Raw genomic sequence first — 66831 nt, forward strand, 5'->3', positions numbered from 1 at the left:
CTAACCTCTGCTACCTCGACCCATATTTTTTATTTGATATATTGTATAAATTATGTTTACAATGAAACAGACCTGAAAACAAACTATGTCACTTCTCTGTGAAGTCAACCAGTTTTTTATTTTTATAGCAGCGACAAAAAGAGTCTCCTGAATAAACATAAGTCATAAAATCAAACAAGTTCTCAATGTTTCATTTAATATCGATTCAACTGAAGGATCAGAGCCCGCAGGTGGGCAACATGCCCCCCCTTGTACGTACCAAGGAACTTATGGCTCCTCCAGCTCTCCTCCAGCCAATCAGGGCTGACGACGTGTTTGACCACAGACATGGCGGTCAGGAACTTCACGGTGCGAGTCACCTTATTGGCCACCAGGTGAGTCACCTTCTGACCGCTGTCTGCCACCTCGCCTCCTAACGAGTGTAACCTCTGCAGACACACACACACACAGGGTCAGACAGAGACTTCTTTAGCATGTCTCAGTACATCACCTGTTACCTCTGAGACAAAAGTGGACCTGACCTGAGATTAAACAGTCACTCAGTTTATGGTGTTCTATTTAAACTCTTCTAATCATAATTAGAATAGTTAATCCGTGTTCACGCAGCAGCTGTCAGCAGCTCTGACTGAGGTTTATGTACAGAGTCTGTGTTTGAGCTGAGTCAGTGTTCTGTTTACCTTCAGTCAGAGAGGGAAGGCTCCAGTCACACCTTAAAGAGTTTTTAATCTGGTCACACTTGATACTGTCTGCTCATTTAGATTTTTATAGAACAATAAAATCATTTTTTTATTTATTTTGTCTCCAGAAATAAAAACATATCTTTGATCTCTTCCTTTTTGTTTAAGGTCTTCAGGGTTATACTCTACCATTTAATTTGTCACCTGTGTTTACTGACTTTTTAAATGTCTCACGAGGTATTTTTACATTCCTAATATTGGGTAATTAAAAACAAGAAATGGGCGACTAAGACCTCTTTTTTGTTGCCTTGATATCTAAACAGGTATCGAAATTGTTAAATTATAACTAGAGTAATATCTGAGTTTAAAAATTATTGTATCGTAACTGGGACCCGACTGATACAGGATTTCTGGGGCTGATAACGATATTAGGGAGAGAAAAAAATGCTATTCCGATATATCGGCTAATATCTTTCTTTGATCCTTAGATTTAGATTTACACATTTTTTGTGTTGATCCCTCAAATGCAGTTATTGCACACATTTGGAAAACATATACAGTATAAACAGTATAACGTAGAAAAGATGGTCACTCAACTGGAAAGTAACTTTGCATGTACATTCATCACTGCTTGACACTCTGCAGAGTGATAATGATCATTGTAATCCATACAGCGCCCTCTGCTGGTGAAAGACAACTGCTAGTGTAACACAACGATACTCAAATGAAATGTTATTTGCCTGGTGAATAAATCTAGTAATATCGGCGCATTTCAGAGTTAAAATTAGCCGATACCAATAGTCACTTGAAATGCTGATATCAGCCGATTAATCAGTCGAGCTCTAATCGCAGCAACCCTTCTCCTGTGTTAACATCATTCTGACCCTCCCTAAATCTTTCATAAATACACTTTCAACTGTGACACAAGTGTTCTTACCCTGCAGGTTCCTGACCAGGTGCAAGACTACATGTTAGCCTCCTGACTGACAGTGTGTCACCTCCTGTTTAAAGTGTGTTTGTGTGTGTGTGCTCTAACCTTTGTGTACTGCTGCACCTGGTTGGGTTCAAAACCTGTGAACATGACTCGAGGTGTGGACTCTGGAGGGAGCTTCTGGCTGGGAGACTGGACCTCCTCCAGCCTGCACACACACACACAGATATCATCATCAATACAATCAGTACACGCAGTCCGGGATCTTGGACGTGTTCAGAGTCACACACTCACCTGGCCTTCTTGTTGGCAGGCTGGTTCAAGTCACTGATCCTCTGTTTGTGAAGCAGCTGCAGACTCTGTGACGACACATTTATTCATTTATTCACATTTATACATTTATTATTTATATGTTTGACATGGGGCTGAACGAGGCTGCTCACGTATCATGTTTCAATAACACAGAAGAAACTGATCCATAACATGAATGAAAACATAAGTAAGATAAATCAAAGTGTAAAATATAACAATGCAGAGATGAGGACCTGTGACCAAAGCTTCTTCAACAAGGAAAACAAACAAACAAACCGATTTGTTTCTGACGTAAAAAAAAAAAGACGAGACAAAGAAATGTCTTTCAACTTACGGCCAAAGATTCAGGAGACACTTTGATGGGAGATCTCCACGCAGCTGCAGAAAAATACACATAGAAACATGAAATACACTGAGCAGGTTATTTATAGTACATTAAAGTAGAAAATACATTAAATATGGATGTTACAACACAACGAGATACACCTAAAGATTTTGACTAATTATTTATTGATTTATAATTTATGAATTCATACTACAGGGACTTCTGGGATCATTTTTGTACGTTTGTCAATCAGGTCAGCTACTCCAGTTTCTGTGCAGCTGTGTCGCTCTTTTAAAACCGTCTGTTTTCACTTTGTGGAGTTTGCACTCCTACGAGCTACAGTACGGTAGTTGAGCTCTCAGCCTGCTGTGAATGGTCCCCACTACTCCTTCTGTCCTGATCAAACTATCCCAAACAAAACGTTTTCAGCCTGGTTCATGGTGCCATACGTACCGAGCAGGTTCTGGACCAGCTGGGGGTTTGGTACCAGGGGTTCTGGGAGGGTGTAGACGGAGTATCTGCTGTGCTGGATCTGTCTCAGAGCCTCAAAGTTTCCCAGCAGGACGTCACACAGCCACTGAGCGTTCACACACGGGATCTTCCACTCCTTGGCCTTCTCGTACTTCAGCCCTCCAGGTCTGCAGAGAGAGAGAGATCAATCTCACACTCATTGAGCTGTGTGGGACCAATGTGATCACTTTTCATGATGTCATCACACACACACACACACACACACACACACACACACACACACACACACACACACACACACACACACACACACACACACACACACACACACACACACACACACACACACACACACACACACACACACACACACACACACACACACACACACACACACACACACACACACACACACACACACACACACACACACACACACACACACACACACACACACACACACACACACACACACACACACACACACACACACACACACACACACACACACACACACACGCTGCTGTGAGGAGAGCAGAACTATGTAAATAGCAGGAGAACTATTGAGAAGCAGTCGTATCTTACTCTTTACAGATGAGCACAGTGTTACTGCGACACAGGTATCCCGTGTACCGCGCTCCGGCCAGGTAAGCCATCAGCTTCAGGTCGTCTCTGTCAGCGTCCACAAACCCCGTCACAGAGATGATCTGAGGGACAAAACATAAAGAAATTCTTTAATTGTCACAAACACACACACACACACTGCATATTTAGTTTGTTTCAACTACAAAGAAAATAGGTCAAATTGGGAGGGGGGTACATACATGCTGAGAGCAGGGTTTGGCTCCAGGTGGGAAGGCAAAGGGCAGGTGTAACGTCCGATGAGGAGGGACCATCCTCTTCCTCTTCAGTACAGTGTTTAACCAGTGAGCCGTCACGCAGCGTTTCCCCTCCCTGAGAGCCTGTCACAGGTAACAACACACAGAGAGCACACCTGGTTAGAGATGAACAGACCTGACTGACAGGTGTGTTCTTACCTGTACATACATGTTGCTGACCTGACTGACAGGTGTGTTCTTACCTGTACATACATAATGCTGACCTGACTGACAGGTGTGTTCTTACCTGTACATACATGTTGCTGACCTGACTGACAGGTGTGTTCTTACCTGTACATACATAATGCTGACCTGACTGACAGGTGTGTTCTTACCTGTACATACATAATGCTGACCTGACTGACAGGTGTGTTCTTACCTGTACATACATGTTGCTGACCTGACTGACAGGTGTGTTCTTACCTGTACATACATAATGCTGACCTGACTGACAGGTGTGTTCTTACCTGTACATACATAATGCTGACCTGACTGACAGGTGTGTTCTTACCTGTACATACATAATGCTGACCTGACTGACAGGTGTGTTCTTACCTGTACATACATGTTGCTGACCTGACTGACAGGTGTGCTCTTACCTGTACATACATGTTGCTGACCTGACTGACAGGTGTGCTCTTACCTGTACATACATGTTGCTGACCTGGCTCTCACACAGCAGGTGTGTGCAGCGGTTGGTCAGGGTCTGGTCTACACTTCCTCCACAGGCCTGGATCACCTGAGGGATCATAAACACCTGTCATCAGTTTCTTCATATTTGATAATCAGCTGTTTTTCATTAAACATATTGAAGACGGGATCAGGCCTGAGGATGTTTTATCATCATTATCACCACCGTCATCCTTCTCCTCGTTCAGTGCAGGTCTTACCCTCTTCCAGGTGTTCAACAGCTGTTTGTCGGCCATCTGTTCTGGATAATCGGCGATCGCAAATACACAGCCCAGCAGGAAGCCGTCCTGAGGAACTGAAAGACACAACAAGAACACATTACAAAAGTCACTCTGCATTAATTGGTCTCTAATTATCAAAAGAAATACTCGTAAAGTTACCGTAAAATTATCTTTTTCTACCTATGTTTTAATCTAAAGAGTGAACTGTAGCCTATATATATGGGGTAGCTCAGTCCGTAGAGACTTGGATTGGGAACCAGAGAGGTGCTAGGACAATTCCCGAGCACTGCCGAAGTACCCTGAAATTCGATATTTCTAAAAAAAACGCCCCAATGAATTGTCTATTTCAAGCGTCCGCTTCACTATGCTGGAATACAAAGCAAAGCAGACGAGGCTTGCTATGCCACTTTTTTAACATCTTGTCTTCTTGGCCCTAAACACCTCAGAGAGACATTTTCTCATGATATAACTGTCCTTAATGGCATCAGCCTGACATCTAGCATTACCCATAGAAATCTAGGAGTTCTATCTATTTCATCAAGATATGTCCTTTAACTCCCACATAAAACAGATTTCCAGGACAGCCTATTTTCATTCACAATGTCTCAAAAATCAGCCACAGTCCGTCTCAAAACGATGCAGAAAAATGTGTTCATGCATTTGTTACCTTCAGGTTGGTTTATTGTAACTCTCTTTTGTCAGGGTGCTCTGGTAAATCTCTAAAGACTCCTCAACTAGTCCAGAACGCTGCAGCTCATGTACTGACTAGAACTAGGAAAAGGGACCACATTACTCCTGTGTTGGCTTCTCTGCACTGGCTCCCTATACAGTCTAGAATAGAATTCAAGATCCTTCTTCTCACCTACAAAGCTCTAAATGGTCAGGCACCATCTTATCTTAAGGAGCTACTAGTGCCGTACTACACTCACTCACTCACTCACTCACTCAGGGTCCTGGAGGCAGACACCCTCTTTCTTTTAGGAGTAGTCCTTTTGATAGAGCTACTTGTTAGGGCTGGGTATTATACCCGGGTCATACTCACTGTCTTGTCCCGGCTCGTGTCCAAACAGCTGGGAGATGTGAGGGGTCTGCTGGATCTGAGGCTGCAGAGTGGTCTGCTGCTGCTGCAGGCTCTGCTGGTTCTGCTGCAGAGCCTGCTGCTGCTGCTGCTGGTTCTGCAGCTGCTGCTGCTGCTGCATCTGCTGCATGTGTTGCTGTTGTTGCAGAAAATGTTGCTGCTGCTGCTGTTGCTGTTGCTGTAGATGCTGTTGGTGTAACTGTTGTTGATTCTGTTGTTGTTGTTGTTGTTGTTGCTGTTGCTGTTGTAACATCTGCATTCGTTGCTGTTGTTGGAACTGCTGGAGCTGTTGCTGCAGTGCCTGTTGTTGCTGTAGTTGTTGTAAACCCGGCCGGAGGAGCTGCTGGGGACGCAGTTGCTGCTGGGAGAACGCATGCTGCTGTTGTTGTTGTTGTTGTTGTTGTTGCTGCTGCTGCTGAGAAAACATCTGCTGTTGGTGCATTTGTTGTTGCTGCTGCTGCAGAAACTGTTGCTGTTGTTGGGGCAACTGTGGGAACCCTTGTTGTTGTTGTTGTTGTTGTTGTTGTTGTTGTTGTTGTTGTTGTTGTTGTTGTGCAACCTGTGGCTGTGGCTGTTGATGTTGCTGCTGCTGTTGGTGATGTAGCTGCATCATCTGATGCTGTTGCTGCAGGTGCATCATGGGATGCTGCGGTTGCTGCGGTAACTGTTGTTGCTGAGCAGCCTGGTGGGATTGTTGCTGTTGCATTAACTGTTGCTGCTGCTCGGCTGTGAGGGGCTGGCTGCCCGGTTTGGACTGATTGAAGAGGAGGGGTGTGGTACTGTTCAGGGTCTGAGCATGGCTTTGATTGGTCTGCTGCTCCAGTGGCTTTGTCTGATTGGCTGTGAGATTCTGGATGATCTGCAGGACGAGGACAGAGAAGAACAAGAAGATAGGAATGATCAAAGTGTGTTCATGCTGTTCAAAGGTGTATGTTTAGTATGTTTACACTGTGGGTGATGACAGGTGACCCTGCTCGTCCACACTGACAGCAGAGATAATAACTGATCACCTGGTCTCTTACATGTGCTACGTTAGCAGGTCGGTTGGTCGGCTGCATGTCTGAGTTGTTGGTGATGTTTCTGAGGGTTCTGGCAGCAGGACTCCATCCAGGAAGTCCCTCTGGACCTGAAACACCTGAACAGCAGAGAAAGGAGAAACCATCAGCAACATGACAAAGAAACAACACGTCAAGGCTCGGCATGAGGAATTTAATAACAAAATAATATTATTTTTAAAATCAAGCACATGAAAACATTTGGTCCTTCAAACTCTCAATCTGCTGAGTGTGAAACAACAGTGTGGTTGTTTCTGTAGCCTCAATCCAATAACGAACATAAGGACACAAGGTAGTGTTTGTCTTTCATAAATTCTGGTTTACACTCTGCTATTTAGAGACATGCTGCTCACACACATAGGCCTGAATCACACACATGCACAAACAGGACCTGTGGACATGCATCAGTGGACAGATGTCAGTCTGGGGCTGCTACGCAGGGAGGGCACCAGAGCAGTTGGGTGTTTGTTCTCTTGCTAAAGGGCATCTTGGCAGGACTCAGGAAGTGACTCTGCACTTCTCCAGCAACCTGACCAACTTCCATAATATGGAGCAGATCGGGACTTGAACCGGCAACTCTTGATTCCCAACCCTACAAACTGAGCTACTGTATTTATTAATGTGTGGAAAAATGTCTCCAACTCGATTAAAACCAAAACCATTCATACTTTTAATGCAATTCTGAAAATAAGTTGTACTTTCAATCAATGTCCTTAGTTTGTGCACACAAGAGAGGGAGCAAAAGCAACACAATGCTGATTGTATTTAGAGAAGAAAGGGACCTTTTTGGATTGTTGCTCTTGAGTCAGACAAGGTTAAGTATCACTGTGCTGAATGGACTTAAGAAAACATATTTGCAGACCGGTGTATAAAACAGTTAGCGGTGAAGTGTCTGTGACGGAGGGCGGAGCAGAGGCACATGGCGCCATCAGGAAGGACAGCGACTTCAGCAGCAATCAAACTAAATCCTGCACGTCTGTGTGGAGGTGTCGACGTGTTTCCAAGTTCTTTAGAGCGTAACTTCTGTGAAACGATCAGAAAGTAACATCTTACTTGGTCTTTACTTGGTGCTTAGTGGGTTTCACCACTTCATCTTTATGTCAATCAGCCGCCACAGCAGCTGTGAGTTGATACAACTGTCTGTCTGTTTTTTATTCATAACTTCTGTACTTTTGAATACTATGGAAAGTTAAAATAACTGACGTCTCGTTTGAAAGCATCAAAAAGTATTGAAGTCGAATTTTAAGTCGAAAACTTTCTGTGCTTCAACATCAGACACACAGGCTGCACATGTTCGTTTATAAACGTGTCATATTTGATCATATATTCATCTGATTTAAGAGTTGTTTTACAATCCTTCTATTATTTCAAACACAGCCTTTTTTGAAAAACATCATCACTGTCACCTTTTTATAAAACATACGGTATACCTCTTGCTTAATCGTTAATTAAACAATCTCAGAATATTTCTTCTTCTATTTATAAAGAAAACAAGAAAAAGGACTTTTGCTTTTAATGTCATACTTCAAATAAAAGAATCATGTATATTCTGAAATTGACTTCAATCTCATGTATTCATGAATACATTTTAAAAAATCATAGAAGAGCTTGATTAAACTATATTGTGAACTCAGTATTGTGTTACGTATTGAATTGTGAGATGAGTGTATCGTTACATCCCTACTTGAAGGTATTAAATGTTCAATTATATGTTTTCCCCAAAGACAGTAGAGGTGTTACAAATTATTTTGTTTTAGATTTTTAGTGTGTGTGTTTGTGTGTGTGTGTTGTGTAACGTTTTTTTGTGTGGAGGAGGTTGGATCTCGCAGACTGACCTTGTTGTGCGTTGTGACTGACAGCAGCAGCGGCTCGAGCCTCTGCAGGTGTGGTTGCTCCAGGTACAGGAGGCACAGTGGCACACAGGTTGATCAGTCCACTTCCTGCAGTGGTCACCGGGTCCTTGGTGCCGGGGGGTCCGCCCCGCCGTCTGGCTGTACCTGTAGGACCAGGGTGGGTGGGGGTGGTGACCTCAGCTGGGGTCCAGTTCAGGTTGGTGCCCTCCTTCTCTGCGGGGGAGTCATCGTCGGAGTCGTCGAACATGCGCTCGCTGCGGCGCTCGGGTTTACGAGGGGAGGATGGGGAGAGAGAGTTCAGTTTTTTGGGTCCAGGTCTCCTGCGGGGGCTGGACTCCTCGCCGGACGAGCCCCCGCTGGACGCCCGGGACCGCCGGGGGCTGTAGCTTCCATCAGAGTGCTCGTATGACTCTGCCTCGCTCTCGTCGTCCTCGTCTTGCTCCACGTAGGTGAGCCTGGGGTGATAGCACGTCTCGTCCTTCCTGCTTTTGTCTGTGAGAGGAACAGAGAAGCAGTTTAGATCTGATCACTTCCTGTTTATAAGAATCCTCTCTTTTTTTATTTGATGGAACGTGTTTAAATATCTTAAAAGTGATGAACATGGTTTAAGATGTAATGGACATGGGCTTAAACAGTAGAAGTATAGTTGTATAGACTATTCAAATTTTCTGACTGTTTTTTTTTTAGGACATGTCTTTTAATCCTCTCAAGTCTTCTTTAGTTAAAGTATCGAAATCTTCTTATTGCAGCTTCTTTAATGATCTACTGATGTGCCAACGACAAACTCAGCTATAAAACTAAACTAAAAACAAAAGACCTTTAACAGAGTCTGTGATCCAGTCCGGGGTGACGATCTTAATGTTGGGATGTTTCAGAGCACACTCGAACTTGGCCTGGAGGAGAAAAAAAATATATTAAAAAAATATATAAAAATAAAAAATCAACAGTGTGATAAGAAGTGTCCCAAAGAGTGAACCAGCTTTAATTTCCAGCTGCTGTTAGTGTGAAGAAAAGACACTGAACACCTGTACCTTCATTACAGAACCTCTAAAATCATGCAAAGAGAAATCAGCTTATGGGCTTCCTGCACACTTTTCAATATCAAATCTTAAGACTTTTTAAGATCCAAACTGAGAAACATTAATAACAGATTTGCACAGCAGAAAATACAACAAGGGGGGCGTGCTTAATCACTGGCTGATTCCGTCCTCTTGAATGCAAACAGAACATGAACTCACCCCCTTCATCTCCTTCACCACTAAGTGTGTGACCTTCTTGTTGAGGTTCAGCTGACATTCTCCTCCGTAGAAGGTCACATACGCCCACATAGTGTTCAGGTCATCTGGAAGCTATTTAGAGAGAGAGAGAGAGAGAGAGAGGAGACAAAGAAACAATAATGAGCTTCAGCACCTGGAGCTTCAGACAATATTAAACAAGTAAGGCAACAGTGAACATTTTCATCTGACCCGTCTGCATCACGTGCATCACAAAAGGAAACAAACTAGGCTTTCATTGGAAAGGGCCGAAGCTCTTAAAAAACTACAGACCGTCAGTACGGATCTGTACTTTATATTTGGGGACTACTAGACGGTGTGCAAGAGTTTGGGTGCAATTTCAGGTACATAGGACTTTTATTTTTGTTGCCGTGGTATCAAAGCAGGTATCAATATTGTGTGATTTTTACCAGTGTCTCATCAAAGTTTTAAAGTCTGGTATTGTGAAAACCCGACTTCATACAGCTCTTTAATGACATGTACACACACAGTGGGGATGTCACACTACAACACAACAGTCCGTCCCACGGTTCAAAACGGTGCCTGGATATTTGGTAACAGTTTTCACTTCACTGAAGTTCTGACGGCGTCAAGTGTGTTTTTATTTTTTATTCCATCCTGAGGAGTTTCAGGCAAATTTAAGAAATATAAAGGCTTTTTTTATTTTATTCCAAAACTATTTCTTTACTTTATTCTTATTCCATCTCTACACCTTCCTGGTGTACGTGTGTGTAGTATGATGTAAAATAAACAAAGAAAAAACTAATCTCACATAAAAATTGGGGCATATATGAATTAAAACATGTTAACAAATAAAAATATATTACATTTAATTAAATTCACTATGAAACATGTCTGCAAACGTAAATTGACCATTTTAAATAAATATACCTGTGCTTCAGTAGCCTTAGTGGTGACACGGATCACACTTGATCTAACCCCGTATTGTGAAACCAGTAATGTCATCTTTCAGGCCTCACAGGTACACACAGACGGAGCCGATTCAGAGAGAAATACAACGCATAGAAGCTAGATGTACTCAAAACAGACGCGCTAACTGCCGTACCAAACATTTCTATATTACCCTGAGAATTGTTGCATCCCCATCACAGAGTCACACACTTACCCTGGGAAGACACGCTGTCACACCAAAGAAGATCTGTCCCGACTCTGGAGAGAATCCAGTCACTCTGAAGAGTTGTAGTTATGGACCAACACAGCTGGAAGTCAAACCTGATGATGATCAATCCTACTCATCCACAATCGATCTATTAATAGTCTTAAATCATTACAACAATCATTCAAATCACACTTTTTATGTGTAAAGGATACGGTAGCAGGTCTCCACATCTGACGGAGAGGATGACCCAGGACGGCTGCAGGACGAGAAAACACAGAGACCAGTTCATGATTATTATCTGGATTATCAGTCACTGACCGATCTCAGGAGACACAACCTGGAAAGTTCATTTAATTTTGTTTTCCATTCCTAACAGCAACATAATATTTCAGGATTAAACCTCAGAGAAAAGTTTCCTGTCCATAAATGCATTTATCCATTAACGCTGTTTTTTTTTTTTTGCGCTAATGTGAAAGTTACCCAACCCTAACAACTAATGATAAACAACTTCAACATGCTGTAAGTCACTAAAGCATTAATAAAATATTTTTACTCGTAAACCCCCGTTTCTACTCTTTTTGTTATGCTAAGCTAACCAGCTGTAGCTTCGTAACCACAGTACAGATCTGATGTGAGGTGAAAGAAACAAGCCCCCTAAAGACCACCCACATGGTTATAACACCCAGCAGAACTCCTTATTCCTGAATTCTTGATCCGCTTTCATCCAAACCAAAACTGTGTCTTAACCAAAAGGGACAGATTGTTAAGAACCCCGATGTGAAGCCTAACCAGGGCAGAGTGTGAGCACACCTGGTGCAGGTCTTACCTTGACCACAGGTAGGTCAAACACCTCTCTGGACTCGCCCACCTCGGGGTTGTCCCCGTCCTCAGCGATGATGTGAGTCGCAAGAGCGTTATAGGACACCTCCTTTCCCTTTCCTGCTTTCAACAGCTGCACCACCTGGAACATAAACACAGGTAAGTCAACAAAGACGACAACTACAGAGAAATACAAGATAACTTCAATCCTTAACAATGACAGATTTTTTTTACAATTGCAAGGTGGGCGATGATGGCATGATATTTAATCTGCATATTGAAGAGAAATTACTCTGAACCCGCCTTTCGTTTTGATACCTCCAGCATTAATGCACTCAACAACTTTTACAATTACACCACCTGGAGCTCAGGGTTCCCGCTCCTTTCTGAACATTCAGGACATGTTCTCTGACAGTTTTTCTTGTAAAACAGGAACACATCGTTCCCACACACCCTTATGGTCCTTTCTGTTGAAGTCTGAAAAGATGTGCAGTCCTTGGCTATAACTTTGAACACTTAAATGCTTTTAAATGACTGGCTTGATCATAGAATATTGCAAATACTAGAGATGTGGCCGATCCGATCTTATATCGGCACCGGGTCTGATATTGACGTAATTTACGTATCTGATATCAGAACGACGGCGCCGATCCACTGATTAAGAAAGCTGGTTGGGAACTTTAAACATTCTCAGCCCGTACAATCTCACTTTAAAGACATTCAGACTGGACTGTAAGTGCCCACCAATTGTCTCCATGACGACGTTGGGACGAGATGGAAGACCCCTTCTATACGATCAAAGTACAACTCTTACACTTCAGTTTACAATATTTAATTTGAAAACCTGAAAGTTGTTGCTGCTTCCTGTTCGTATGTGAAGCCAGCACAATGCAAGAATGCCATGCCGGGTTTACTACAGCTCTGTGTAGCCTCACACATAATACCCACAACAACAATAACACTATTAGTTATGATAATAAAAATATCGGAATCAGATCAGGAACTAAAAAAAAAAGTGGATCGGTGCATCTCTGGCAAATAACCTGCAGATGTTGTTGAAGTATGACCATTACACCCGGGCCTCCATCAAAGAGGTCAAATGTGCACATACTGACTGAGAAATACTTTCTTCTTTAAATATTATCAATCTTTAATTATTGTGATAAAGACTTCTGCGTTGTGTTTGTTGCGAAAGCTTTTATTGTGAATACATTGCAATTACAAATTTGCAATACATTCCTAACCCCTCAACAGTCACCCAATATTGGGTAATTTCTTGTTTTTATTTCCGTAATGACACATTGATAACAGCATCTGCGCAGTACAGACAACGTGCAGGCGACTGTTTTCAACTTTTGATGTATTCATTTATTTTATTTTCACCTGTCTGATGATGTAGATCTCGTTTTTTTACTTTTGTTTTACACTATTGATCATTAAAATAACGGAGATCGTATGGTTGTAAAATAAGTTTTATCAAAATAAATCTAACATTTAAACACTTGACTACATTTGGTCCAGCTGTGAGCTACAGGTCGCATACAGCGGTGACGACGCATGCGCACACTGCAGGTCAGTGGGGATGTTGGTGGTCACAGGTTGATGCAGGATAACAACAATAATAATAACAGTGCACAACAGGGTTCACTATGTGACAGATCAGCGTTGTTTTGGGGATGAAAACAAACAGATTAACAACAAACGTAAACACAACAAGCCCTTGACAGATAAACCGATGGCTACATGCTAACAGCTAACCATCTGTGCAACTACGAAACTCAGCGCTGAAGCTAAATCACACAAGTACAGTGCACCATTTACACTCAAGTATCTTGAACATTATCATAATAAGTTCGCATGCACAGGTGTAACGCTGGCACACTTCGACGTTAGCCAAAGTTTAACCTGCCTGTTTTCATGGCAGCCTGGACGCTAGCTGGTTAGCTTCTCCTCATTCAGATTGAATGGTGCTATCAGGTTAGCATGCTACCTAGTTAGCCAGAGGAAGCTAAGGTCCTCACCTTTTGGTCGATGTCCCCCACCAGGTAGAATTTGACATCCTTGAAGAGTTCATCGGACACCTTGTTCTCCTCTTCAGACATGACTGGTTGTTAAAGTCATCGGTTTAATGTTTAAAAAGCTCACAAAGCTGACAGAGAGAGTGTTGTTGTGTGTTACAGCTGCTGCTTACAGTAAACCAGCCGGGGACAGGAGCGCCAAATCACTGAGCGCGCCTCGGGCTGTACCACTATAAAACACAGAGAGGGGGGGACTCACATATTATTACTGCTTTATTATTCTCTTTTACTCATCTTGAAGGCATTTTACACATTTAGTGCAATAGAGTTGTCAAGATGTATTTTAAAGAACCAGTGTGACATATCTACAGGAAAGTGACTCAATAAATGTTTTTTTATTGAACATGTAAATCCCCTGTCACAAGGAAGTTAATGATTTCATCTAAACGCCTAACCTAGATTATCTGAGGCAGATTGTGAGCTGAGGACATTTTCAATGTGTCAACTCAATGAAAAAGTAACACTTGTACAAAGTATTACTTTTCATTTGAAACGTGGGAAAGTGCAACAGTGAGAAGTGATAGAAACAGCTTTATCTTTGGAATTATCTTTGGAAAGTAGACCTATGTAAATGGTAGCTTTGACTTTGAGTTTTCAATGTTGAGAAAGCAGCAACAAATGTCATCTTTTTCTCATTAATGTTTTATACCTAACCCTATTGCGCAATAGAAGTTGCTGTTGATAAATTTAATGTCATAAACTCTTGCTTATGGAAATAAAACAAAAAGGTCATTCAGCGTCTTGCAGATTGTGGCCAAACTTGTATTGGATAGTTGTAGCACTGCGTTGGTCTATGAATGGATTCAAAAGATCGTTATTGGTAAATCTGAATCCAAGCAGACTAAACATACTGGAAAAAAAATATTTAAATGGTAAAGGACTTGGGCTTATATAGCACTTTTAATCTTCTGACTACTCAAAGCACTGTTACACCAAAGGTTACACCGAAGGTCACACCTACACAGCACACACTGAGAGGCTTGACAAAGTGACCATCATTACATTCACACAATGCTGAAGAAGCAGCAACTTGGGGTTAAGTGTCTTGCCCAAGGACACATCAGACGTGGCTGTAGGAGCTGGGGATCAATCCCCCAACCTTCTGGTTAAGGGGTTGACCGACTCTACTACAGCCGTCCCCTTACCTAAATCCATTAATAAATCAGTCAATCTTGATTTGTATGCGGCAATTCATACATATTTTTTATTTTAAGAGTGGGAATGACAAAACTTCCTTTAAAGTGTCAGAACCCTCGAGCAAAACCAGACTCAAGCTGAAACTGTGTTGGCTGAGCTGTGTCCACTATACAAGTGGATAAGACGCTTCTTTTAGTGACATTATTGGTAGAATGAGCGAACAATTGGCACATTTGACAACAGAAGCAATAAAAAAAACTTAATTTAACAGGCAGAAATCTCGAGACTCATAGTGACAGCCATCTGCCTTAAACGGAATAGCTGATAATGTGCATCAGGAGAAACACATCACAGCATTTTCCTCATGAGTTGGTGGTCTCAATCTCTTATTTCAAGTCTTCATCAATACAGTGTGATTTGAATTTAGTCAATTATGGTCCCATTAAGAGCAGTGGTTCTAAACTGGTCTAGCCCGAGGATCCACTCCCACCTCCTTAATCACAGTCACCCATGTTTCTAAACATTTTAAACCATTGAAATTAAATGTTTATGTGAACAAACATCGCAGTATCTCAACAACACAAAACAGAAATTGTCAACCAAAATGGCAGTGCATGAAAAGGAAAAAGTTTTCTCTCTAATGTGTTAGCAGCCTTTTGTCAGCTGAACTAAAAGTCAAATGTGCAACACAAGTAAAAGTCTGTATGGATAGATGACTTTATCAGCAGTTTATACTCAATAGCATTGTATTAGAAAGAATATTCAATCAGGAGCATTTACTTTTTGCCACACAGATTCTTTCCAGGCAAACAGACCGGGATGAAATCCAGTGAAAACGGCTCTGCAACACATTTTGGGTCTCAGCCCTCCAGCTGAGAGCGACTGATTTAAAGTCAAATAGACCGTAAAGCTGAGGAGTATTTATGGCGGCAGGCCTTGTTCCACGAGATTGCAAAAGCATGCATTGCACCCACGTTTTAAATTTCAGCACCCTCGCTTGAATGGATGCAAAAAAATAACAATCGTTTTTTTTGTTTTTAAGTGTAGTAAAGGCTTTCAAATGACAACAGTGACTCACATTGTGTTTAGTATCCATGATCTGATGGTCATGACAGGTGAACATGACCTTCCTGTTCCCCCATAGGACCACATGCAGGACCCACAACAGTGGCTGTATACACTATTTTTCTGTTCTGCTGTTGCTCGTCACTGTAGCTGATGCACCCACTTTAATCTCAGATGCACCCTGAGTCATTTCAAGTTGTCACCATGGTGACCTGAAAACTGTCTGGTTCAGTTGTGACTCTCAGAGGAATCAACTGTTTTATTTTTCAGTGAGTTGATCTTGTTAAATTCTGTTTTCTATCCTTAGTAAACAACTCATTATTGTCATGGTTATTTAATCTTATATACACGCTCTGTAGTTATAGTGAGTTAGTTAGTTAATTAGTTAGTTAGTTTAGTTTAGTTTAGTAAAGTTAAGTTAAGTTAAGTTAAGTTAAGTTAAGTTAAGTTACGTTAGTTGGTTGGTTTATTGAGCTAGTTAGTTCATTTGTTTGTTAGTTAGTTAAGCTAAGCTAAGCTAAGCTAAGCTAAGTTATGTTAAGTTAAGTTAAGTTAAGTTAAGTTATGTTAAGTTATGTTAAGTTAGTTGGTTTAGTGAGCTAGTTAGTTAGTTAGTTAGCTCAGTTAAGTTAAGTTAAGTTAAGTTAAGTTAAGTTAAGTTAAATTAAGTTAGTTGGTTGGTTGGTTTATTGAGCTAGTTAGTTAATTTGTTTGTTAGTTAAGCTAAGCTAAGCTAAGCTAAGCTAAGCTAAATTATGTTAAGTTAAGTTAAGTTAAGTTAAGTTAAGTTAAGTTAAGTTAAGTTAGTCAGTTGGCTGGTTTATTGAGCTAGTTAGCTAATTTGTTTGTTAGTTAGTTAAGCTAAGCTAAGCTAAGCTAAGCTGAGTACATCCAGGAGGCCTGCTGTCAGAGCAGAGCCTAAATCATTGTCCGTGATTCAACTCACCCTGCGGGCCAACTCCTCTTCCAACCACTCACCTCTGGCAGGCATAAAAACAATAAACTCTCAAACCAAGAGACTGAAAAACAGCTTATCACCCCTCCTTAACTGTAATTGCTTACATGTAGTGCTACTGCTAATGCTCATCTGCACATCACATTGCATTGTGTGGCATTATTGATATTTTTCTTATCATACTGATATTGATAGTTTACTTGATAGTTTACTTCAGGGAGTGTCCTCGTAATTTTGTTGTTTTGTTTCGCTGACCATCAGTATAAAGACGACAAAGCTTTGTATTTTTATACACTTTGATTATTTCATATCTGATTCAAATATAATGATGTGTAATCCAGATTTTCTAACATGCCATCTCTTCTTCTGCGTCACTTACTTACTTGAGGTAGCTCTGCACACCACACTCACACCCATAAAACACACACAGTGCATGTGTGGATCATCGTCATACTAACACACCTTGACAGAGTGAGCAGCACAGGGCAGTAATTGGATAATCTGTCTGACAGCTGCATTAATGATGAAGATGATGGTGATGATTAGTGATCAGCTGATGACATCATGATGTCTCTCTCAGCACAGACCTGACAGGAGGAAGGTTCTCTCTCAGGTACACAGGTGTGTCTTCATTCAGTCAGTGTGATCTCTCTATTTCTGTCAGTGTGTTTACCATGTGTGTCCTGATATCTCTCTCAACAGCCGACTCCTGTAACTCATTTATCTAAATAATAATAATAAGAGAATCATTGTAGGGGAGGTTATGTTATGTATATTTGTGTTGACACATGAGGATATTTATCTCATCTTGTTTGAGTCTTCTCACCCTGGCTTTGCTTGTACTCTAACATCTCTCTTCCCTCGCGAAAATGAGGAAAGTCAGGCGGTATAACTGCAGCTTAACCTGGCGAGGGTGAGCTTTAGCCTAAACATGTTTCTCCCCCCGGCCATGTCTTCCCTTTCCTCTTTCTAACATCTCTCTGCAGACTCTCTGTTTTCTGTTTTCCCGTGTGGTTGTGGTGGATGGTGGGAGCTGGTGTGGAAGGGGATGGGACACCTGGGCTTGCTGTCCGGCCTACCTGAGGTGTCCTGGGACTAACTGGACAGGGCACTGGGGGAAGGGGTCCCTCTTGGCGGCCTTGTTGGTGTTTTGGCTCTTGCTGCCCATCGGTGTAGCTGGGTCGAATGGGGTGATGGGGTGCAATGGGGTGTGGTGGGGTGTGGTGGGGTGCGGTGGGGTGCAGTGGGGTGCGATGGGGTGCAGTGGGGTGGGTGGTTTGTCTTGGGGTGCGGTTGCGATGAGGGGTTTCATTCTGATTTTCCTTTGATTGGGTCACAAGTATTTTGTGCTTATCTAAATATACATGTTTATTTGCCTGATGATTTGTAATACTGCATAGTTGCATGCATTGTTAATGTGTCAGTGCTGCTGCCTCCTGTAGGTGGAGCTGTTGAGTAAGTAAAGGTCAGAGATCAGAAGAAGAACTCCAGTTGACAGATGGAGATGCTTGTTCAAAAGTTATCCAACAGGATGAAAGATAACAGACTGGACTTAATCTTAAAATTGGGTAGTTACAAAAACAAGAAATGCATTGCATAATCGAACAAGATCAGGTAATCTAATCTTGGTATTTAGCTCGTGATAAGCTTGACATAACTTTGATCCAAGAATAATTCAGGATTATCCTGATCCCAGCTGCAGAGGGCTTCATACTGTTAAAAAATGCAAGAAGTTGACATTTGACAGTTGATTTTAAGACATGTTTTGAACATATTTCCTCTAGGTTGCTGTTTAACTTCAACGAAACGTTAAATATATTTTTAAAGGTCATAAGTCTCAGAGCTTCTTAAAACACATCTGTGAAGTTCCTTGTTTTAAATCCACTCTGATCCTATATTTGATCATGCCTACAAACCCCTCTATTTCAGTCCTGCACAGAACAGACTGTTTCTGTGGCTTTTAGTTTTGACCTTTGTGATGTCAAATAACGGGAAAATCTCCAAACGGCCTGAAAAGTGGAGCAGACAAAAGAAAGAGAGGATGGACTTTTTTTGTAAATGTAGACAGAATAGGAATACATATTAGTGTTAGAAAAACATGGTTACGGGTATTTTGTACATGTGACTTCTAAAGCAGCTTTGAGGATCTTTGTGTTTTTGGTGGCCTTTGTGGAAAAAAGTATGTAGTGTGAAGTCCCCTTGAAGCTCTGGTAATCTGGATTTGTTAATACTTAAAAACATCCTATTTAAGGCATAGTATGTAGATTCCAGTGCAAGGGGGTTCTCATTTAAAATAATTACAAACGATCATGTTGAGCCTGAAAATCAAAAATTAGACTATGTGACTCATGTTATGCAGCTGCAAAGCAACATTAATCTGGCAACATACTGATAGTGAGTGTATGGAGGAAGTGCAAATTACAACAAGAGTCTGTGCTGAGTTAAAACGACAAATTGTAAAATTCTAGGAAATAAAAATGAAAGGGTCCAAAAACAAAAAGGCTGTGACTGTGAAACAGCTATGTGGTTCATCATAAGTCTGGTCCTGCTTGAGGTTTCTGCCTCTTAAAGGAAGTCTTTTCTCTCCACTGTACGTTTGCTAAATGTTGCTTTGTGCTCATTATGGATTAATGTTCTTAAAGTAATGGTCTTTATAGATAATACAATAAAGATTAAGGTCTAGACCCTTTTCTTGTTGTATTTCCTGAGATAACATTTAATATGAAATGGTGCTTTATAAATCAAGACTGATTGACTGATTGATTGATTGATTGGTTGTTTGGTTGATTGATTGATTGATTGGTTGTTTGGTTGATTGATTGATTGATTGATTGATTGATTGATTGATTGATTGATTGATTGATGGATTGACTGATTGATTGATTGATTGATTGATTGATTGATTGATTGATTGATTGATTGATTGGTTGATTGATTGGTTGTTTGGTTGATTGATTGATTGATTGGTTGTTTGGTTGATTGATTGATTGATTGATTGATTGATTGATTGATTGATTGATTGATTGATGAATTGATTGATTGATTGATTGATTGATTGATTGATTGATTGATTGGTTGATTGATTGGTTGTTTGGTTGATTGATTGATTGATTGGTTGTTTGGTTGATTGATTGATTGATTGATTGATTGATTGATTGATTGATGAATTGATTGATTGATTGATTGATTGATTGATTGATTGATTGATTGATTGATTGATTGATTGATTGATTGATTGATTGATTGATTGATTGACTGATTGATTGATTAATTGATTAGTTGATCCTGGTGAAACTCTGCAGGTTCATCTGTGTTTACAATGTGTGAACTTCAGTTTAACATGAGAGGTATAGGTGTGAGTGTGATGTAATAAATACAGGAGACAATACATTGCTTCATTACTGCAGCTTACTGTGTGTGTATTTAAAATGTTTCAGCATCAGTGTAATCATCAGAGTGTTTAATTGTCAATCACAGTGACTTCTATGTGATACAGATGCAGGCAGAGTGTTACTGTATGTGTGTAAATATGTAACAGTGTGTTAGTGTGTTACTGTGTGTGTGTGTGTGTGTGTAAATATGTAACAGTGTGTTACTGTGTGTGTGTGTGTGTGTGTGTGTGTGTGTGTGTGTGTGTGTGTGTGTGTGTGTGTGCGTGTGTGTGTGTGTGTGTGTGTGTGTAAATATGTAACAGTGTGTTACTGTGTGTGCATTTAACATTTTTGAGCATTAGGGAAATCAGAGTGTCTAAATGTCAAGCAAACAGTGACCTCTTTGTGAGGCAGAGTGTGTATATGTGTGTATATGTTTGTTACTGCATTACATTGTGTCAGTTTGTCACTGTGAGTTACTGTGTATAAATGTGTTACAGAGTGTGATAGTGTGTTACAGTGTGTGTGTTTGTGTGTGTCTGTATGATCATTTGTTACAGAGTGTTACTGCATGTGTGTAAGTACGTGTCAGTTACAGTGTGTTAGTGTGTGTCAGAGTGTTAGTGTGTGTATCACACAGTAACACACTGACACACATCCTGGCACACACTGATACACACACTGTAACACATATACACACACTGTAACACATTGACACACACAATGTAACACACTGATACACACAATGTAACAGTGGGTTACTGTGTGTCTATCAGTGTGTGTGTGTGTGTGTGTGTGTGTGTGTGTGTGTTTTATTGTGTGTATTAGTGTGTTACAGTGTGTGTGTGTGTGTGTGTGTGTGTGTTTTATTGTGTGTATTAGTGTGTTACTGTGTGTGTATCAATGTGTTACAGTGTGTGTATCCGTGTGTTACAGTGTGTGTACCAGTGTGTTACAATGTTTGTATCAGTGTGTCAGAGTGTGTGTGTGTGTGTGTGTGTTTTATTGTGTGTATCAGTGTGTTACAGTGTATGTGTATCCGTGTGTTACAGTGTGTGTATCAATGTGTTACATTGTGTGTATCTGTGTGTTACAGTGTGTGTGTATCAGTGTGTTACAGTGTGAGTATCAGTGTGTTACTGTGTGTGTATCAGTGTGTTACAATGTGTGTATCAGTGTGTAACAGTGTGTGTATCAGTGTGTATCAGTGTGTTACTGTGTGTGTATCAGTGTGTTACTGTGTGTGTATCAGTGTGTTACAATGTGTGTATCAGTGTGTAACAGTGTGTGTATCAGTGTGTATCAGTGTGTTACTGTGTGTATCAGTGTGTTACAGTGTGTGTATCAGTGTGTTACAATGTGTTTGTCAGTGTGTGTATCAGTGTATTACAGTGTGTGTATCAGTGTGTAACAGTGTGTGTATCAGTGTGTATCAGTGTGTTACAGTGTGTATCAGTGTGTTACTGTGTGAGTATCAGTGTGTTAAAGTGTGTGTATCAGTGTGTAACAGTGTGTGTATCAGTGTGTTAAAGTGTGTGTATCAGTGTGTAACAGTGTGTGTATCAGTGTGTTAAAGTGTGTGTATCAGTGTGTTACAGTGTGTGTATTAGTGTGTTACAGTGTGTGTGTATCAGTGTGTATCAGTGTGTTACAGTGTGTGTATTAGTGTGTATCAGTGTGTTACTGTGTGTGTATCAGTGTGTTACTGTGTGTGTATTAGTGTGTTACTGTGTGTGTATCAGTGTGTTACTGTGTGTGTATTAGTGTGTTACTGTGTGTGTATCAGTGTGTTACAGTGTGTGTATCAGTGTGTATCAGTGTGTTACTGTGTATGTATTAGTGTGTTACAGTGTGTGTGTATCAGTGTGTATCAGTGTGTTACAGTGTGAGTATCAGTGTGTGTATCAGTGTGTTATAGTGTGTGTATCAGTGTGTTACAGTGTGTGTGTATCAGTGTGTATCAGTGTGTTACAGTGTGAGTATCAGTGTGTGTATCAGTGTGTTACAGTGTGTGTATCAGTGTGTTACAGTGTGTGTGTGTATCAGTGTGTTACCTTGTGTTTGTCAGTGTGTATCAGTGTGTGTATCAGTGTGTTACAGTGTGAGTATCAGTGTGTGTATCAGTGTGTTACAGTGTGTGTATCAGTGTGTTACATTGTGTGTTACAGTGTGTGTATCAGCGTGTTACAGTGTGTGTATCAGTGTGTTTCAATGTGTGTATGAGTGTGTTATATTGTGTTTGTCAGTGTGTATCAGTGTGTGTATCAGTGTGTTACAGTGTGTGTATCAGTGTGTTACTGTGTGTGTATCAGTGTGTTACATTGTGTGTATCAGTGTGTTACATTGTGTATATCAGTGTGTTACATTGTGTTTGTCAGTGTGTATCAGTGTGTGTATCAGTGTGTTACATTGTGTGTATCAGTGTGTTACATTGTGTGTATCAGTGTGTATCAGTGTGTATATCAGTGTGTTACATTGTGTGTATCAGTGTGTGTATCAGTGTGAGTTTGTAATAGAAATGCTCCCCGGGGTGCAGCAGCAGAGTTACTGTGTGTGTATCAGTGTGTTAAAGTGTGTGTATCAGTGTGTAACAGTGTGTATCAGTGTGTTACAGTGTGTGTATCAGTGTGTTACATTGTGTGTTACAGTGTGTGTATCAGCGTGTTACAGTGTGTGTATCAGTGTGTTTCAATGTGTGTATGAGTGTGTTATATTGTGTTTGTCAGTGTGTATCAGTGTGTGTATCAGTGTGTTACAGTGTGTGTATCAGTGTGTTACTGTGTGTGTATCAGTGTGTTACATTGTGTGTATCAGTGTGTTACATTGTGTATATCAGTGTGTTACATTGTGTTTGTCAGTGTGTATCAGTGTGTGTATCAGTGTGTTACATTGTGTGTATCAGTGTGTTACATTGTGTGTATCAGTGTGTATCAGTGTGTATATCAGTGTGTTACATTGTGTGTATCAGTGTGTGTATCAGTGTGAGTTTGTAATAGAAATGGTCCCCGGGGTGCAGCAGCAGAGTTACTGTGTGTGTATCAGTGTGTTAAAGTGTGTGTATCAGTGTGTAACAGTGTGTATCAGTGTGTTACTGTGTGTGTATCAGTGTGTTAAAGTGTGTGTATCAGTGTGTAACAGTGTGTGTATCAGTGTGTTAAAGTGTGTGTATCAGTGTGTAACAGTGTGTGTATCAATGTGTTAAAGTGTGTGTATCAGTGTGTTACAGTGTGTGTATTAGTGTGTTACAGTGTGTGTGTATCAGTGTGTATCAGTGTGTTACAGTGTGTGTGTTAGTGTGTATCAGTGTGTTACTGTGTGTGTATCAGTGTGTTACTGTGTGTGTATTAGTGTGTTACTGTGTGTGTATTAGTGTGTTACTGTGTGTGTATTAGTGTGTTACTGTGTGTGTATCAGTGTGTTACTGTGTGTGTATTAGTGTGTTACTGTGTGTGTATCAATGTGTTACAGTGTGTGTATCAGTGTGTATCAGTGTGTTACTGTGTATGTATTAGTGTGTTACAGTGTGTGTGTATCAGTGTGTATCAGTGTGTTACAGTGTGTGTATCAGTGTATTACAGTGTGTGTGTATCAGTGTGTATCAGTGTGTTACAGTGTGAGTATCAGTGTGTGTATCAGTGTGTTACAGTGTGTGTATCAATGTGTTACAGTGTGAGTATCAGTGTGTGTATCAGTGTGTTATAGTGTGTGTATCAGTGTGTTACAGTGTGTGTGTATCAGTGTGTATCAGTGTGTTACAGTGTGAGTATCAGTGTGTGTATCAGTGTGTTACAGTGTGTGTATCAGTGTGTTACAGTGTGTGTGTATCAGTGTGTGTATCAGTGTGTTACAGTGTGTGTATCAGTGTGTTACATTGTGTGTTACAGTGTGTGTATCAGCGTGTTACAGTGTGTGTATCAGCGTGTTACAGTGTGTGTATCAGCGTGTTACAGTGTGTGTATCAGTGTGTTTCAATATGTGTATGAGTGTGTTATATTGTGTTTGTCAGTGTGTATCAGTGTGTGTATCAGTGTGTTACAGTGTGTGTATCAGTGTGTTACTGTGTGTGTATCAGTGTGTTACTGTGTGTGTATCAGTGTGTTACATTGTGTGTATCAGTGTGTTACATTGTGTATATCAGTGTGTTACATTGTGTTTGTCAGTGTGTATCAGTGTGTGTATCAGTGTGTTACAGTGTGTGTATCAGTGTGTTACTGTGTGTGTATCAGTGTGTTACATTGTGTGTATCAGTGTGTTACATTGTGTATATCAGTGTGTTACATTGTGTTTGTCAGTGTGTATCAGTGTGTGTATCAGTGTGTTACATTGTGTGTATCAGTGTGTTACATTGTGTGTATCAGTGTGTATCAGTGTGTATATCAGTGTGTTACATTGTGTGTATCAGTGTGTGTATCAGTGTGAGTTTGTAATAGAAATGGTCCCCGGGGTGCAGCAGCAGAGTTACTGTGTGTGTATCAGTGTGTTAAAGTGTGTGTATCAGTGTGTAACAGTGTGTATCAGTGTGTTACTGTGTGTGTATCAGTGTGTTAAAGTGTGTGTATCAGTGTGTAACAGTGTGTGTATCAGTGTGTTAAAGTGTGTGTATCAGTGTGTAACAGTGTGTGTATCAATGTGTTAAAGTGTGTGTATCAGTGTGTTACAGTGTGTGTATTAGTGTGTTACAGTGTGTGTGTATCAGTGTGTATCAGTGTGTTACAGTGTGTGTGTTAGTGTGTATCAGTGTGTTACTGTGTGTGTATCAGTGTGTTACTGTGTGTGTATTAGTGTGTTACTGTGTGTGTATTAGTGTGTTACTGTGTGTGTATTAGTGTGTTACTGTGTGTGTATCAGTGTGTTACTGTGTGTGTATTAGTGTGTTACTGTGTGTGTATCAATGTGTTACAGTGTGTGTATCAGTGTGTATCAGTGTGTTACTGTGTATGTATTAGTGTGTTACAGTGTGTGTGTATCAGTGTGTATCAGTGTGTTACAGTGTGTGTATCAGTGTATTACAGTGTGTGTGTATCAGTGTGTATCAGTGTGTTACAGTGTGAGTATCAGTGTGTGTATCAGTGTGTTACAGTGTGTGTATCAATGTGTTACAGTGTGAGTATCAGTGTGTGTATCAGTGTGTTATAGTGTGTGTATCAGTGTGTTACAGTGTGTGTGTATCAGTGTGTATCAGTGTGTTACAGTGTGAGTATCAGTGTGTGTATCAGTGTGTTACAGTGTGTGTATCAGTGTGTTACAGTGTGTGTGTATCAGTGTGTGTATCAGTGTGTTACAGTGTGTGTATCAGTGTGTTACATTGTGTGTTACAGTGTGTGTATCAGCGTGTTACAGTGTGTGTATCAGCGTGTTACAGTGTGTGTATCAGCGTGTTACAGTGTGTGTATCAGTGTGTTTCAATATGTGTATGAGTGTGTTATATTGTGTTTGTCAGTGTGTATCAGTGTGTGTATCAGTGTGTTACAGTGTGTGTATCAGTGTGTTACTGTGTGTGTATCAGTGTGTTACTGTGTGTGTATCAGTGTGTTACATTGTGTGTATCAGTGTGTTACATTGTGTATATCAGTGTGTTACATTGTGTTTGTCAGTGTGTATCAGTGTGTGTATCAGTGTGTTACATTGTGTGTATCAGTGTGTTACATTGTGTGTATCAGTGTGTATCAGTGTGTATATCAGTGTGTTACATTGTGTGTATCAGTGTGTGTATCAGTGTGTGTATCAGTGTGAGTTTGTAATAGAAATGCTCCCCGGGGTGCAGCAGCAGATTTACTTACTGACTCACATTCAATCAGCAGCACATTAAAGACTGCACTCTGCTTTAATTAGCCCATTTACACTGTCACATTATATTAACGTTATATTATTATTATAATTATAATTAGAGGCGTTCTGATGGATAATGATGAAGAGGATGGTCTTCATCAGGTCAAGGTCACATTACTACAGATATAAAACTAGAAACTTTAAAACAATGTGCTCTGATTATCATTAATGTCTGACTTAATGATGCACTTTGATAATGAAATAAATGTAAACACTGTCATATTACTGAAACCGGTTTAATAAGCGTTTTTACTCTAACGGGGTAAACTGTTGACTCTCTCTGAGGGAACATCTGTGAATATTTCACACAGTCTTTTTTTTTATTCCATTTACTCTCTGAAGTTAGAGTCAAAGGACTTTAAATGAAAAAGCGATGGAGCAGATCCTCCTTTGTGAAGCAGCACTGATGTGAAGTCATGCAGGACCCAGGATGATCCAGCGGAGCCTGGGAGACCCTCATTTTGATGAAAAGAGTACCAGGTTTATCTCCAGAGAGCAGGATAATGGCTGAAACTGATCCCACAGAGACGAGGAGAGGAAATGGGGGGACATGATTTGTGTCCCGTTGGACTGAAATCAGACGATTTGACTGTTCTCTTCAGTCTGTTTGATAGCTGTGACAGGAGCATGCGTAGACAGATAGGTTATATTTTGTGTAGGTTTGAATATAATGTAGTACTGACATTAGTTTGTAAAGGGGAGAAAACTGGGATAATTACACAGACTTTGGTGCAGCTTGAGTTTACTGCTTATCCACAAGAACTCTTATTTTTACAGAACATTGGTTGAAGAACATTCTCACAGGAAGCATACTGGTTTGTTAAATTAAACGGCTTTAAAAATCGCTTCAAATCTCATTGGATCACAGCTGCCAAATGTAACCTACAGGACATTTACACCACATGCTGCAAGAGAAATTTGGCATTTTGGCGTCCTTCAGGAAAAAGAGTCAGTGCAAACAGCATCTTTAGAAAAAAAACAAAAAAAAAAACACATTTGGCTTCAAGGCGAACATCTCCTAACTTTTTATTTTTTGCATAACCAACCGATCATTTTGACGAGGTCGTAGGGTATTACGTCATCAAGACGCAACATGACCAAAACTATCAACTCGACTTTTTATGTGTTTTTACTTTGATTGCTTTCTTGCTGATCTTGTCATCTTAAATTACTTTCAAAGTCTGGAAATATATTGGAATGAAGATTGTAATGTGTGAAACTCGAGCCTGCAGTGTGCTGTTCTGAAATATGGATGCTCATAGATTATATAAAACGACATGTAAATCATCAGTCAATGCATTTAGAGCATCAGAGGATAACAGCCTGCAGTGCTGCTATAAAGCGCTGTGATCAACAAACTACAGACACGTTATAAACGGACGTGACGATAGGCTACTGGTGTTTATGATAAATAAGAATAGAATAGCTCTTATTTAGATATAACTTTAATAATGAGGATAATAAACAACAGGAACTGTGTTCAGACTCACGCTGCTCTGCACGGTCAGACTGCGGGGAGCGTCCTGCTCAAACATTCATCAAATCAAATTAATTTAATTATGCTACGATACAAATAAACATTTATAAAACTATTATTCTACAATACTGCAGGGTTAAATTCTTTATTTCTTTGGGGCACTCGGTTGATCCTATTTTTGAGTTATTTGCTTCTCTTTTATATTTAAATTGAAGCCTTATTATCATGACTTTCATTTATTATTATTTATTAATGCATTTGATATTTAATTATATCATAACTAAGCGGATCTGCACGTGGTCTAGGTTCTTTTTCTTGTTTAAAAATCTGATCCTTAATGGTAAAAAAATAAATAAATAAAATAACCTGTATGTAATCATTAAACTCTCATATTCCTTTTTTTTCTTTTCTGTGCTAAGGTCAGCTACTGGAAATTTATTTGGATATTAATTTCTGCACAGTCTTCACTGTTGTGTCTAGAAGTAATAATAATAATAATTATTATTATTATAATAACATAAGAAGAGAAACCAGGCTACATGAGGATTAAAAGAAGAACAATAGGCTTCTTTACGCAGACCTAGCTTTTTGTCCTTTAAGCAATTTATTGAATGTAGGCTAACACAATGCTAAAATGTGGTTTAGACCTAAGCCTATACATTTTTGGGGGGAGAAAGAAGAAGAAAATAAAGATCGCCCTCTAGTGCAGCAGCGTCAAACATCACATGGTCAGCGTGCAGAGTGATCATCCATCGCTGACCTGAGATCAGCACCAGAGGGCCGACAAAAGGACTGCACGGCTGTTGCGCCTGCCAAACTTGGGCAAACGAAACAAAAAGACACCGTCTGATTTTAGACAACACACACAAAGGGTTAAATGCTCCCTTAACTGCAGGCGACGCAACAGCGTCTCTGTGGGTCGGCTTGCATGGGCCAAGCCAATCAGTGTGCAAAAAAGCGTCTACTTCCCAAACACGCACTGAATGAGTGACAAAAATAATAATCTGCTGAGAGTTGGTGATAACTGCGCCGACGCAAAACCTCCTGATCATGACAACAAAACCAAACTTTATGTGGAAAAAAAATCAACTTGTCAAACTTAACCTATTCAATTGTTAAAGTTTAAAATGTAATACAAATAAAATGTTTGTTGCTATTTAGTTTTGACACATGCTTGTGGAAACACGAGAGTCTTTCTTTTAAGGAAGTCAAACATTATGATTTGTTTAATGTCTGCTATCTAATAGTTCACATTGATGCGCCTGTGCGGTGCGTTCACTGTCATGTAGCCTGGTTACAACATGTTGGAGCAGACTTTATTTACAAGCAGTAGGCTAAGTTGTCGTGGACTTTAAATGCCTCTGTCAGTGAGTCAGTTTTCATATCCGCGGTCCCTGAACGCATCAAACGCTGACTGATGATTGGGTTAATTTTCGCCTCCAGGGAATTCCGGGAGCCTCCATGTGACCTCAGCTCTGAAGCTCTATTGGTCCAAGGCACGTGTCTAAAAAAGCCGTAGTACTACGTCATCACAGGGTGTGTCAGCCAATAAGAAAAGAGAACAAAATGTGTAGTGAAAGTATGAGCGCGTGGGTTTGTGAGTCAGTTTAGATAAGAGCAGCATCCCCGACAGAGCTCTCACTCATTTATTTTAATTAAAGTGTTTTTTATTTTATTTTAAAAATATGTTATTGAAATAATTAGAAAGGATGCACGAGGACAAACTTTAACAGGAGATTTTTTTTCATCTTCAGAGAATAAAAACAGCTCAGGATTATTCTGCTCAGCGCCATTTTTATTTTTATGAATAAAAAAAGAAGGTTTTTCTTTTATAAATTATCACGGTGGGATTATCAACCTTTACAGAGGACACAGAGAGGGGGGCACAGCTGATCCGGATCAGCAGGATGGAGGTGAACGCTCGGGTTGACCCAGGTCAGGAGGAGTCGAACCGGGCCGGGCCGTCCCCACTTCAGCCTCCCGGACCTCCGCAGACCCACCGGGTCACCAACTTCTACATAGACAACATCCTGAGGCCCGACTTCGGCCGGCAGAAGAAGGATGGGACCGTGGTCCGGGAGGGGGGCAGTCTTGGACGGTTGATACGGAGACAAGAGACAAAGTCCTCCAAAAACGCGCAGCGGGTAGAAGATCGGGACCAGGACCGGGACCAGGACCGGGACACGGGGTCATCAGAGGAGCAGCAGGCGGACTGTGAGGCCCGCAGGCCGGAGCTGAGGGCCGGGGAGGATGCTGAGAGGACCCAGGGGGACAAACAGATGCTGTGGCCGGCCTGGGTCTATTGTACCCGGTACTCCGACCGGCCGTCCTCAGGTCAGAAAACCTTTACCACTCTGATCTTTTTAATTCAATTACAATTAAACCAATGAAACAATCACAAGTTTGAGGCTTCATACAAAAAGCAAAGAGCTTTTTTTTATGTTGTTTTCCTAAATCTTTAAATGTGTTTCGTCATATGATTCTGCAGAAACAAACTGATTTTTTTATTCTTTGAAAGACCCCCCCCCCCAAATAAACACATCAACTTACTGACAAAGAGATTATAGCAACATCAAAACTCAAATAACTGATCATGTTTTATCGAAATTCGTCACATTTTTAACTCTGCACATGTTTTTAAATCGACGCAGCTTGAGAGAAGATTCTGAAACATTTTCTCTAAAAATGAACCGAGTTCAAGGCGTCTCAAACTCTGCAGCTTTTAAACATTCAATCACATTTTTAATACTGACCACAGAGTGGATCATTTAAATGCAAAAAAAAACAACAACAAACAAACAAAAATAAAGTTAGGCTGGAGAATGAGTGAAAGAAAGAGTTGAAATATGAAGAATTGAAGTAAAAACCAAGTTTAACGCCATTGTTCGTCAGATTTCTTTGTTGATGTTTCATTAGCATATTTTTTTTGACAATGGGGGGGTGTCCAAAAAGTGAAGCAGAGGGTCCCAAAAAAAAGATTCGATGTAAAGTAACGAATTAAACTCGTTTTAAGTTCTTTCATTCTCACAGAAACAACAAAATAAAGTGTAATTTATGAACATATTTATCTTATGACGAGTTTGTTTGATTCTGGGGAAAAGTAGGATATTCCGTGAAACATCTCTTTATGCTGCGGCCTCGTTCTGATCAAATACACCTACTTATTCATACTCACACAAATCAACATATTCATATTAGTACAGGAAATTAAATTGATTTTTGTCTGTGTGTGTGTGTGTGTGTGTGTGTGTGTGTGTGTGTGTGTGGTTGTTTTAGGAGTGAACTCGTGCTGCACTTGGACTTTTTCTTTGTCAGGATGAGTTCATGCGCTCTCTGTTAAAAAAAAAAACCTTATTCATGTGTTAGTTAAATGTTATGAAAGAGGCATGATGATGCGGAGGAGCTCGATAATAACCTGTTCTCTAATCTTGAGATACAGAGTTTAGTTTAATCCGTGCTAAATGTAGTTTTCATTGTTGTTAATAAAGTTTGAGGAGCTGCAGGCCGCATACAAAGACGCACACACACTTACACACAGAGCTGATAGAATACAGATCAATACTGCTTATTAATAGGCCTATTATTAAACACAGATTTTTAGCTGTATTAACAGTGTAAACATGATTATAAAGATGTACATTTATATGTTATAAAGGCTTTATGTTGATGTTTATGCCTCCTCTCTTGTGTTTAACTTCTTCATCACTGGAGCTCTCTCACTCTTTTAATCTGTTCTCTGTTTTCATCTTCATCCTGATTTAAAAAAAAAAAAAAGATCCGAGTGTTAGAAAGTTTATAGTTTCGGATATGGGAAACTTCTTCTTTAGGGTAAATTTGAGTTTCTATGGTAACAGGGAGGGAAAGAGGCGCCGAACTCCCCCCATCTTCCATCATAACCCCACCCCCACCCCAAAAAAAACCCTTCTCCTCCTCTTCCTCCTCCTCCTCCTCCTCCTCTTCCTCCTCTTCATAAAGACACCGTGCACACGCACACGCACAGAGACGCACACATCACGTCCGGCCTTCAAAATCTGGACTTCTGTGTCAACTCAGGATATTTTTATATTCTCTTTTAAAGTGACAAAACGTCTCTTAAAATATGAAATAAAAACTTACAGATTATTCTAAAAAATAATAATGTTAGATTAAGAAAAAAAGTTTGTTTATAAAAAATCAAATGGAAGATTTCATTCAGAGTTATTCACGTCACATTTATCATTTAGGGTTTTTACAGAAGGCCGACATTAACTTCTCTACTGGACGGAAACGTTCAAATATCATTTTGATTAAACTTCATTTAACTGACATTTTTATTGAGCAGTGATGTTAAATTAATACATCAATAAATATTCAATCAATGAGTGAAATGTTCACAGAGCAGTGTGTCAGTGTCTGCTCACTCTCACAAAGGTGATCATTCGACTTCACGTTTATTAATCAGCTGCAGTTTCCTACAGGCCCTTTAACTACAGACCTATAGTTCATGCATCCTGAAAGGTCTTTTTATATGTCGACTACAAATATTAAAAACACCTCTCCATAAAACATCAAGTCAAGTTTCTCTTTATTGTCATTTCAAACATAAAGGCCTGCACAGAGACAGTGCACAGATGAATGAAATGTGGTTTCTCTAGGACCGTGAATCTACATAAGGAGTATTAAGAGGTAATAACACAGGGGTTAGATGTAGTGTGAAAGAAACAGAAGACCTTTTAGAAGTCACAGTTCAAACAAACCAGTATCGGCTGATGTAGTTTAGTCTAGGCCTATTGCTCAGCTATAATGCACAATACCTATATGCACAGTAGGATAGGCCTACATGGTGCAAATATCCAGCCATCAGTCTATAACTTGTAGTCCATACGTCTCAAATATTTGGAGTTCAAATTAAACGTTTCTATTTAAAGGTAGGATTTTTGTTTACTGCAGAGCTGATGGATTATGGGAATGAAGTATGAGAGTGTTTACAGTTGTGTAATGAAGCAATGAAGCCCACCCCCCATGTTGCTATAGAAGTTTTATTTATACCCTCGGTCAGAGAGTTATAGCCTGCGTCCATCATCATGCATGGTGCCCACAGTGAGCCTGACGCTTCTTTATGACGGCACCAGCAGCGCGCTCAGACACCACACAGTGCACTTCTACATGCCTTAGCCTACAGCCCACATTATAAATATCATTATTTATAGTTCCAAATATTTATTTAATAAAAACAGTTTGAATATAGGATATTTAGAAAGCAGTGGTCAGAGGAGCACGCCACTGTTATTCCACATCCGTCTGATCGCATCTTCTGGTTCTGTAAATTTCCTCTCAGAGATTTAAAGTCAGACCTGGTTTAAAGAGGGATCATGTTCACTGGTTCACTTCCAGTCTAATGTGTCTGGTTTTCATTGTTACAACAGATTTTTAAGGCGGGAAGTGTCCTAACGAATGCCTCTTTGTTTAGTTCCTCATAATAATGTCTAAATTAAGGACTCATCAGATGTTATTATTTGTTATAATATCAAATAACTCATCTGATATTTCTGCGTTATAGACTAATGTAGCCTGAACGACTAATCGATTTGTCTCTAATGAAAAATATTTAGAAAAATAAACATAGAGGCACAGTGTTCGGACACCTTCCGTCTTCAGTTTTAGGCCCATAGACGATTAAAGATCCTCAGTTCAAATGGTCACTCTTAAAACCGAAACACCAGCTCACAGGTTCCTGTTATTATGTCTGTCCCCCCCCCTCAGGACCCAGATCCCGGAAACCAAAGCGGGCCCCGGCTCCAAGCAAGGATGACAAGCGGCCCCGCACGGCCTTCACGGCGGAGCAGCTGCTCCGGTTAAAGGCGGAGTTCCAGAAGAACCGGTACCTGACGGAGCAGCGGAGGCAGAGTCTGTCCCGGGATCTCGGCCTGAACGAGTCCCAGATTAAGATCTGGTTCCAGAACAAGCGCGCCAAGATCAAGAAGACTTGTGGGAACAAGAACGCTCTGGCGCAGCACCTGATGGAGCAGGGACTCTACAACCACTCCACCAGCGCAAGAGACGACGAGGCCGACAGCGACTAAATAACCAGACTAAGACCCCTATCAACCTCCTCAGAACCAGCATCATATTTAAGACTGTGTGTGTGTGTGTGTGTGTGTGTGTGTGTGTGTGTGTGTGTGTGTGTGTGTGTGTGTGTATGTGTGTGTATGACAAGCAGATTTAACATTTAATAGGTAGACAGAATATTCATTGGAGATATCTGTGTGTCAGTTCTTCCTCATCAGAATGAACATTTCAGATATCCACAATGACAGTCTTTCTATAGGGTCAATGACGTCACTTTTACCATTCATGTGTTTTGCTTTTCTTTCAATTTCAGAAATCCACAACATCATTCTTCCTATCCACAATGAAAAATGATAAAATTACATGATAAATGATAAAAAGATAGTAGAGATAGTAGAGTTCTTCCTTGAAAAAACTCTCATTTCACATAAACCAATCACCTCTAGTTGTATTTTTTTTTTATGTCAGATGCCCAAAATGAAAAATTATTCCAGATGCCTATCCATAATTAGTTTTAATTATCCTGAATTAAAATCACAACATTCACAATAATATTGTAACTAAATCACTTATGCCATTCATGCATCAGTTTCACACGTCATTCTTCCTATTATACGGAAGCCCTCAGCTGACATGCATTCATATATTTGATTACTTTGCTTTACATTAATAAAGAGTATGCTACATTTTCTAGATATCTCGACTTTTTAAAAGTGTCTTTATCTCGAGATAACGAGATGAAAAAGTTGAGGTCTCGAGAAAACAAACTAAAATGACTCGTCATCACGTGGTAACGTGTACAATCAAATGTATGGATTGTGTCCGCAGAGGGCTTCCGTACTATCCAGAATGAACAATCAAGATATCTGACTTCTTCCAAGGAAAAACTCCCATTTCAGATATCAACAACCAAACTGTTTTAATATTTGTAATTAATGATATTCAAAATTACATTATGGATATCTGGAATGATTTTTAACTTTGCACATCTGACATAGAAATCAATACAAGAAATATGGATGGTAAAAGTGACGTAATTAGTCTGAGGAGAAATGACGTTGTGGATATTTGATATTACAATTGTGGATAGTGGGCATGTGATTGTGAATATCTTTAATTACAATTCATACCAGTGAGATTACAGTTTTGACTAGGAGAAATGTTATTACGGATATATATAATATTATTAGTGATAGGATGGTGTTTACTTTAATGTTTAAAATGGCTTGCCATACAGAAACCCCACTGAACAACCGAACCCGGGGCAGCAACAAAAACCTCCTCAGAAACCAGCGTCCATATTTAAGACTGCGTGTTTGTGTGTATGTGTGTGTGTGTCCTCAGGGCTGTAGATGATGACGTCATTCACAGATGGTCACAGAGTTCACCTGTTGTAAACTGAGCTCTCTCAGGTTTAAGTCATCACACCTCTTCACGTCACTTGTTAGCGTGTAGCCTGATGTTAGCATGTGTTAGCTTCTAGTTAAAGGCCTCAGTCACTCACTGAGATTCCGCTGCTAAAAACTTTAATTATCTGTCGTACAAATGTTAAATGTTAAACTCAGCCTTAAATTAAAGAGCAATACGTGCCTCTCAGGTACAGAAGCCCAAACAGAACACGCATCCATATATCTTATTTTACTCATTTTTTCCGTGATAATAAGTACGTTTCAATTGTTTTCTCAGTATTATCAAATTATATATCTTGTTATCTTGGAATAACAACGCTGGTTTTCCCCTGGCTACAACTTAAATCTAGAGAAATGAATTTGTTATCACGGGTAAAGTGAGTTTAAAAGAGAAGTGTATTGATGCATGTCCTCTTAGGGCTTCTGTACATGTCAGATTTTAAAGTGGTTGAAAAACAAATCAGGGGCGTTTTCTGTTTAAAAAAAAAAGTAGATTAGACAGAAATTTTATTTTGAAAATGAGACACGTCAAATGATCACATGTCGTAAAAAAACAAACGATGGCCTTTAAACTCAAAGTGTAGAAACAGCAGGTTCACGCCCCCGTGAACGGTCTGAGGTGCAGAGTGATCAGGTCCAGTGTGGGGTCAGAATCACGTCAAGAGCAGCCCTGGACTTTATGTAAGCGGATGTTTACAGAGAGCTGCTGCTTGAAGCGAAACACCAATAAGAGTGTTCCCATTTGAAGTTGTCAGCAGACACACAGAGACCGAGAGGAGCAGCTGAAAGGAGGACAAACACAGACTGATAAAAGCTCAGATGGACGAATAACTCTTCACATTTATTTGTGATGAAGAGGAGACACAGTGGTCACCCACTCTGCAGCCCTGAAGTGTCTGATCAACTTTATCGATGATGAAAAGCTGAAATCCAAAGATTTACCTGCTGCATTCTGAATACACAGCCTCCAGTGTGTGTGTGTGTGTGTGTGTGTGTGTGTGTGTGTGTGTGTGTGTGTGTGTGTGTGTGTGTGGGCACCTGCAGGCGAGGGCGTGGGAAGGAAATGTTGGACTGACTCCTTGCTAAGTCATAACAGTCTGGTAAAATTGGCTTAATAAGTGAGCAATGATAACTGTAAATACCTTTTACAGGCTTAAAAAGGATTTCAACGTTAAATGATGCACATAGTTCAAGTCATTGTTTTTGTTTAATTCAATCTGCAAAATAATTTTTTTTAGGGTGTAACACAAAGTTAACGTAGTCATGATAGAAGAATTTTCTGACTAAGATTGTAAAAATCAAAAGACATCAAAACCTATAAATAAAAGAAGACACCACTATCAGGTCATTTTTTTGTCTTTAATTACTAAAAATTGCATCAAATTCCTGCACATTGTCTGAATTGCACAATTACGTTGACAGTGTATTTGTGCAACTTCTTGTCTTACACACTTTAAAGGGTCCCTACTTTTGTTGTATAATCAAAAATGTGTGCTTCCAAAAAGAACTGAAGGAGAACCATTTTGACATCCTTCATTTGAGTCGTTTAATGGGTCATTTGTGTCAGGGAAACATGGGGTATAGTAATATCTCAAGGCTGGCTGAGGCTGTGGTGGAGGAGGCCCAATGTGAGGTCTTTTAATGGGGGGACATAAATCCTGGAGACGCCCCTGTCCGCAGGTCTGCAGGTGTGTAGATGTGGGAGGTACAGACACGTTCATGTCGAATAGTCTGTAATTGGCTGCTGTTCGTGTTTGTGTGTGTGTGTGTCAAGGTGTGTATGTGTGTGAACAGAATTTAGTAATGAATTGTTTCTTTAGATTTTCTAAAAACAAAGAAGAAAATTCTCCCCGCATTCAGGATTTGAATTTGAATTATTCTGATTTTTGTGCTGAAAGAAAACAAATGTTCGTTTTGTGTTATTGTTTTTTTTTCTCCGAGTCTGCCGACAGCTCCGATTCTAAAGATGTCTGTCAAAATAAAGAAAAAATCGGACTCTTAACTTCGAAACTTTGTGCCTAAAACACGTTCAGAAACACACACACACACGTCCTTTCATTATGATCCGAGAGTCTGCGGACTGAGCCCCGCACGGCTCGGCCCCGCACGGCTCTGTAAAGACTGTCATGTTGTCGTGAATGTTCCAGAAAACAGTCCCGCTGTTGTTGTTTTTTTTTTAATTTATGAAACATGTGGACTGTTAACAGTTTAAATTATTTTTTCCCCTGCAGTTTCTGATGTGTTTGAACGCAGCATGTGGCGGCCTGTGCGGGTCTGAAAGATTTTTATGTTTCTGTGTTTTTTTTTATCAGATATGCCTTAACACACACAAACAGACACACACACAAAGTGTCCCTGAGCAGCTGATTTTATATCCTTTATAATGTTTAATATACTGAGCAGCTAACGGTCTGTGTACATAATTTATATCAGGGTGTTGATGATGATGATGATGATGATGAATAAAAAAAAACAAAATGTAAATCAGATTGTTCACATCTTTATTTTATAAATTTCATTTTGAACACGACAGATTCTATAAACAGGAGAGTATTTATTATTATTATTATTATTATTATTATATTATGTTGATTTATCGAGTCTTTAGGAGGTTTTATTAAAATATTCTGATTTAAAGCAGAGACAGTGAAGAAAACATGGAGGAACTTTGTGAATGATGATGCCCGCAAAAGGTTCCGTTTTTTTTGGGGTCAGGGTCCTGTTTAACGCTCTGTTGCATCAACTTTATAAGCGTTTGTCTTAATGTAGGATTTCAGGTCTTCAACAGTTCAGGGTCTCCTCAGTCTTGTTTCATTCTTCTTAATGGGTGACAAGTCAGGACTGCAGGAAGGCCAGTTTATCACCTGGACTCTTAAAGTATGGAGCCCTTCTGTTGTAATACACGCAGAATGTGGTTTGGCATTAATGGAGCCTTCCTAAATGTGTAGGTTACCCATGCCATGTGCACTAATGCACACCCGTACCATCACTGATGCTTGCTTTTAAATTGAGCGCGGGTAACAAGCTGGTGTCCATTATTTCCAAACAGAAAAGTAAATTTTGACTCGTCTGACCACAGGAAAGTTTTTCCACTTTGCCTCAGTCCATCTTCAGTGACCTGAATCACCCCCTAAAAGAGGCGGCGTTTCTGGATCTGGTTTAAATTCGGTTTCCTCTCTGCATGGTCGAGTTTCAGCTTCACTTGTGAATGCAGTGGTGAATTGTGTTCACCGACAATGGCTTTTGAAAGCGCTCCTTGAGCCCACGCAGTGATTTCCACTGCAGAATAATGCCCGTTTTTAATGATTTCCACCGCAGACTGGTGTCAGTGAATGCAGCACAGACTGGTGTCAGTGAAATGCAGCACAGACTGGTGTCAGTGAATGCAGCACAGACTGGTGTCAGTGAATGCAGCACAGGCTGGTGTCAGTGAATGCAGCACAGACTGGTGTCAGTGAAATGCAGCACAGGCTGGTGTCAGTGAATGCAGCACAGTTACAGACTGCACCTCTTCCTCTTGTTGTTGCAGTAGCTCAGATCTCTCTGACCTGATGATCTGAGGATGTTAGACGTGGTTAGACGTGAGCAGAAGCTGTGTTTGGGCCCTCTGCTCAGTGTGAGGCTGTCAGTCAAACGGGGGGGGGGGGGGGGATGATAATGAGGGGTGGAACCTGGATGAAGGTCAAATGATCTCTGTGAGTTAAGAGCAGCAGGTGAGAACAGTGCAGCAAGTATATAGCTGAGACGTTCAGACTGTCTGAGTGAAGGACTCTTTAATAACATTTTTATCTCCTTTATTCTCTATGAATTAGTAACACTTTTAAACATCTGTTTTAAGTTTTACACTGCATCATTTTAAAAACATAACTAATCCTGCTGTTATCCGTTTAAAGGGATAGTTCAGTATTTTTAAAGATGGGTTATATGAGGTACTCATTAATAGTAAGTTTATTACCCACAGGTGATGTTGGTCATAGCCTCATTATTGAGAAACTGTTTGGAGTCTAATCTTTTTTTTTTCAATTTGGATGTATTTGTTGTTTCCTTACAAGCCTGCAAACAGAACAGCTGATCAGTGCACAGCAGGAGGAGGAAGGTGTTACTGTATGTGTTGCATTTGAGAAACAGTCTAAAACAATGAGGCTTTCTGATGGCTCTGATGAAACAATCTAAATATAGATTTATATACTGTCGGGGTTGTATACTCTAACCCCGACATTGTTTCTTGGTTCAGATCTTATGGTGACAGACAGGGGCAAGTAAACTGCAACGGGCAACATGACTTACATTGGGCCAAACATGCAACACATTTTTAGAAACAATATTATTCAAATGCAAAAGTCCAAAAACAAATGCAACAACTGAGATGCTGCAAGTGAAAGAAACGTGATGCAAAAAGCAGCGACAACCGCAATCACATTAATTGTGCTGCAAATAACAGATATTTAGAAAACATCTGCAAATCGATAATAGGAACAGACTGTAAATACACATGTCGCAGTGATGTCACTCATTGGTTACTGTAGGGCCAGTTTGTAGTCAGCCAATAGTAACTTAAAGGCAGCATATCACCACATCACACTTACTTCAGTTAATAAATGAATTCTCCCCGGTGCTCGTTTAATTGGACAAAGACAGTATAATCATAGAGCTACATCTGAAGCTCCACTAAACTGCACGTAAACGTAATGAGTGTTTATTTGATACTGTAAGAATTTGATAAATAATGCGACTTCATTATTCATTTAATGTTTCTCATGCCTCCTGAGAATCTCCCTGTCCTCCCTAAAGACTTCAGGGGCAGGCTGTCCTGAAAGTTTTGAGACATTTTCAAGAGTGGATGTAGGAAAACATTTAAAAACACTTCAAAAGACAAACGAACACACACACACACACACACACACACACACATTTTATCATTGTGAGCTCTGAACACAGAAACAAAAGAAGATCTCGCTCTTTCTTTTTTGTTTAAGTCTCTGCAAAACTTTTCGCCCACAGGTCGTTTCGCTCTCTAGATTGTTCTGCAAGCGTGGAGGAGGGAAACCTTAAATTGGGGTTATTTACCCAGAGTTCCTGTGTCCTGGTGTCTTTAAGGTAACCTCTCCTGCAGGCGGAGCAAAGGGCAGATGAGTGGAGAAAAGAAAAGTACATATCAGTGAGTCCTGATGTCCCCCCGTGTCTCCTGCAGACAAAGACCGGCACCCCCCCTGGCCCCCTTCCCCCTACTGAGAGATCTGTCCACAGGCTCTAAATGCTTCCCAGTCAAACTTGGAATATGGATGAAGGGGACGGGGGCTTTTGTGGCGGAAATATAATTACAGCCTGTGAAAGCTGAAGGAGGTGGAGAATGGGGGATGACATCAGAGCGATTTCACACCCGGCCCCGGACGGCCAGGCCAAGCCGAGGCCTCGCCGCGCTCTGCTGATCAAAGCCTGCCAGAGACAGAAACACTTAACTATGCTAATCTGCAGGACAAATATATTTTAATCTTGTTAGAATACAAGTTAATGCCACCGCTCAGAGAGGCAACTTTCTGCTGGAAGATACTAAACTCTGTTTCTGTTCAACAAACACACTCGTAGAAACAACAGAGAGCAGGAAGTCCCGCCTCTTTCATCCTCTGCAGACACTGACCTGCTGTGATGCTCAACACCCTCTCATCCATCATCAACATTCACATCAGACAATCTGCAGGTGACTCTCAGAGACATATATTTTTGTGTTTAATGCTGCAGTCTTAAAGTCTGTTGAAGAACTAATGGGAGTTATGGTGCAGGTGGTTTGCCCCTCAAAGAATCGCTGCTCATCATGGTGGAGGTGTTGGTGTGTCCATGTGAACCCGGCGAGCTGTGCTGAGGAAGTCACTTGCCCCTGGTGGGGTCTCCCAAGGCCGTTCAGGAAGGTCCAGACTAGAAGCGGTTTAAACTAGTTCTCTCTGTTACCTCGCCCAGAACAGGACTCAGACCTGGGGAGAGCTGGTGGTCAGACTTTTCCCCCCTGGGGTTCTGCAGGACTCAGTAAGAAGAAGAAACATGGAGCCACCACCCTTTAGGATCACCACCCAGGGAGGTCAGGTGCTCTGCCAAGTCCAGCGGCAGTGAAATGTGTGGACCCAGGTGTGCCGATTCGTGCAGACTGACGCTCGCTCACACACACACACACACACACACACACACACCATATATTATACGGGACCTAACAGCCTCAAGTGGACACTCAGGGAACTGCAGTTTTTTTGCACTTCCACATTGTCTTCATTTTTCAGACCTCTTGGTCTAAACGACTTTCCTCTCTGCAGACTTTGGCACACACATAATCAGAGATCTGACCAATCAGCAGCCGGCTGCTGCTCTGTCTGCTCCAATCGGACGAGAGACTGACTCGTCACCTGCATGTCTGAATGGGGAAACACTGCAGATCTTTTTTTTTTTTTTAATTGCTTATATTTCTATTTTATTCCTGCAGCTCAGAGTGAAACATTCACTCAAAAAAGCAGACACTGTTCGATCAGTGACGCATTACTGTGAGTGTGTTCATCAGAAATAACCAGCAGCATGCACACAACACACAACACACACACTCAGGTACACAACACACCACAGTGGATTATCATTTCATATTTTCTTTATTAAAAAGACATCAGTGATTAAGCAGATAAGATTCAGTTAAGGCCTCTCAGTGTAACACAGCTTCTTCTTGATCATCACATATAAACTATAACTCCTCGTTAGTGTGTGCGCTGCCTCTGCAGTAATCTGAAACACACACACACACGCACACGCGCACACGCACGCGCACGCGCACACACACACACACACACACACACACACACACACACACACACACACACGCACACGCGTGAGGATGTTAACTCGTCTGCAGTCATACACAAACAATAAACACAAAGACTTTTTTTTGTGTTGTTTGATTTAAGACAGAAAACAAGATTCAATTTTCAGTTTAAGAAGTGTATCCTGTATCCTCATTGTAGTGTGTGTTTGTGTATATTTATAAAATAATGGACAACATGACAGCTTCCCGAAAGTGAACCCTAAAACTGCTGAGTATAAGCAGCATAAATCATAAGCTCCGCCTCCTCCTCCATGTTAACAGATGGGACATGGATCAAACTATAATATCAGAATGCAAGTAAGTTGAGTATTTTTCTAAAACTTCTGTCATTGCAGTGAGTTCTTTTAATGCTGAGAGAGTTAGGATTATGTCCAAGTGTAATTATTTTATTCAATACTATAAAAAGATGAGTAACATCATGATTGACAGCTCTATTGACAAATGAGGCCCCTGCAGCATTGCGTGCACCAGATTATTAATCTAGAGGAGGAACAGTGAGAGTCATTGAGCTTTCCATCAACTGAGTGTCTGCTTCATACCGACACAAAAATATTTTTTTACTGTTTGATGTTGATCGGTTAGTTAAATGAGTGATTTTGGTTAGAGGAGGGGGCAGGACGTAAAAACTACAGCACAGTCTACTTACTGCACAGACTTTGAATGTGAATTTGCAATAATTCAGCCCCAGTCACAGTAGTGTTTTGGCTTCACTTTTTGACAACAGGCAACGTCCATCTTTATATACAGTCAATGGTCTGAAGAGTGTGAGTGCTGCAGACACATGCACTCGTGTGTGAATTCACTTAATCATTTCTCATTTTTGACACTTTATAAACATAAAATCAGCAGCTGTGTGACCCCTGAGAAGTAGTCTGTGTGTATGAGGCTGTGATACAGTGTGTGTGTGTATGAATGTGTGTGTGCGTGCGCGTGTGAGATTCTACCTGACACTCCGTTACATAACTCGTCTTTCACGTCTTGACTCTCCTCACTGAACAGAGACATGATGTCGTCTTCCAGATCCTCCACGACGCTCTCACACTGAAACACACACACACACACACACACACACACACACACACACACACACACACACACACACACACACACACACACACACACACACACACACACACACACACACACACACACACACACACACACACACACACACACACACACACACACACACACACACACACACACACACACACACACACACACACACACACACACACACACACACACACACACACACACACACACACACTAAATATGTAATAAATAAAATGTGAGGATTTTATAGAAAATAAACGTGATTGAGATATTTTATGGAACAATAAAAAATTGTGTGTTAAGTAAAGACGTGTTTAAACATTTCTCACTCCTTTCTTAGATTCGCTCACTTTTATTTCATAATAATAATAATAAAGAAAATATTTTATACTGACCTCATCACATAAATATCAATAAATAGTCCTGAAAACGGTGAATTTTAGATTTAGATACGATACTAGTCAAAATCAAACAACATAAATACACGTTAGATACCATGGATACCAAAATAGGCCCCTCATTTTGGGTAATTTCTTGTTTTGAAATTACCAAAAACTGCAGGCAAACTACTGCACACTGTCAAAATTGCACAAATACACTGGCATTGTTTCTGTAGACATTTTATTTGCGCAATTTAGACAGTGTGACCTCCTCTGCTCTCTGTCTGTAAGAGAAGTAAACAAAACGTTTGCATCTTCATGAAACGCTGAAAGGAATGTTTGCCGACATGCTCGTTGCTAACCATTACCCTGAAGTGCCCCACTGCTATCTTTTTTTAACTGCAGACTTATTTGAATCAAAAACACATGAGGGAACAGATTATTATTTCTACTGAATATATCTATGATTTGATTTTTTAAATTAAATTAAGACTTGTGTAAATCAGTGTACTTCTTGTGATGAAAGATAAAACAGAAAACTCAAAGTACTTGGTTTTTTTCGATTCTCTGATTTTTTTCGATTTTCAAAATCCAAAAACTATATTATTTAAAGAAGAATAGAAACAAACGGATAAATACTTCTTTTAGAAGAGTGTGAACAAACAAGCTTTAAACTAATTCCCAATTTCTAATAATGTAACTCGTTTATTGTAATGTATTATTCATTAGTTTTAGACATTTTGTCTGATTGAAACATTTATGTACCATGAAGACTTTTCCATAATAATCCTGTTGACACAAATGAAAGCCTGTGATTGGACAGAGTTAGAAATGTGAGATCTGTCTTCACTTTGAATTGATTTGCTTTAATGTTTAAATTTACAGATTTAAAGACTTAATATTACTTTGAATAAATGAACAAAACAGACATCAGTCCACGGATCATTCTTCTATCAAACAAGTCAAACACTCTTTATATTACAGTTTATGAAGGTTCAAAGATATTTACACTCAGCCTTAATCAAAGCTGCACAGCTACACAGCTCCTGCATCGCACATTGAGTATTTATATATATCTTTTTTAAGTGTATACTCCCCTTTTCGATTTTTATTATTATTAATTAATGTACAGTAGGAGTAGTACTCTGTTTAAAGCACTTTACTTCTACTTCCTGTTTCTATGTTCATTATTTTTGCACCAAAACACCACTCAAACTTAATATGCGTCAACGTACTTGACAAAAAAACCCTACTGATTCTTAATAATATTAAATAAATAACTTATATTCTAAACGTTGCACTCACTGCAAACTTCAGCGCTCCAGACGCCTCGGGGCCGTCGAACTGAAAGTTTTTAAAGTCCGGGAAGTCTGCGTCGGCCCCTCCCCCACTGCGTGGAGCAAACCTCCTGTAGTCTCTGATCTGTGTGTCCGGGTCCACGTGCAGGGCGTAGTCACTCATGCCGTCACACACACCTTCCAGGAGCTCGGCCAGGTGAGTCTGTGAGCGAGCCAGAGGCACCTGAACGCACCGCAGAGAGAGAGGGAGGGAGACAGAGAGAGAGAGAGAGAGAGAGAGAGAGAGAGAGAGAGAGAGAGACAGATAGAGATAGGGGTGAGACATCAGGCTTTAAAAAATAATATTAAACATATCTTGAACATGTGTGACTGTGTTGCTATGGAAACCAATCAGCAGCCCTGAAAGAGGGGATGTGGTGGTGTGAGGGGGGATCAGCAGGGTGACCTCCTGTTTCCGCTGTTTTCTTCTTCTTCACAAACAAACTCTGACTTTTAACCTGCAGCAGGATCATCCCACACAACCTCTGCGCTCCTCCCCCCTCTTCCCCCTTCTCCTGCTTTTCTTCTCCCTCCTATCATCCTGCTCCTCTTCCTTCTCCTGCCCCCTCCATCCTTTCTCCTCCCTTCCTTGCTGTTTCTCCTCACAGTCTCTTCTTCTCTTTTCCATCTTCTTTTCTTTTCTCTTACTCCTCTCCCAAGCCCCCCTTTCCTTTCTCCTCCTCCTCTCCTTTTTTCTTCCTTCTTGTTTCTCCCTGCTCTCAATCTCCTCCTCCACCTATTTCCTGCCCTCTCTTCCACTTGTTTCTTTCCTCTCCCTCTCTTCTTCCATATTCCTCTCCCTTGTTTATTTCTCCTCCCACCCTACTCTATCACTGTCTCTGTCTCCTCTACCCTTCCGACTCATTTTCTCCCTCTTCCTCCACAGCTAACTTTTTTCTTCCACTTCTCCCCAAATCATTTGTCCTCTTCCACCTCCTCCTTCTCTACCTCCTCTTCTCTCCTCCCCTACCTGCTGCCTATACAACCTGCATTGCTCCTACTCTTCTTCATCCTTCCTACACTCCCCTTTCTTCTTTCCTCTCCTCCCCCTCCATTTCTGCCAATCCCTCTTTTCTGTCTTCCCTCCCTCTTCTCCTCTTCTGTCGCAACATTCTCTGTCCGTCTCCCTCATTTCTCCCCCCTCTCCTCCTTCCTCTTTTCTCTCTTATTGCTCCTATTTCTCTCTTCTTCTCACTCTCTCCCTCTTTTCCTCGTCCTCCTCCTCTCCCTTAGAGAACAAACAGCCATCCTCTCGTCTAGACGGGTCAGCACAGGTGCAGAGTGCAGCACCCCCCAGCCCCGGAAGAGATCAGTGACAGGGGTGACACCCGGCGGTGAGGGGGTGAGGAGGGGGTGAAGAGGGCACAAAGGAGTAGGGGTGGTGGTTGTTGGGGGGTTCCAACACCTCTGAGTGGGAGTCAAAGAAGGGGGGAGTAGTTTCCTGAGTAGGGAGGAAGCCAAGTGCAGCTCCTCATTCAGCCTCCCCCCCCTCTTCTGATGAAAGGTGAAATCTGCTCTTCTTCTCTACCCAAAATGTCGCAGGATGGGGGCAGGGAGGAAGGAAGTCGGTCGACCTGTGGACAGGAAGTGTTACAGCACAGGGTCAACGGTCGGAGGGCGGTCTCTGTCGGCCGAAGGTCAAACAGGCCAATGACGATGAGCTTCACCTGTCAATCAAACTCCTGTCCTGATGACTTTGACACCAGCAGACGCTCAGACTCTTCAGAGCACGTCTGTGAGGCTGTTTTCACTCTCCATGAGGGTCCACACAATGCGACGTCATACTAGTAAAAATCTAACTATTTGTTTTGATACCAAGACAAAAATAAACAACAATAGAAGCCCTACACACCCAAATGTTGGGTTACTTGTTTAAATCGCCAACGTGTCTCCTCTTCTGCTCTAAGATGCATACATTTATAAGTATGAATGAAGATTTAAATTTTTGACAATCTGACAACTACTACTGATGTTATTCCACTTTATAAATCAATCATTTGTTGTAATGTCTCCTGCGTCATGATGCTCAATTCAATCAATCAATGTTTTTATATTACAACAAAGCAAACAAAACAACCAGTTTTCTGTCTTTACTTCAAATTAAGTTTCATCATTTCTGCAAAACAACAAACTCAGTGTTATTGATTTATAATTCTGTCCTTTAGGCCTGAATGAGAAATAGGCAATGTGCGATAACATTGTTCAATACTGCGATGGGGAAATAAATTGTGATTAAAAACAGATAAAAACAGCATATTAGCTATAACTCACAGATTCTCTGTCTGTTTGCTGTTCTTCATGTTTTTACAGAGCAACACATCCCTCCGGAGTCCAAAATGAATAAAAACTGTTTGTTTTTCCGTTAAATTGGCCAAAATATATTTTTTGAGCATACCTGATGGATAACCTGAGCTTCATCCGACTGCATCACAACAAAGTGAGATCACTGTTATCATACTCAGACCTCCAACCTAAAGGTTAAATAAACGTATCCTGGAGAAAACAAAAAGCAGCGCTTGATTACATTAAATTTAATTTTTTTTTTATTTATTGCATTAAATTCAGACTTTTTTACGATGTTGTGAAAGCTCATATCGCGATCACGATGCTCAGCGGCCTGCAGACAGAATCATCTCTGATCTCTGCTGACATTTAAACTTAAACTGAGTCTTCAGTCTAATCCAAACCACATTAAAAAGCCCCCCCCCCCCCCCCCCCCCTTTTGGTTTGGTCCGGCTCGGCTCTGGTCTGAGTCATTATCATGCCAGGATACAGAATGGTGCTAAAGCCCTGCCAGTCTCAGCGCTGTGAAAGGAGCTGTCAGTCACAGCGCTGTTTGAAGAATGGAGCAGGGGGGGTGTGTGTGGTGGAGGGTGGGGGCAGAGAAAAGGCTTCTCAGGATGCGCTCCTCCTTTCAGCTCCCATTGGACAGGCGGCCATTATTAAACTGCTGTGGACAGAGACCTCAGTCTATTGTCCTGCTGCCGCGGGCCAATGATCAGCCTGACATAAATATTTATAATAATGATAATAATGATGATTATGTCATCAGTATAGAGACCAGGAAACAGCTCTATTGTTACTTTAAGACAAGGCCAGGCACAATGATTAGGTAACCCTGATATCTAAACACTCAGGACGCTGTGCATGATGGAAATAAAAAACAGAATATGAAGAAACCCCTATTAGCTATAGAGTCGTGTTGAAGCGTGAGCTTCTAGAGCTGCCTGTTCATCATTCAACAAGAGAAGCTAGTGTAGCTTTTTGTTAACACAATCCTACTTTACCACTATCACTTCATCCAGTGTATCCTTAGCTGTAACTGGGTTCATGTTTAAAGCAGGAGATATGATAACAAGGCGGCTACATGCAGCTTTTTTTTTTATATTTTCAAAGATTTATTTTTGTGCTTTTTGTGCTGCCAATGGAGGGATAGGACAGTGGATAGAGTTGGAAATCAGGGAGAGAGAGAGAGAGGAATTACATGCGAGAAAGGAGCCACAGGCTGGATTTGAACCTGGGCCGCCCGCTTGGAAGACTACAGCCTCCATTCATGGGGCGCGCACACTCACCAGCGCAGCTTTTTTTTTTGCCCTTTTTTCTCAACTATCTATTTGTATTCCTATTTGAAATGTTTTTTTTTTACATTGTGCATACAGGAATGTTTCGATTTGATTGTATTTTATGCGTATCCTGTCTTGTGTCATGCTTGTTTATTGTACGTTGCACATAGTTGTGTGTTTGTGTTTGCACTTTTGCCCAATCAAAATGTCCCTCTGGGGACAATAATGTCATCCCACATATTTATTTTTGGGGCGTTTTGCCTTTGTTTAGACAGACAGTACAGTGATACAGGAGGAAATCAGGAGAGAGCGGGGAATGGCATGGGGGAAAGGTGCTGCTAGTCGGACTTGAACCCAAGCTGCTAGCTTAAAGGACTATAGCCTCCGTACATGGGGCACGAGCTAACGGCCATTAGCGCACACCTATAAAGTATATTGAATCTAATCCAATTTTAAGAATTCAGCAGCTCACATGAGTCCGGCTCCAAGCTCTATCAGAACTGCTGACCCGGGTTGAGCCGGCCCGCAGCCTCAGATCCTCAGGTTCCGGCCTCGTGGTCATTCTGAAGTTGAGACTTTAGGGCCCCTCGACTTTGGAACGACTTGCCTGAGGAGAAGCGGCTCGCAGATTCAGTTACTCCCCCTTATGAAAAGCCACTTACATGGACCTGCTTGTTGTGTTTTAGATTCTTATTAGTCTTTACATTTTATTTCCAGAATATCCTCAACTTATTGATTTATTTTTGTCCCTTTTATTATTTATTTATTAAAGCTTTTATCTCCTTTTATTGTGATTTTTTCCTTTGCTTAGTGTTGCTTCATTTTACAGCCTTTATCTTGAACTGTTTTCATCTCTTTTTATGGCTTTGACCTTTTTATTGCTGTAATTTGTTTTCTTACATTTTATTGTTTCTCTTTGAATTGACTCTCCTCACATCTCTGCTCAGCCTGCTCTCATCGCGTTCTTGTGATGGTCGAGTTAATTCTGATGTTTGTGTTTGAGTATATTTTGTCGTTGGGGTTCTCACGCTTTGGTCGAATGTTGTTTTTGCTCGTATGTCAAAGCTCATAAACCATGTTTTTTAAATGTGCTATAAATAAATAAAGTTATTATTATTATTATTATTATTATTATTATTATTATTAATATGACTGAATTAAAAAACTATGACAGGCTATGAAAGGATATTCTATATTCTATATGAAGAATATGCAAATTCAGAGAACTCAAGGTTCAATATATCAAGACTGTATTTTAGTTATTTCATTATTTATTGATCGTAAGACATTTTTTATTTCTGTAATTCATTAAGTATAAAAAACTTCACATCTCATTTCATTATATATCATATGTAGGATATTTAATTTAAGTCCTCATGTGTGAGGAATAAAAAGAAAAGGTTTGTTTGTACATTCAATATACATAATAACACATTATTATATTTCTTGGTTGTTTTTGTCTTAGCCCAACCATATATTTTCATTAGGATACAAACAATAGACTATGTTTGGGTGGGGGTATCTCATATTTTAGCGGCTCGTCTTATTAGTCAAATGCAGGCCTGCTAAGTGAGAGAGCATTTCTTATTAATTTAACATTTATTTTATTAAGTTATCACAATAAATTCAGACTTTTGCCACGTGTTCATTGCATTTCTCATATTCCAAATAGGATGAAAATGCAATTAACAGCGCAGCCTTAATTTTCATTTTTATTTGAACTCTGTTAAAAATGTGTTTTCTTTTAAATGTGTCTGACTTGTAAATATAAATGGTTTTTTTTTTATAACGGTCACATATTCTCCTCCTCTTCAACCAGTTTAAATAAGTCTCAGAGCTCCTCAAAACATGTGTGTGAAGTTTCTTGTTCTAAATCCATTCTGATCCTGTATTTGATCATGTCTATAAAACCCTCTATTTCAGCAGTTTAGGGTCTCCTTTGTCTTAATTTAAGCTTCATAATGCTCAAAATGTTTTCAGTGGGTGACAAGTCAGGACTACAGGAAGGCCAGTTCATCACCTGGACTCTTTTATTACGGAGCCATGCTGTGGTAATACGTGCAGAATATGGTTTGTCGTTGTACTGATGAAATATAAAAAGCCATTTGTGGCTAGATGTGCAGGTTACCCATTAGCACATCATGGGTTTATAATATCCCCCAGAACAATGACAATTCTCAGTTTTAACTTTTTGTTGACTTTTTTAAAATTAAATTTAGGGTTTCAATTTTTTACAGATGATCACATTCTGTTTTTATTTACACTTTACGCAACGTCCCAACTTTTGAGGAAACGGGGTCGTAAACTGTATGGGACATCCAGCAAGAAGGCGATTCAAAGAGCTCACACAAGATATCAAAGTCATCATGACAAAGGGACAAAAAAAAAAACACGGTATAAGAGAGCATACCAAAGGTTTTTAAAAACAAGACAATAAAAAAACTTGAAGGGGACATATTATTAAAAATCCACTTGTACAGTGTTTTTGAACATATATTTGGGTAACCTGAGTGTCTACCGACTCACAAAATGTGAAATAAACACATCCAGTCCTTTGTTTGTGGTCTGCATAAGTCTTACAACACAGAGAAAAATGCTCCATTTCAAATTTGCTCTCCTTGTGATGTCACAGCGGGATTCTGGTTAAAAAAAACAAAAAAAAAACAAAAAAAAAACCTCCCCTCCCCTGATATCTCCACCTATGGACTCCACCCCCAGACTAGTACAAAACTTTTTTTCTCGCTACAGAGGAGTGATGTCTACGGGGAAAACTCAGGGGGGGCTCATTACATTTAAAGAGACACACACACCAAAACGGAGCGTTCTGAGAGAGCTGGTTTATACAGGGTCACAAACCTCCTCTGGTGCTTGATTCATGTTATATTTTGACCAAAGCACAGCACAGATGTTTCATTTAGACCACAGAGGACTGTTTGAAAAGGTGGAGGAGGGGGATAATATGTCCTCTTTCAAAAGATTATAAAATAAAACAGTAAAAGTAGCTAAAACAGACCATGACATATAAGAGTGAAAGTAAATGTGTGCTATAATTAAACTTGTTATAAGGGTACATTTATGAATAATTAAAGCTACAGTGATGAGTTTTTATCTGGCAACGAAACAGACTGATGTTACTCCTGATGCCTTGATGTGAGCTACAAAAGCAGACCAGACCGTCAGAAAGCATTTTGATTGTTTCTGTAGTTATTTGATCTGCCTGTCACTACTGTCATGAGGTGTCAGACGAGGAGATTCACAGCACGCTGCAGATACAGACTTGTTGTTTTATTGTGAGCTGCTCGCTAGGAATTTAAAATAAAGAAGGATTAGATCATCTTTTGTCAGAAAACACTCCTTACACATATCTGAGACCTTCCCGTTTGGTCCACAGGGGGCGCCAAAATCATTACAATCCAAAAGTTCCTCACAAGCTTTAATAAAAAGAGTCTTTTTTTGAAGAAGTCAAAGATTTAGTGGATCTGCCGTTTTCTGGATGTTTGTTCCAGATCATAAAAACTGAACACTGTTTCACCGTGTTTGGTTCTGGGTTAGGGTTAGGGTTAGCTCACCTGTCCCAGACGACCTGAGTGAACCATTTTAACCATTTAACACCTGGATCTGGTCTGATTATTAAAACATCTCTCCATGAAGATACGAGGAAAACAGACGGTCTTTATGATGAACAGAAACAAACACTCACTTCATGATCCGTATCTTGATCTGGCACATGGTCTTAGAATTTCACGTTTTAAGGTTAATTTACTAATTAAGTAACTATTTATTTCCTCTTTCCAGACCTCCTGAGTGAAAAAAACTAGACGCTTGTCTGAAAGTGCTGTAACTACGAACATCAGTCCCTCGGTTTGATCAGTTAGTTGATGGTGCTGCAGATTTTCTGAGAAGTACTCTTGATCCGATTGTCCCCCTAACACAGAAGAATATTAAACTAGCTCTGGCGTCTCAGCTCCGCTCCGGTACGGCTCTGAGCTATCTCGTCCATCAACAGCTACAGGCTGCGTTCTCCGAGCGCAGCACTGCCAAAAGAGTCCCTGGAGCTAGAGACCCCAGACCAAAGGTTCTTGCGGCTTGGTTTAGGATCAGAAGAAATGGGACTAACAAAACTGAAGGGGGAATTCACTAAGAATGGACGGCAACCGCTGATAGCTCATGAATTGGGCATCAATTGCAGCTGCTATCTTCTTCTTCTCAATAAATGAACGCCAGTAAACTTCTAAATATATGAGAAGAAAGTTGATAGAGAAGTAAGTAAAATATGTACCATAAAGTCGGAAATTTATTTCATTCATTACAACTAAGTCATTACAACTAACGAGGATGAAGTCATTTTAGTCTATAGTTAAAACAGAGGAGCAGCCACCACCTGTATGAAAACGAGGAACGTGGAGCTACTTGTGAAGTTATACTTTGGTAAAGGTTTCACAAATGAGAAAATAGGCCTGCTTTATCTTTTGGCACATCGGCGTCACAATGTGATAAGTATCAGGACTCTGAAAAGATACTGCAAGAAACTGAAGCTTTCCCAGAGAAAGAAGCACACTGACTGGGAGGAAATAGTCTCTTTTGTGGCAGAGGAGACGGCTTTGAGGGATCCCCTTTCATCACTTTCACACAAGTGGATGGCCGATCTTCTGATACAACTTGTCAGAATAATCATTTTAATCGTGAAATTAACAACTTTATTATCGTACATTTTAGAATTGTTCTTCCTTTAACGTGACCCGTTTAAAAAAGGTCTCTGTTAAGGAACAACACACACACTAAAAGCAGCTACACAACATTACATAAACAACAGCATTAAACACCTCTGTAAAATTCACAATATGATATTAAAAGATTAAAAAGCTAATGCACTACACTTTAGAAACAACACAATACATAACCACAGTACAGGAGCATCAAGTTCCTCCATAATGACATCAACAATACAATATTAATCCATTAAAAGGCTAAATACGCTACACTACAAACCACTGTACAACATCAGATATCTCCATAGCAACGCATCAACAATGCCAGGACTGTTTCCAGTTTATTATGCAGCAGAGTCTTTACAAATGTGATACAACTTTTCAGCATTTATAACAAAGCTTTCTCCTCTGTATCATTCCAGATTAAAAATGAGAAAGAAAAAAAATCACTCCTCTTCCTGCAGAACGACCCAGACATGTGAAGTGTGTGTGTATTACTGTATGTGCCTCTGGCAGCCCTGGACTGAATCAACATCTGAGTCTGAGACTAATAATTACAGTAATGTCAAAGTATTATTTACAGAATTTATTTACCTACAGATTTTTTATTTTAAGTCATTACAGAGGTGGAATTGTTGCCCTGATCACTTGAACGTTTGTGCATGACATCACTTCAATGACTGTGTAGCAGTTACCAGCGACTCTCAACAGACAGTCACATTTTCATTTTAAATGTATGTTGTTGTAAGCGTGTTGTTTGTGAATTACACTGTTTTTACAACAAGGCTCATTTTGCATGGAAAGGGAGAATTTTAGTCCATTGAATGTTTGATCGAGACTTAAAATATGTGCAAACAGCACCTTGCACAGGGACACTTTTTGCTCTGTGGTGTAGTCTAGAGAGCAGTTAACCCTTTTAGTGTCTTTTTTTTACTATAGAAGGCACAACGCTGCACAATCCTTTTGTGAATCAGGCCCTGAGTGTTTGCAGCTTCCTGCAGTTTGGTTCACTCACACCTGTGCACTCCCCACCTGTGTAAACCATAGACTGCAAATATTAATGGACGAAGCCTGAGTGACGTCACCCATCTGTTCCTGCAGGGGGCTCCGGAGGCTCATCGGCAGCAGCCACCATTTTGGAAATGCTGTCTCAGCCTAACTTTCAGTCAACCTAACGACAGGCTGAGAGCTGGAGCTGAGGCTGGTTTTAAGCCTCTTGTCGCACTGTTACATCACGCCCACCTGCCAATCATGTCAGCTATGCCCCTAACTATGGATAATACGTACTGCATCGTTAATAAAATGAAAACTGAGTCATTTAAAAAAAATTCAACCCCCGTACAGTGTGTGCCCATGAGGACAATAACTAATCAGACCTATTTGGTTTCTTGTACCAGGCTGTAAATATGGTAATTTACTGTATTTTTTGAGTGTGGTGTGTATGTGACTTCCGGTGTTCCTGCAGCCAGCCTCAAGTGGACACTCAACAAACTGCAGGATTTGGCAATTACACATTGGCTTAATTTTTCAAGACAGGAGGTTGCCGCTTGGTATAAACCAAGAGTGAACCACAGGGACTGAAGAGCACCGGGTGGATGGATACACTGCAGTTTGTCAGGAAATAGTCCCAGTGTGTACATGCCCCTTAGAGCAGACAGACTACACCAACATGACCTGTGAGAGCTTAGAGTGCTGCTGGATGTTTGAACTCTGCAGGATGTACAGAGCTTCACACTGTCACCACGGTAACAAGGACATGATCCCTCATTGACTTCCCACTGACAAGACCATTATTAAAGAAACTAGGAGAGGCTGGAGGGCGAACAGTTCAGATGTTTTAAGTATTTTCATGTTGCGTGCGATCTTTCCCCAAGTGTCTCTGCTGTAAAATGTCTGATAAAGATCCATTCTAAAAATCTGATGCTAAGCTAGGCTAACCACATCCTGTGTTATCTCCCTGTCAGAGAGAAGAGTGTCAGACTTTTCTCCTCTGTGTATGAAACCTGATGTGAGCGTCTCATCCTGCTCCGTGATATCATGTGTCAGTGTGTCAGCCCGCCTTTGTGCATCTTCTCATTCTCAATGCATGACTTCCCTCCGTCACTATGAGACCAGCGCCGCGCTCCATCTAAGTTCAATGTCTTTGGAGGCCTGAGATGTGTCATTGTTTCTGCAAGCAGGTTTAACTTTTGTTTCCATGATCCCAGGAAGTCCTACTGTGAGGGGGCCAAAGAGCAGAGACTTAAAACCTGCAAATCCTCCTCCCTGATGGCTCCTAAGCTGTGACAGCCCTCCCTCTGCGATTCAGAGCGGGTCAAACGCTGCTGAAAGGACGGAGCGGGAGGGCAGGGATCAAGGTTTCTTCTTCTGCGGCTCAGGAACATTTGATGGAGAAACAAAGCAACAGGTGGAGGAGGGTGTCAGCTCAGGGCAGGGAAGGGGAGGAGGGTATCAGGAGAAACTGATCCCCCCCACCACCACCCCAAAAAAAGTGACCCCAGTGTTAAAAAAGTATGTTGTTGGATTAATTAAACCGGAGAGAAGATATTTAAAAGTTAATGTGAGCTCAGAAGAGGAGGAGGGTACGATGGAGTGCTGAGACTGATAATTAACCTCTGTTGTTTTTCACTCTGTAATGCTCATTCATGCATTTTTTATAAAACCACTTCACAGCTTAGGACATGAATGAGGATGTGTGAGGAGATGTTTAAGAGGTTAAGGTTGTCAATATTTTAAACATTTCAATACAATGTTTAAAAATGATAAAAATTTCTGTCGTTATAATGATTAATAGTATCAAACATTTCAATCGTCAGTCGTCAATATTTTTAACTGAAAGCTGCAACGAGAGAACGTGGAGAGAGCAGTGGTCGTAGAAAAAGGCCTTCTGTCATTTAAAGTCCTTTTGTCCAAAGAAGCAAAAGTTACGTCTCTTACAATGCAATGGACAGAAGATGAGGTGACATCGTCAGAATTGCACTAAAAGGTTGGCAACATTTCAGTACTGAAGCATTTCCAATGTTTTTTGTGCAATTCAATGTGACAAAGCAATTTTTGGTGATATTGGACAAGAAATTACCCAAATACTGTGTGCCTGATTTCTATTTTTGTTCGATTTCACTATCGTTTGATTAATACTAGAATTGGATCGAAGTTTAAAATTCTGGTTTTGGTGCAACCCTTTCAGTGGTCAGTGTGAGCTCAGAACATAGGAGGGGGAAACTATCTTTGGGGGGGGCAAAGTGTCCCCAAATTGTACCACCTTCGGAGAGTGGAGAAACAGGATCTGCAGAGCCAGTGGGGAGTGGAGAACAGTGCTGCATGTGTGCATGTCTAAAGTCGTTTTTACATACTCCTGGAAATATCTAGATAATTTCAACTGCTCTGCTCTGCTCTAACTGGACTGCTCCGGATATTCTCCCGACCTAGCTGTTCACATAATATGCACCTCGCAGAGAGAGCGACTATCCCTGTCAGACGGGAAGGGGGGTAGGGGGCCTCATGAGGTAAAACCAAGACGTAAAAAAGACCATAGGTAAAAAAAAAAAAAAAAAAAAAAAAAAAGATGCTGAAGTAGCTGATGAAGAAACTGAGTAAATGGTAAATGGATTTGAGCTTATATAGCGCTTTTCTAGTCTTCTGACTACCCCAAGGGCTTTCACATCGCAGGTCACACCTACACATTCACACACTGATGGTAGAGGCTGCTATTTAGTGAGACTATCAGACGCAACCAATCCCATTCATACACCACCAACAAAGCAGCAGGAGCAATTCAGTCTTAAGTGTCTTGCCCAATGACACATCGGACATGTTGCAGCAGGAGCTGGGGATCGAACCCCCAACCTTCGGGTTGAGACGACCACCTCTACTAACTGATCCACAGCTGCCCCTAGAGTCCACTACACAACGCTATAATGAGAATATTTGCCTTTACATCAATGCTACATGTAGTTTGGCGGAATCACACTTTCAACAAAAGAGCGGAGAACCACATACTGACGTTGTGCAGCTGTTTAATTACAGGCACAGAGATCGTAGCGGTCGCATGATTACACTTTAGTCACAGTATAGAAACGTCACTCCCCCCTCCTATTGGCTCAAGGTGAATTCTCCAGAGAATATCCTGCGGCGTTCTCACAACAGCTCACTTGGACTTGCTGCGTAAAACATACTAGGGCTCTGGCAGGAGAAACTCTGGGTGAAGTCCGAGCCAAAAATGTGGCTGTTAGCGTTCACACACACAACTCTTCCTGGAAATATCAGGACTTTTTCAGGAGTTTTCTGCAAGTGTCAAAGCTTCCGCAACACTGAAACGCAATGTGAATTCACAGACATGGGACATCAATACTCTGCTGTTGCGGAATCACTATGAATGTACAAAGATGTAAAAACCTTAAGACCCTTATATTTAATTGAAAATAACACAAAGACAACATGTCAAGTGTTGAAACTGAGAAATGTCATTGTTTTTGGAAAATTGTACAACTAGTTGGAATCTGATGCCAACAACATGTTTCAAAGTTGGGACAGTGACAAGTAAAAAAAAAAAAGTTATAACACTTTTGGGTATAAAAAGAGCATCCCAGAGAGGCTGAGTCAGTGTTGATCCCCTCCCCATCAGACTTTTATTGTTGACAGACTTTATTGTTGAAATATGTTTGCTATATGTCAACATATATGGGCGTGTTTCAGCAAATATTTTATTCAGCCAGCCTGAGCTCCACCTCTTTGTGTGCTTCTTGATAAGCCGGAAGTAAGATATAAAAAAGCATTTCCAATATGGCCACCACCTTGTCGGACTTCATAACGCCTCTTCAGAAACCGATGGGTGACATCACTGAGACTACGTCCATTTTTTATACAGTGAAACCAAAATGGCATCATTTATGAGCCACACAAAAAAAACAGCAGGTTCCAGATTAATTATGGTGTGACAATAACAACAGTGTGATGCTGTATCAAAGTCTTTTTCATTACTGCAGCTCAACTTTTTTACGTTTGCCAATGACACGGCCGTGATGGGACTATCCAGGTAAAATGATTAAAGGTATACAGAGTAATCTTCATTTATGTCCTTGTAGGCTCCAGTAGTGGGTTATTTGAAATAAACAACTAATGGGCGTTTATGTAAGAAGCTTGCTGATTGGGTGATGCAGCCTCAGTTCTCGATGAGATAATAACTGGAATAAGTAGAGAAGCTGCAGCAGGCAGGTAAAGGTGAGTGTTGTTACCTTCTTGTCCTTCATGGTCCCATCAGGGTTGATCCTAAAGCCGCCCACGTTTATGATCTTCTTCGGGTCCACCTGACTGATGGAGTAGTTCAGTTCATCCACTACCGCTTTGCATGCTGGGAGAAAAATGGGAAACACTTTAGGTAATGTCAGCAGGTACAGTACAGGTATTTTAAAGAGCTCATGATGAACAGCAGAGAAGTGTTGATAAAATAAATCACACTGAAACCAGTTTGATGATCATCAGTCTGACTCTCTAGTCATCATCTTCAGCATAATAAGTCAACTTTAAGACTCACCTGAGCAGTAGAGCACCTGGTCCCTCTTCCCCTGACAGCTGCTGATGAAGACAGACAGCATCATCATCATCATCATCACCATCACCTGAATGACCCAGCACGCCATGTTGAGAACCTGAAAGAGAATATACACAGTTTACTGACAGGACAGACAACAGACTGTATAAAACATGGACGTAGTCTCAGTGACATCACACATTGGTTCCTGAAAAAGCATTATGAAGCTAAACGATGGCCGCCATGCTGGAAATGTCTCTGTCTCTACCCGACTTTCAGTGACCCTAAACAGGCAAAGAGGTGAAGCTAAAGCGGGCCTTAAGCCGTGTGATAAACAGTCAATTGAGTCACATGTCTAATGAGGCATAACTTTTACCCTTCATAAAATCAAAGCACAAGAGTTATAAAAACATTTACAACCGTGCAGTGTGGGCTGATAAAATAAATTGGCTATTCAGACCAAATTTGTTTTTGTACCAGGCTGTAAATGTGTTTATTTTTGCTTTAAAAATGGAAATTTCAATATGGGTGTTAGTGGTAAAGTGGTAAAGTGTATTTTGCATAATATGTGACCTTTAACAGAAGAGATAACTTTTTTAATCCTGGAGGAGAATTTTGGGACCAGGTTGCTTAAAGGAAGAATATGCAATTTTTCACACTTAAATGTAATATAAATCAAGTATATCCTCTGAAAATAACTCTGTGAGTCATGACTGTCTACAATGGGTGTAACACCCGAGTCCCACTGTCTGTGATGCTTTATGAGCATTCCTAGCCATAGTTTCACTTTGTTTACATCGCCGGGACGGCCGGCAGACTCCTCCCCTCGTGTATAAAAGTTGTTGAATTGAGGGACTAGAGAAAAGAAGAATAACATACTGTACTCACAGCTTAACTGTGTTTCTAGATCACGCTCATTTCAGGTAAATTTACATGCAGTGTGAAGATGTGAGCATAATAAAGATCGCTAGCATTAGCATGCTAACACAACAATGCAGCGCAAGTTGTTTTGGTTTCATGCTGGTGCTCAAGGGCGACATCTGCTGGATCAAAAAATCGCAATTCTTCCTTTAAACATTACAGAAGAGAAAAGGATTAACATAAAGTATAAGTGAAAAACAAAAAGACATAATGTTTATTACAAATATTAAGTGCATAATTGTTTAATAAGAAAACCTGCATAAAAGGATAAATAACTGAATAATATTCTGATGAATGCTTCTTTGTCTCAGACTCTGCTGACTGACACGTTTAAGATCCAAATCTGCTCAAAATCAACACTGACTTTTTGTCCACAGCATAGACTGTAAACAATATGTTATATTCAGTCTATAGTCCACAGCCTGTGCAAACCTGATGAGTGAGTAAACTACTACAACTCCCAGGGTGCATTTCACCACCACAAAAAAATCCAATCACAAAGCAGGAGGAAGCTGAAGCCCACAGAGCTTAATAACATGTCAGATTCTGATTCTGTTTATAAATCTGTTATTAGACTGAGTGAGTAAAATCAGATTTCAGTGTTTACTGAGAGAGACCTTCACCAGTCCTGATAGAGTTTTAATTTAACACACAGCTACTCACCTGTGTGTTTGTGTGAGGTGTTGAACACCTAGGACTATAATAGACTACTATAAAGTTAGACTCTGCAAAATAACTGTGTAACAACAAGCTGTTAAGTGTTTTTTATATCACAATGCCTATTTGATATGTCACAGAGAACATTCTGACACGCGTACAGGTGGATGAACCCTAAAGGTGCAGGTGTTACGGTCTTACGTTTGATTGACAGGTAAGGAAACAGCTGACAGCTAACAGCGCTGAGCCGAACTGTACTCTGATTTAAAACAAACACAGTTACATGAATGATCACGATGGTATCGCGATAACTGTTCCCAAAGAGCGAAGGTAGCTACAATTAGTACATTTCTAGGCGGGGTTTGGTGGTGAGTCTGACCCGGCTCGCTGATAGGTGTTCTTACCGGCAGAGGAGCAGTCTGAGCAAGAGGAGAATACCTGATCCGGACTTTGTGAGACTACAGAGACCTCAGAGAAGAGCTGTCATCAAACACCGGACAGTGTGCAACATGCTGTTTCCCAAACTTCCTCATTTGTCATTAAAACTCACTCACTGCTGCTGTGCTTCCGGTCCGTACCTTCAGAGTAACACCGGAGTAACTGTGCGCAATGGTTGATGGGTTTATAGATCACAGATAACATTTGTGCATGAAGACAAGGTCAGCTATAATAGTTTGTTCATAAGTATTCTTCATTCAACACCTCATCATAATCTGCCCTCAGGACAAGTTCTACTTTCATTTTGAAATACAAATCACCACTGCTTGTTCTTCCGGCTTTGTGACGTAATGACATAAAGCAGGTAGCCGGGTACCTTTACGTGCACGCCTGTGGTGGAGCCACGTTCAGTCTGGTCATCCAATCACATCCAAGCTAAAAGAATAACAAAAAGCTGTGACATATCAGGCAGCTACGGGGGCTCAAGAGGTCCATATGACTTTTGACAATAAATGCACTTTTTTAAAGTTTGTTTCAACATTTCTGAAAAAGACCAAATTTAGAATAATAACATTAAATTTGGTGTTTTATTGAAAGATTAAATGGGATGTGTTGAACAGTAGGCTATTCTGATTATTATTGCCAAACAGTTCATCCACAAATGTAGATTCATGAGGACAGATCACTGTGTTTAATCGTCATGACTTATTAACTAAAATAAAACATGTAAAATGTATTCAAACTATCCTTGGAGATTTACAAAACTAAACACATATTTGGGGTAGCAGTAGCTCGTAGGGACTTGGGTTGAGAACCAGCAGGTCAAGTCTCAGTGCGGACCAAAATATGGTCTGGTCTGATAGCTGTAGAGGTCACTTCCCGAGTACTGTCCATGGACTGTAAATATTAATGGCCTGAGTGACTTCACCCTTTATTACGGAGGCTCCTGAGCCCATCTGGAGCTGGAGCTGAGGCGGGTTTTAAGCCTCCTGACAAACCGTTGCATTGCGCCCACCTGTCAATCATGTCAGCTACGCCCCTTACTTTGGTTAACACATATTGTTCATAAATACAAAATGCAGCTGTTTAAAAAAGAAAAATCACCTCCCGTATAGTGTGTGTCGTTTGAGACATGAGCTAAACAGACCTATTTGTTTTCTTGTACCAGGCTGTAAACATGGTCATTTCTGCTGTAAAAACACCTTTTTTGACTGTGGTGTGTATGTGACTTCTGGGGCTCTTGGAGCCAGCCTCAAGCAGACCTTCGACAAACTGCAGGATATTTATATAGGCCTATATATATGTATATATATATATATATATATATATATGTCTATATATATATATATATATGTATAAAGTATGCTTCAGAATCTGAGGTGTGAAGAGAGAGATGATCAAAACAGACTCGATCTATGAAACCTGAAAAGTGGAGATTGAAGGCAGATTGTGTGTGTGTGTGTGTGTGTGTGTGTGTGTGTGTGTGTGTGTGTGTGTGTGTGTGTGAGCAGCTGGTGTGTTCACAGGAGGATCTGACCTGGTTCTTCTAATACTAACCGAAGGTCACCTGTAATGTGCAGGTTTTCTCTGCAGGTGGACCAGACGTCCTTAGACTGACAGGTTCAGGGAGTGAGGAAGAGTGAGGATTATAATGTTCTTCATAATGTTCGGCACTGTGAAGAGTATAAGATTTTCTTCTTCATTTAATTCTTTTACCTGTTTTCCTGGAATAAATCTGAAACTTCCCCCATTGGCCTTTAAAAGAAAAACAAACAAACAAACAAACAAACAAACAAATGAATAATGGTTTAAACAGAGACACACACAGCTGAATACGAGTCACTGATACATGTTGTCTTAATGTTGTTTTCACAAAATGAGTTCACACCAAAACATGGTTAGATGTGGTTATTGTCAAACTACAATTAAACAGGTAGGACAGCTCCTCTTACACACACACACACACACACACACACACACACACACACACACACACACACACACACACACACACACACACACACAAACAACGGTATGCATGTGACACATAAATCAATGAAGGTCAATGAATATAAAGAGTCTTTTTGGATTGTAAGTGTGAATCAGATAATGATAGTGACCCCACCAGAGACAAACACACTCAAACACACAAACACACACACACACACACACACACACACACACTCACACACACACACACACACACACACACACACACACACACACACACACACACAGAGTGAAGAGTGAATGGTGTGGTCTTTATCTCCTTTATGGTCTGTATCTGACTGTTGATTCTTCAGGCTCAGTGACATCGTTTAGCTTCAAAACGTCTCTTCAGAACGATTAGGTGACATCAATGAGACTTTGTCTATATGATTTCTACAGATTATAGTCTAAACCTGAATTTAGGTCTGACGGTTTCACATCATTAAACATGTTTCTTGTTTTCTTTTAACAGAACATTACTGAGGTCATAAAATATAAAAAACAAAAACTGAATTTGGATTTCAACTTTATGAAATCAAATTATATCACAATTCAGCCAGTGTGAGGAGGACTCTGTTGTACCAAAAGGATGATTATTATTCCTGTTTAACTAGACCAGTTTAGTGAGCATGTGTACACAAAATAAATAAAAATAAAAAATCAGTTCAATTTCATTTCATCATTGAAATGTTTTTGTTTTGTTTGTGTGTGTTCATGTTCATTAAACAGAGTGTAAAACCGAATTTCCCCTTGCAGGATTAATAAAGTATAAATTATTATTATTATTTTATAATCCCTGAGGGGAAATTCAATTATTTCACTCTGTTTTTTAAAACAGAGCCTCGGGTTCACAACCTAAGTCCAGTTCTATTTTGTCAACGTGGTATCTATAAGCCGTCAACATAGTTTGATTTTTACTCATATGGTCGCACACAAGCCTTGTTCACACTTGCACAAAAAGTCCTGAAGTTTTGGGGGGTGAGCTGCATGTGTGAACGACTTCATCCAGAGTTTCTCCTGCCAGCCTCCTAGTATTTACTCCACGGTAAAAACTGAGCGAGCTGATGTGGGAACGCAGCAGGATATAATCAGGGGAATTCACCTCGATCGAGAGGTGGTGACGTTCATTCCCTGCGATCGATCGGTGCAAGACTTTTTTCACGCGACTGCTGTGAAACTTTTCCATCATAAATGTGATTTTTCCTGTTCAGCAGTATGTTCTCCTCTGTTCTTAGGTTGATGTTGTGTATCAGTCTAACTACACATTGCATTGACATAAAGGCAAATATTCTCATTTTAGTGTTGTATAGCGGGCTCTGCTGTTCGTCCATGTATTGCCTCAGGAAACACCCCCCCCCCCCCCCCCCCCCCCCCCGCACCTCCTTCCTGTCCGACCGGGATAGTCTCCAGCTATGAGGTGCATATGTGAACAAACTAGATCAGGAGGATTTCAATACCGTCCTCCTGAAATTCTCTAGAAATTTGAGGAGTGCATAATGTGAAAACACAAGGGTGAAAGAAGGGAGACTGTCAGGAGGAGGGAGGCGGTTCGGGTGTTTTTTTGGGGGATGGTCTCGGGTAAGGGTGGATGTTTGAACTGGTGGAGTATGGAGAGCGGCTTTGTGCCTCATAAACCTGATAGCTGGCTCCATTCCAGCTCTGTTGTTCACCCCGCTTGTGTTTATTTATTTGTCGATATAAATATGATATATGGTAGAGCTCTGTGTCTTCTTCTTCTCTCCTCTAGCACTTCTTTATAATTAAAAAGCACACAGAGCTGCAGGGATTTCTGAACACAAAAGTAATTTTTCTGCCGAACGTCTCCTTGCCACTCTGATTTCCCTGCTGGTGTGTCTGAATCCTTTGTGACAGGAGGTTTCTCTGGTGGGCAGGGCTCCAAACGCTCCGCTGTGAGGTGTCATGTGGAATCATTTCATTACAGCGGCTCAGAGAATTAACCCTGACGCTCAGGAGAAGGCCTGTAATTTAGGATCCACAGCGTTAAAGAAGATTGCCTGTCAGGTTTGATCCCATGCAGCTCCTTACTGAGCACGCTGCAGGGTTTCTGTCTGACATTAAAGATCCAGGTGTTGTTTCAGGTGCTGTGTCTGACACGTTCTGCCTTTAGTAAATCCACTTAAACAGCTTCTTTATATACCTTCATCACATTTGATTAAAGGGTTTTATCGATTTATAGCAGGTACCACCTCTTTCAAACAAACCTTTTCCTAAATATTGGAGCTGGAGAGATGTAACTTTCACACACGCACTCAATCAATCAATCTTTATTTGTATCGTGCCAATTCACAACACATGTCATCAGAAGATATTTCACTAAAGAGCAGGTAAAAGACCTTACTCTTTGTTTTATTAGCTACAAAGACCCAACATTAATCCACCATGAGCACTAAACAGCATTTAGCAAAGCTACAGCGGAGAGGAAAAAACCTTTTAGTCACAAATTATATGATTCAATTCCGATATATTAATTAATCAATTGCCTATCTTGTGGGATCAGTTTGTTGAAACAGGCATTATCTTTATAAATGATTTAATTGATTTAAATGTAAATATTTAATCATAAATGTTTTGTGAATTATTTGGAATAATATGTTCAAAATGTTGATACCATCAGTTAGTGTCTGCGATTCCTTTCGCCTGGAGGAAAATAATTAAAAGCATTGAAAGAAAATGTTGGTCTGTAGACCTCTAATAAAAAACAACACTCTGCTGTGATCAGGATAATCCTGATTTTTAGATCGAAGTTATCAGAATCCTACTCTAAAGTTTAAACTACACAGACTGGAGGTTTTATCCAGATAAAGCCACAACGGGAATACTTGATACCTGAGGTCTGTGTGATTTAAAAACTAATACATTTCTTCTGGTTAACTCCTCTAACCAGTTAAACTGTTGTTAATCAAATCCTCCCGGATGGTCTCTCTCACCTTGCTTTTACCTCAGTGATGTTCCTATATTGTTATTTGCTTTTCTTGGATTTAATAAGCTCTTATTGTTCCATTTGTTGTTTGTCCTTTGTGATGGGCTGATGTTTGTTTTCTACAAAATACCAATTAACCTCCTCCTCTTCCCGTCTCATCTGTTAGCTCAGCTCCTCCTCTGCTCCTCCTCTCTGTTGGTACTTGAGATTACGCATAGAGGATTTAGCTCAGTTCCACATTCGACATCTTTACAGCCTGAGAGATGAGTTGATGGACGTGACTCTCCTGACTGGAACATAATCTGACAGATTACAGCACAAACAGCTCTGAATATTTGAGTGTTTGCATGCTGCTGGGTTAGGTTTAATGTTTAACTGCTGTTTACATAATGCAAACGCTAAGAGCCTGCACAATAACAGACAGCAAATTCCATCTGTTTCCCTGTTTCACTTTGGGGACGGTGCATATATAACATATAGAGTCGAGGTCAGATGTAAATGTTGTGAATAAAGGCAGCTTCAGGTATGACGGTCTTTAGTTAGTCACAACGAGAGTCGGACCATTCATCTTCACTGAAAGAGTGTGTTTTATTAAACAAACCAACTCTGAAACACACACACAGACATATAACTCAAATGGAGAGGGAAGGGACAATAAATTAGTCTTGTTTTTCCTGTGCAGTCATTTAAAATCATGCACATTCATTTTGGTTAATTAATTTTATGAATGGACTTTTTACATTTTGGTTGCAGCTGTAATAATTTATCATTTGTTCAGTTCAGAGCAAATAATTACCAAAGATAAAGATTTAAGCATGGGTTGTAAAAGACTTCTTAAAAATTCAGTCAATTGTGGTGTTCCTCAGGGTTCAGTGTTAGGTCCTGCACTTTTTTTTACAATAATCATCATGTCTGTATAACAGGGTCAAATGTCTTGGATGTTTTATTATGGAAACAATCACTGATGATGATGACGATGATGATGATGATGATGATGATGATGATGATGATGATGATGATGATATTTACTTCCAACGCTGCAAGATGTATGCACAAGCAAACATCCTTTTATGCAGGTTTAGTCCGGGTACAGTTGGAGTGAAGCTCTGTCAGTTGGAGCTTGTGTACATCTCTCTGTAGAATAGAATAGAATCAGATTAAATAGATTACAGTAAATGTTTATTGCCTTTTGTACAGGTACAAAGCAGTAAAGGTAAATTGGAATTTGAGTGTATTGGCCCTTAAGTCAGCTTTATACAAATCTAAAGGTTTTGGAAGTTATTTGTTAGTCTTTGATGTGCTCTGATTTGCTTGTTCAGAAGGCTATTTTGTGACCACTAGTAGCATGCTATAATAATTGTTCGAGTGAGAATTACGTTGT

At 40.4% G+C, this 66831-nt stretch overlaps 3 protein-coding genes across 5 annotated transcripts in view; 1 reads left to right on the top strand and 2 right to left on the bottom strand.

The window, feature by feature from the left end:
* Window positions 1–13919, bottom strand: part of paxip1 (PAX interacting (with transcription-activation domain) protein 1) — a 16670-nt gene extending 2751 nt beyond the window's left edge. Inside the window, exons 1-18 of one of the 2 annotated variants that reach the window (XM_061043907.1) lie at window positions 13726–13919; window positions 11712–11846; window positions 11098–11141; window positions 10892–10955; window positions 9730–9840; window positions 9309–9384; window positions 8474–8983; window positions 6606–6718; window positions 5548–6442; window positions 4485–4579; window positions 4238–4333; window positions 3541–3678; window positions 3302–3423; window positions 2699–2883; window positions 2255–2298; window positions 1903–1967; window positions 1714–1816; window positions 260–428 (exon numbers count right to left, since the gene is read on the bottom strand). In XM_061043907.1, coding sequence (XP_060899890.1) covers window positions 260–428; window positions 1714–1816; window positions 1903–1967; window positions 2255–2298; window positions 2699–2883; window positions 3302–3423; window positions 3541–3678; window positions 4238–4333; window positions 4485–4579; window positions 5548–6442; window positions 6606–6718; window positions 8474–8983; window positions 9309–9384; window positions 9730–9840; window positions 10892–10955; window positions 11098–11141; window positions 11712–11846; window positions 13726–13806 — 3046 coding nt within the window. In that variant the 5' untranslated portion in view covers window positions 13807–13919. Of the gene's footprint in view, window positions 1–259; window positions 429–1713; window positions 1817–1902; window positions 1968–2254; window positions 2299–2698; window positions 2884–3301; window positions 3424–3540; window positions 3679–4237; window positions 4334–4484; window positions 4580–5547; window positions 6443–6593; window positions 6719–8473; window positions 8984–9308; window positions 9385–9729; window positions 9841–10891; window positions 10956–11097; window positions 11142–11711; window positions 11847–13725 lie in introns of both variants that reach the window. The other variant, XM_061043906.1, reaches the window with a different exon arrangement.
* A 15309-nt stretch (window positions 13920–29228) lies between these two features.
* Window positions 29229–34010, top strand: LOC132978676 (homeobox protein engrailed-1-B-like). 2 transcript variants are annotated; one of them, XR_009673974.1, is made up of 3 exons: window positions 29229–29950; window positions 33359–33778; window positions 33813–34010. XR_009673974.1 is itself a non-coding variant. In XM_061043940.1 (2 exons), exons 1-2 carry the CDS (start codon window positions 29524–29526, stop codon window positions 33676–33678), a joined length of 747 nt encoding a protein of 248 aa, XP_060899923.1. In that variant the 5' UTR covers window positions 29229–29523; the 3' UTR covers window positions 33679–33797. The 2 variants fall into 2 exon arrangements, 1 of the variants encoding a protein (XP_060899923.1); XM_061043940.1 differs by lacking the exon at window positions 33813–34010 and having other exon boundaries at window positions 33359–33797.
* A 7673-nt stretch (window positions 34011–41683) lies between these two features.
* On the bottom strand, window positions 41684–60643 carry cnpy1 (canopy FGF signaling regulator 1). The gene is made up of 6 exons (XM_061043944.1): window positions 60487–60643; window positions 58508–58622; window positions 58209–58324; window positions 44671–44886; window positions 42874–42970; window positions 41684–41832 (listed from the first exon to the last, which is right to left on the bottom strand). Exons 2-6 carry the CDS (start codon window positions 58611–58613, stop codon window positions 41792–41794), a joined length of 576 nt encoding a protein of 191 aa, XP_060899927.1. The 5' UTR covers window positions 58614–58622; window positions 60487–60643; the 3' UTR covers window positions 41684–41791.
* Window positions 60644–66831: the final 6188 nt, after the last annotated feature.

Source organism: Labrus mixtus, chromosome 8, assembly GCF_963584025.1.
Source record: "Labrus mixtus chromosome 8, fLabMix1.1, whole genome shotgun sequence".
NCBI classification, from domain to species: Eukaryota; Metazoa; Chordata; class Actinopteri; order Labriformes; family Labridae; genus Labrus; species Labrus mixtus.

Bases quoted from the DNA above. Each gene is read 5' to 3' on its own strand.
- LOC132978676 (XM_061043940.1), top strand. From the start codon at position 29,524: ATGGAGGTGAACGCTCGGGTTGACCCAGGTCAGGAGGAGTCGAACCGG. The intron at 29,951-33,358 runs GTCAGAAAACCT...CCCCCCCCTCAG, and splicing joins CTCCGACCGGCCGTCCTCAG to GACCCAGATCCCGGAAACCA.
- cnpy1 (XM_061043944.1), bottom strand. From the start codon at position 58,613: ATGGCGTGCTGGGTCATTCAGGTGATGGTGATGATGATGATGATGATG. The intron at 44,887-58,208 runs GTAACAACACTC...CGGTGCGTTCAG, and splicing joins GGACCATGAAGGACAAGAAG to GTGCCTCTGGCTCGCTCACA. The intron at 41,833-42,873 runs GTAGAATCTCAC...TGTGTGTTTCAG, and splicing joins GTTATGTAACGGAGTGTCAG to ATTACTGCAGAGGCAGCGCA.